Source organism: Oncorhynchus nerka, linkage group LG19 (genome assembly GCF_034236695.1).
Source record: "Oncorhynchus nerka isolate Pitt River linkage group LG19, Oner_Uvic_2.0, whole genome shotgun sequence".
Lineage (NCBI taxonomy): Eukaryota > Metazoa > Chordata > Actinopteri > Salmoniformes > Salmonidae > Oncorhynchus > Oncorhynchus nerka.
The window spans coordinates 5,393,894-5,450,639 of record NC_088414.1 but is presented as its reverse complement, the minus strand read 5'-3'; the positions used below and the strand labels follow the sequence as shown (position 1 = coordinate 5,450,639).

Sequence of the window (56,746 nt, the reverse complement as noted above, 5' to 3'; positions counted from 1 at the left end):
GTACATAGAGCACCATAGTAAACCGATTACGGCTTCGAATTGTGAGATGTCGCCTGACAGATACCTCCCTGTCCTTTTTGCCAGCCATATCATCTAAATACAGGCGTTCTCTGCTGATGTTGAGAAACATTTCTCATTTGATAAAATAATGACGTGTAGTGAATCTGTGATGTGGTGACACTGGTGATATGTCTGCAATCTGTCAAATCTAGTAATATGGATCAACAGTTAGGCCTTGAAGATATAAGGCATTGACACATTTTTTACATAGATACTGGAGATTTTATTTAACATTTTTTTTGTACAAACAGAGGCTGCAAATGCCTTCCAAACATGTATTGTCCTCAGAATACAGTATCCCTTTTACAGCTCCAAAACAAAACATGTATGTTCATCAGAAGAAAATAAATCTAATTTGAAAAAGAGACAAAGGTCAAAGGTTTCAGTGGATGACCAGCAAGTCCCATTTTAGCCTCGTACAGTTAACTAGAAAACATGGAATAAATCTAACATATTCCCAAGAAGAAAGAGTAATACATGAATTATGATAAACTATTGCCAGGCTCATGTCACCTTACAAGTACTGAAATAATACTCATTCCACATACAGTATGCATACACTGAAATGCTAAAGTCATACATAGAGTAATATATTCCATATTTTTCGACTTTAAAATCCATTCCACATATTTAGAATAACAATGTATCTTATGTTGCCATATATTACTTTTTCATGAAAGAAGGGAAGCGACTATAAAGGAAATTATATGTATCACACTGACAATCAATAACCAAGTTCTCTTTCAGTTGAAGCCCAATTGTTCAACTGTTTCATCCTAAATGTTATTGGCCACACTTTGATGAACACCACAATAAATAAACCTAAGAACCCAATGTAAGCACTGTCTCTAGCATGACGCAGTACGTATTGTACAACCATAAGACGAGGTTAGAGCGATAACTAACCCATATCAACTCAAAGAACCTTCCTCTTTCCATGCAAAGGTTTTCTACACACTCAAAATGTCCTAATGCATCACAGTGGGCAGTCTGGAGTAAAAACAAAAGGAACTGAAAGTGCAAGCCCATCCAAAGTAGGTTATGTTCTGGATTAGTGACATGTTGATACACACATACATACATACATACAGTAGCAACATATAGGACAACAGGTGGTTACAGACTGTTTGGCTGTTATTGGAAAACAAACAAAGGACTTCTAACAAATGAACGATACACAGCATAGCATAGAGCCTTGAGCGATATGATCTAGATATGAGTCATATAACTGACAGTGAGTTTTGAAAGTGTCCTCCTACAAGTATAGATAGCACTTAGTTACTACTAATATCGTTTCCTTCAGATGAGGGTATTCAACTCTGTAAATACAGTAGACTTCATTTTACACAGAACTGGAACAGAAAAGCTGAAAATGAGATATTTTGTTATTGTAGACAGAGCTAAGGCAGAGTGAGGGTTATTGACTAAGCATTTGTCCATTGTCAGCATCGTATTTATTCCAAAAATGAACTGGACTCAGTTTGGTATCATAATATTCAGACGAGATCTCCAACACAGGCTAGTACCATGAATGGAGATACCAAACTCTACGGTCATGTATTGGTCTCAAAATATGTGCCAGAATGACATATCGGTTTTCTCAAAAGGCAAGGGAGACTAAAGCACCCAGTAATTCTCCTAACAGCAATTCCAATGACATATTGAAACCCACATCCTGAATAAAAGCTATAGCGTGGAGGCACAATGGAGCAGAGCAGTGCACATTAAGCACTGCTTATGGAGATCAAAACGATCCAAATGACTGGTCAATGCACTGCCTTTCTCTCTCATAGCTAATGGCTTGCTTCATGTACAGTTACATGTGTGTGGGATATGTGAGGATACATTAGGCCAAAAATGTGTTGTTAAAAATGATGACTATGGCTATTAACCGCAACTGAGTTAGTTGATATATGGTTAAGTCAGGATTTGAAACATGTCTTAATTTCCCTTTTTATACAGTAAATAATTGTCCCATTAATTCATTCACTCACTCACACATTTGTGGGCATGAATGCTTGCATACACACCCACACACTCACAAATGCCAGATTTGACACTACCTACTGTACTGACTACAGTCAAAACTGCCAGAAATGTCTCCGGCTAACTTCAAAATGCCGGAGTCCTTCATGAAATGTCAGTAGCGTAGAGAGTAGTACAGTCTCTGGAGTTAGTAAACTAAACACGTTTCTTGTTAACAATTTGTCGGCCAGCATGAAACATTATAACCTATTTTAAGCTTCTTTATCATTACATTTACATTTAAGTCATTTAGCAGACGCTCTTATCCAGAGCGACTTACAAATTGGTGCTTTCACCTTATGACATTATCAGAACCAAAGCACATCCTGTGGCCCAACATGACAACAACAAGTACAGTGAGCTTTTTGTTGTTGTTTTGGCTCTGTAATCCAGCACTTTGGATTTGAAATGATACGATGACTATGAAGTTAAAGTGCAGGCTGTCAGCTTTAATTTGAGGCTATTTTCATCCATATCGGCTGAACCGTTTAGTAATTACAGGACATTTTGTGCCCGATAGAAATGAATAGTATATCATGTATTGTGTCATTTTGGAGTCACTTTTATTGTAAATAAGAATAGAATATGTTTCTAAACACTTCTACATTCATGTGGATGCTTTTAATTCAGGATGATCCGTAACCATGGTAGCATCCACATGAATGTAGAGGAGTTTAGAAACATTCTATTCTTATTTACAATAAAAGCGACTCCAAAATGACACAATACATTATTTACCATTCATTTCTATTGGGCACAGAATAATCTGAAACGACCAAAACAAACAGCAAATGCATCCAACACTTGTTTTGAGTCACAAGCTTGATGTAATCCAATGAATATGGGACTAAATATATACTTAACTTTTGACTACTTGAATACACATAAGTGAATTTGTCCCAATATTTTTGTCCCCTAAAATGGGTGGACTATATTCAAAGAGTGCAGTAATTTCTATACGGTTCACCTGATATGGATAAAAAAAATACCCTCAAATCAATGCTGGCAATCTGCACTTTAACCTCATGGTCATTGTGTCATTTCAAATCTAAAGTAGTGGAGTACAGAGCCATAACAACTACAAATGTGTCCCAATACTTTCGGAGCTCACTATAGATGACAACACAATGAAGAAAATACATGTAATCAAACATGCCTGCATGTTAAATCAAGGTACTGAAATTAAAACCCTACTAATATAATCTGCATGTTAAATCAAGGTACTGAAATTAAAACCCTACTAATATAATCTGCATGTTAAATCAAGGTACTGAAATTAAAACCCTACTAATATAATCTGCATGTTAAATCAAATATAATACTGAAATTAAAACCCTACTAATATAATCTGCATGTTAAATCAAGGTACTGAAATTAAAACCCTACTAATATAATCTGCATGTTAAATCAAGGTACTGAAATTAAAACCCTACTAATATAATCTGCATGTTAAATCAAGGTACTGAAATTAAAACCCTACTAATATAATCTGCATGTTAAATCAAGGTACTGAAATTAAAACCCTACTAATATAATCTGCATGTTAAATCAATATAATCTGAAATTACTGAAATTAAAACCCTACTAATATAATCTGCATGTTAAATCAAGGTACTGAAATTAAAACCCTACTAATATAATCTGCATGTTAAATCAAGGTACTGAAATTAAAAATCTGCCAAGGTACTAATATAATCTGCATGTTAAATCAAGGTACTGAAATTAAAACCCTACTAATATAATCTGCATGTTAAATCAAGGTACTGAAATTAAAACCCTACTAATATAATCTGCATGTTAAATCAAGGTACTGAAATTAAAACCCTACTAATATAATCTGCATGTTAAATCAAGGTACTGAAATTAAAACCCTACTAATATAATCTGCATGTTAAATCAAGGTACTGAAATTAAAACCCTACTAATATAATCTGCATGTTAAATCAAGGTACTGAAATTAAAACCCTACTAATATAATCTGCATGTTAAATCAAGGTAATATAAATATAATCTGCATGTTAAATCAAGGTACTGAAATTAAAACCCTACTAATATAATCTGCATGTTAAATCAAGGTACTGAAATTAAAACCCTACTAATATAATCTGCATGTTAAATCAAGGTACTGAAATTAAAACCCTACTAATATAATCTGCATGTTAAATCAAGGTACTGAAATTAAAACCCTACTAATATAATCTGCATGTTAAATCAAGGTACTGAAATTAAAACCCTACTAATATAATCTGCATGTTAAATCAAGGTACTGAAATTAAAACCCTACTAATATAATCTGCATGTTAAATCAAGGTACTGAAATTAAAACCCTACTAATATAATCTGCATGTTAAATCAAGGTACTGAAATTAAAACCCTACTAATATAATCTGCATGTTAAATCAAGGTACTGAAATTAAAACCCTACTAATATAATCTGCATGTTAAATCAAGGTACTGAAATTAAAACCCTACTAATATAATCTGCATGTTAAATCAAGGTACTGAAATTAAAACCCTACTAATATAATCTGCATGTTAAATCAAGGTACTGAAATTAAAACCCTACTAATATAATCTGCATGTTAAATCAAGGTACTGAAATTAAAACCCTACTAATATAATCTGCATGTTAAATCAAGGTACTGAAATTAAAACCCTACTAATATAATCTGCATGTTAAATCAAGGTACTGAAATTAAAACCCTACTAATATAATCTGCATGTTAAATCAAGGTACTGAAATTAAAACCCTACTAATATAATCTGCATGTTAAATCAAGGTACTGAAATTAAAACCCTACTAATATAATCTGCATGTTAAATCAAGGTACTGAAATTAAAACCCTACTAATATAATCTGCATGTTAAATCAAGGTACTGAAATTAAAACCCTACTAATATAATCTGCATGTTAAATCAAGGTACTGAAATTAAAACCCTACTAATATAATCTGCATGTTAAATCAAGGTACTGAAATTAAAACCCTACTAATATAATCTGCATGTTAAATCAAGGTACTGAAATTAAAACCCTACTAATATAATCTGCATGTTAAATCAAGGTACTGAAATTAAAACCCTACTAATATAATCTGCATGTTAAATCAAGGTAAAATCAAGGTACTGTTAAAACCCTACTAATATAATCTGCATGTTAAATCAAGGTACTGAAATTAAAACCCTACTAATATAATCTGCATGTTAAATCAAGGTACTGAAATTAAAACCCTACTAATATAATCTGCATGTTAAATCAAGGTACTGAAATTAAAACCCTACTAATATAATCTGCATGTTAAATCAAGGTACTGAAATTAAAACCCTACTAATATAATCTGCATGTTAAATCAAGGTACTGAAATTAAAACCCTACTAATATAATCTGCATGTTAAATCAAGGTACTGAAATTAAAACCCTACTAATATAATCTGCATGTTAAATCAAGGTACTGAAATTAAAACCCTACTAATATAATCTGCATGTTAAATCAAGGTACTGAAATTAAAACCCTACTAATATAATCTGCATGTTAAATCAAGGTACTGAAATTAAAACCCTACTAATATAATCTGCATGTTAAATCAAGGTACTGAAATTAAAACCCTACTAATATAATCTGCATGTTAAATCAAGGTACTGAAATTAAAACCCTACTAATATAATCTGCATGTTAAATCAAGGTACTGAAATTAAAACCCTACTAATATAATCTGCATGTTAAATCAAGGTACTGAAATTAAAACCCTACTAATATAATCTGCATGTTAAATCAAGGTACTGAAATTAAAACCCTACTAATATAATCTGCATGTTAAATCAAGGTACTGAAATTAAAACCCTACTAATATAATCTGCATGTTAAATCAAGGTACTGAAATTAAAACCCTACTAATATAATCTGCATGTTAAATCAAGGTACTGAAATTAAAACCCTACTAATATAATCTGCATGTTAAATCAAGGTACTGAAATTAAAACCCTACTAATATAATCTGCATGTTAAATCAAGGTACTGAAATTAAAACCCTACTAATATAATCTGCATGTTAAATCAATATAATCTGGTTAAATCAAGGTACTGAAATTAAAACCCTACTAATATAATCTGCATGTTAAATCAAGGTACTGAAATTAAAACCCTACTAATATAATCTGCATGTTAAATCAAGGTACTGAAATTAAAACCCTACTAATATAATCTGCATGTTAAATCAAGGTACTGAAATTAAAACCCTACTAATATAATCTGCATGTTAAATCAAGGTACTGAAATTAAAACCCTACTAATATAATCTGCATGTTAAATCAAGGTACTGAAATTAAAACCCTACTAATATAATCTGCATGTTAAATCAAGGTACTGAAATTAAAACCCTACTAATATAATCTGCATGTTAAATCAAGGTACTGAAATTAAAACCCTACTAATATAATCTGCATGTTAAATCAAGGTACTGAAAAAACCCTAAAATAATCCCTACTAATATAATCTGCATGTTAAATCAAGGTACTGAAATTAAAACCCTACTAATATAATCTGCATGTTAAATCAAGGTACTGAAATTAAAACCCTACTAATATAATCTGCATGTTAAATCAAGGTACTGAAATTAAAACCCTACTAATATAATCTGCATGTTAAATCAAGGTACTGAAATTAAAACCCTACTAATATAATCTGCATGTTAAATCAAGGTACTGAAATTAAAACCCTACTAATATAATCTGCATGTTAAATCAAGGTACTGAAATTAAAACCCTACTAATATAATCTGCATGTTAAATCAAGGTACTGAAATTAAAACCCTACTAATATAATCTGCATGTTAAATCAAGGTACTGAAATTAAAACCCTACTAATATAATCTGCATGTTAAATCAAGGTACTGAAATTAAAACCCTACTAATATAAATCAAGGTGCATGTTAAAACCCTCAATATAATCTGAAATTAAAACCCTACTAATATAATCTGCATGTTAAATCAAGGTACTGAAATTAAAACCCTACTAATATAATCTGCATGTTAAATCAAGGTACTGAAATTAAAACCCTACTAATATAATCTTCTCTCTTTTTTTCTTCTGAAGAGCATTTTCTTTTCCAGGTCCCTTTTGTGGGTTACTATCAGGCAGACAATGGGGGAGGGGTGTAGGGGACGGTTTAAGACAGCTGTCCAAACACCCACCAAAATATTGGTGAGAATAGGATAAACAAGTATTCTTTCATAAAAGCAATAGAATGGTTCACTTTAGACAAAAATGTAGAGGGCCCGCAAATCAAAACAACCCTTTTGAAAATAGGCAAATTACCTTCATTTACATGATAATTACTTTTACAAGACCACTGAGACAGTTGACAAGAGGAAACACGTTATTGTGTGTACTGTATACTACTAAATGTATCGTTTTGTTTACTACTTCAGTAACACAGCCAGATTTCAGGGCCGGTGGTGGTGGACTAGGACAATCATCGGGAAGGTTAAACTGTGACATTTCCACAGCAGCATTCAAAATCATAGAGGGAGTGTTACCTTCATGATGGATAAATGGCTAACAAAAGGCTGGACAAAACTGCAGTTTTTCCCACAACAAGGCTACATCCTGGTTACATAGGCGGGATATGATCTTCCATCACCCCAGGACTCAAGGCTGAAACCTATACCACTTTCTTCATCAAATCGGAACAAAGAGATGTTGTATCTGGCCCCCACCCCCAAAATAAATTATGCTTATTATTATGATTATTACACTGTTAAAATAAGTAACATACAAAAATGACAGCTTTACGATTATGTAAATAATTTATCTGTAAATACAATTGTGTTAAAAAAAGAAAGAAAGCCAAACAACAGATTATTTTTGCTAGATCTCCTATGACATCTCCGGACCAAAGATATGAACGCAGACAAAATCCTATGTTAGAAAATATATTGCTTCCCGGATATTTAAAATAAGGACTACTTGAGACACAAACAACACAACTAGATAGAATTGCTTTATGGTCCAAACTGTCCTTTTATAATCTATAGAAAGATCACCCGTTTCTGTCAACTGTTCCTTTTCTTTCTCTCTGTGTTTGTCCAAGGCTTGTTTACCTTGTATACACTGTGTGTGTGTGTGTGTGTGTGTGTGTGTGTGTGTGTGTGTGTGAGTGTGTGTGTGTGTGTGTGTGTGTGTGTGTGTGTGTGTGTGTTCTGGATTCCTGGGACAACTTTGTGGTGATCCTGGCAGTTCTGGATGTTCCTCTCAGAACCTCTTCAGAGGACCCAGATGGTTCCTTTTCAACGTAACCTATCAGAACCTCTTCAGAGGACCCAGATGGTTCCTTTTCGTGTGTGTGTGTGTGTGTGTGTCTGGATTCCTAGGACAACTGTGTGGTGATCCTGGATGTTCCTATCAGAACCTCTTCAGAGGACCCAGATGGTTCCTTTTCAACGTAACCTATCAGAACCTCTTCAGAGGACCCAGATGGTTCCTTTTCAACGTAACCTTAGCATTGTGGTCCCAGTGTATCACGTGTAAAATATACGGATTGAATCTCTCCAGCGGTGGATTAAGAAATGAATCAAACATTTGAGATGGCTAAACAAAACGCAGCGCAGGCTCTTGCCTTCATAATTGTCCAAAAACAAATATACTGTGTATGTGATGTCCATCACAATCTGGCTATTTCTGAAGAGGCATACAGTACAAAACGAAAACAACAAAAGCATTGGATTTCTGCTCTGCCTGTATAAGTCTTCAAACTAAATCGAGAAGAAGTGAGAATGACCTTCCGCAACAATAACTTAAAGTGGAGAAGCCCAAAAGTGTGATGAGAAATCACAGAATCTGTCATAAGTTACACAATAGCTGTTTCTCTGCTTACCAAGCAGGAGCCGATACCCAAAAAACCTCTAAACTAACCTGGGACACTCTTTTCCCCTACATGCGTATCGGTATCAAATTGAAGTGTTTCCTTTGTGGTTACAGCGGGCATGTCCAGTAGTGGCATTCATTCCAGACACCGTACACAAGCTGTGGAGCTTTGACATGAGAGCGAAAAGACAGAGCGAGGAGGAGAGAAGAATATGTTGCGTCAGAGAGGCACAGAGAGTCACACTGGCTATTGGGTGTGATGTAATAATGCATTATCATCATCAGATGTGGGGTACTGGTGTCAACCTCTTGTTCTCGGAGGGGGTGGTGGCGCCCTCTGCAGGATGTGTCCAGAATCAACGGCGAAGAAATCTCCTGCTGCAGTCCAGTCCAGCTAGGGCCATTCTCACTCACTCTATACTGTACTGTAGACTCGGGTTCTCCCTGTGGAACCCTCTACACTTCGGTGGAGAAGAGGATGCTCTGACGCTTACTGTCCGGCGTGGGGATGGTCTCCAGCTGGAGGAAGTACAGCAACACCTGGACCTGGGGGGACAGACGGGCAGTGAGAGGGACAATAATACCAAAGAAGAGGGATGGGGAGAGAGAGAGAGAGAGACAGACTACCTGTGACATGACCTCCAGGGACCAGCTGTCTCCCATGCTGATAGGCTGCGTGGGGTTGGTGGGGATCATGCTGTCCTTCTCTGCAGGACGCAGCAGGGTGGGGCCAAACACCGTGGCCAGGTTGTGGAGGGACATCTTGTTGATGCTCTCCTTGTCAGCCACCCTGGGGAGCGGGCAGAGACCCGAGGGTGAATGGTGGCTCGTGGTAACACACCACGTGAAAGGACATAACAATCCCTCTGTTACTCAAACACATAAGGAGTTGAGCATCTGCTTGCCTGCTTGGGATCGGCTTGTCTCTAAATGCCTGCGTTTGTCTAAGTGTAGCTCGACGTCTGTGTGTCTGTGTGTGTGTACCTCTTCATGTGATCCAGCAGGAAAAGGAACGTGACCAGGTTGGGCTCTGGCAGCGACAACAGTAGATTCAGCATGCAGCTCTCTTTGGCAACGCTGTCAGACAGGGCTGCAGAAAGAGAGACCGACAGTCACACATTAACCTGAGTGCTGAGTTATACCACGATAATATGATAATGGTAGATGTGGCTGTTGGCCCGGTCAAAGCCATGTGACTAACCAATGCCTCCTGCGAAGTTGGGGTACAGGTCATCGGTGAAGAGGGGTTCTGGCAGCTCTCTGAAGTACAGCTTCAGAGTCCCGGCGATGGCGTTCACATCCATCTCACTCATCATCACAGACACGTCTTTGTTGTCTGTGGGAAAGACGGGCAGAACGTGTAGCCATGGCAACAGCGGAGCAGGGAGACAGATAGCCGCGGTCATTTCTGCCATTCACTAAAATCACACTGCGCCTCAGTTCGTTGGCAGATAGGCCGAGGACACAACATGCTCCCCAAAGCAAGCTGTATATGTCGTAATCAGAGAAATCACCACACACACACACACACACGTACTCACACAAATGCACAGACGCGCAAGCTCACCCACACATAGGAATTAGTAAGTCTAAATGAAGAAAGAAAACTGGGTTAAGCACAAACTCTTTTAGTCTTTTTGTTGTCGTTGCAAAACCAGAAAATGTACCCATGATTCCCAAAAACCCAGCGGCATAATCAGAGGTTCACCTGAGGGGAGACAGCAGGGTAGGACACATGGCTTTTATAGTAGTCAGTCCAACAGACTTGAATTTACATGGGAGTGCACAGAGGCTAGTCTGATGGAACCAGACAGACGACTGCAGTCATTGTTCTATCTCGCTTCACGTATCAAGGTTGGCTCCACCAAGCTACAGAACGTCCACAGAGAATGCTATACTGTAGCCTATTCTCACATCCAGGGCTCCACTGAGAGGGAGCGTCAGGGGAAAGTAAGGTGTTGGTACTCACTGGTGTCAAAGGCAGCCTTCAGGGCCTGGATGTCTGTAGCCACCCCTGAGACTCGGTAGATGCCCACTTCCTCCATCCCCCTCCGCTCAATCTCCTCCAGACACTGTCTGACGATGTAGGGCACCTTGGAGTGCTCCCGTCTGGGGAAACACACAATTAAGGAATGGCATACCAGAGGGCATGGGGATACATACACAATGACACACACACACACCAAAGAGTTTTTCTGGTGGATGCATAGGTTGCACACAAATTGCATCTTTAACTGTGTTCGTATCCAAAAATGTGTGTGCAATTATTAACACAATAACAACATACAGTACCAGTAAAAAGTTGACATCTACTCATTCCAGGGTTTGTCTTTATTTTGACTATTTTCTAATAGTGAAGACATCAAAACGATGAAATAGCACATATGGAAACATGTAGTAACCAAAAAAAGTGTTAAACAATTGAGATTCTTCAAAGTAGCCACGTTTGCCTTGATGACAGCTTTGCACACTCTTGGCATTCTCTCAACCAGCTTCATGAGGAAGTCACCTGGAATACATTTCAATGAATAGGTGTGCCTTGTTAAAAGTTAATGCATTTGAGCCAATCAGTTGTGTTGTGACAAGGTAGGGGTGGTATCCTTGGACACTGTGCTATCTAACCTCCAAACAAGCTTCAATGCCATACAACACTCCTTCCGCGGCCTCCAACTGCTCTTAAACGCTAGTAAAACCAAATGCATGCTTTTCAACCGTTCGCTGCCTGCACCCGCACGCCCGACTAGCATCACCACCCTGGATGGTTCCGACCTAGAATATGTGGACATCTATAAGTTCCTAGGTGTCTGGCTAGACTGTAAACTCTCCTTCCAGACTCATATCAAACATCTCCGATCTAAAATCAAATCTAGAATCGGCTTTCTATTCCGCAACAAAGCCTCCTTCACTCACGCCGCCGAACTTACCCTAGTAAAACTGACTATCCTACCGATCCTCGACTTCGGCGATGTCATCTACAAAATAGCTTCCAATACTCTACTCAGCAAACTGGATGCAGTTTATCACAGTGCCATCCGTTTTGTTACTAAAGCACCTTATACCACCCACCACTGCGACCTGTATGCTCTAGTCGGCTGGCCCTCGCTACATATTCGTCGCCAGACCCACTGGCTCCAGGTCATCTAGAAGTCCATGCTAGGTAAAGCTCCGCCTTATCTCAGTTCACTGGTCACGATGGCAACACCCACCCGTAGCACGCGCTCCAGAAGGTGTATCTCACTGATCATCCCTAAAGCCAACACCTCATTTGGCCGCCTTTCGTTCCAGTTCTCTGCTGCCTGTGACTGGAACGAATTGCAAAAATGGCTGAAGTTGGAGACTCTTATCTCCCTCACCAACTTCAAACATCTGCTATCTGAGCAGCTAACCGATCGCTGCAGCTGTACATAGTCTATCGGTAAATAGCCCACCCATTTTTACCTACCTCATCCCCATACTGTTTTTATTTATTTACTTTTCTGCTCTTTTGCACACCAATATCTCTACCTGTACATGACCATCTGATCATTTATCACTCCAGTGTTAATCTGCAAAATTGTAATTATTCGTCTACCTCCTCATGCCTTTTGCACAAAATGTATATAGACTCTCTTTTTTTCCTACTGTGTTATTGACTTGTTAATTGTTTACTCCATGTGTAACTCTGTGTTGTCTGTTCACACTGCTATGCTTTATCTTGGCCAGGTCGCAGTTGCAAATGAGAACTTGTTCTCAACTAGCCTACCTGGTTAAATAAAAGTGAAATAAAAAAATACAGAATATAGCCCTATTTGGTAAAAGACCAAGTCCATATTATGGCAAAAACAGCTCAAATAAGCAAAGAGAAATTAGAGTCTATCATTACTTTAAGACATGAAGGTCAGTTAATTCGGAACATTTCAAGAACTTTGAAAGTTTCTTCAAGTGCAGTCGCAAAAACCATCAAGCGCTATGATGAAACTGGCTCTCATGAGGACCACCACAGGAAAGGAAGACCCAGAGTTACCTCTGCTGCAGAGGATAGGTTCATTAGAGTTAACTGCACCTCAGATTGGAGCCCAAATAAATGCTTCACAGAGTTCAAGTAACAGACACATCTGAACATCAACTGTTCAGAGGAGACTGTGTGAATCAGGCCTTCATGGTCGATTTGCTGCAAAGAAACCATTACTAAAGGACACCAATAATAAGAAGAGTCTTGTTTGGGCAAAGAAACACGAGCAATGGACATTAGACTGGTGGAAATCTGTCCTTTGATCTGATGAGTCCAAATGAGAGATTTCTGGTTCCAACCGCTGCGTCTTTGTGAGACGTTGAGTAGGTGAACGGATGATCTCCGCATGTGTGGTTCCCACCGTGAAGCATGGAGGAGGAGATGTGATGGCGTGGGGGTACTTTGCTGGTGACACTGTCAGTGATTTATTTAGGATTCAAGGCACACTTAACCAGCATGGCTACCACAGCATTCTGCAGCGATACGCCATCCCATCTGGTTTGTTTTTCAACAGGACAATGACCCAACATACCTCCAGGCTGTGTAAGGGCTATCAAGAAGGAGAGTGATGGAGTGCTGAATCAGATGACCTGGCCTCCACAATCACCTGACCTCAACCAAATTGAGAGGGTTTAGGATGAGTTGTACCGCAAAGTGAAGGAAAAGCAGCCAACAAGTGCTCAGCATATGCGGGAACTCCTTCAAGACTGTTGGAAAAGCAATCCAGGTGAAGCTGGTTGAGAGAATGCCAAGAGTGTGCAAAGCTGTCATCAAGGCAAAGAAAGGGTGAAGAATCTAAAATCTAATCTATATTTTATTTGTTTAACACTTTTTTGGTTACTACATGATTCCATATGTGTTATTTCATAGTTTTGATGTCTTCACTATTATTCTACAATGTAGAAAATAGTACAAATAAAGAAAAACTCTTGAATGAGTAGGTGTGTCCAAACTTTTGACTGGTACTGTATATTCCCACTGACAATAACGTGTGTCCTGTACTGTACTGTACTGTACTGCTGGCTCTCGCTGCATTATTGTAGGCTGTGAACCCAAAATATAAACACATCGGCTGTGTACTTTATCATGTTCGTTAATTATTATGGATACAAAATACACAATTACCACTGTGTGTTTTGTTGTGGCTTCATGTACTACAAATGAGCAGGTTGAGCTGGCAGGCAGCCTTGTGTGACTGTGTAGTTGTTAGGTCCAGTAGTGATGGTGGTGGTTCTCTGTTGGTGTTATTGGGGGCCTGTTGTCTCTACAGCCTTAATTGGTTCTGCTGTTAAACCTTATTAGTCCGCTCGTTACCAGCAATCCAATTAGCGTCACTCACCAACATTGGCCACAAGCCTGGCCTCAACCAGAGACGGAAGAGGAAGAGAGATATCCCACTCCCTAATTGTTTCTGTTTCAATGGAAGTCAATGAACTAAGTAGACCAGACCCAGCTGCTATGCCTCAACTGCCCTTTACTGTTTAACTACGTATGGCACTCTATCTGACCGTCCCTTCACCCCCTCTTTCATGGTCCCTATTGACCCTTCTCCCTCTCTTTATTCTCTGTTGACAACCTCAGAGCAGTGTCCACAAGTAGAAATGCAAGTAGGAAAATCGTTTTTTTTTTCCCATCTATGGGAGACTGTGTGAGTTGACATCTTGTCAATAACATTTACCTTCCCTAAAATCACAGTCTCTCTCCTTTGACCAGGTCAATAGTAGTACACTGTATAAGGAGGAGGTGCCATTTGGGACGCAGACAGAGGCCACTCTAATCAGTGGCTTGACGGAAGCTTTGCCAGCTGTACACCAGAAACAACGTTTGTGTTCTCTTCGTAGACTAAAGGAGAAGGGGAACGGGTCTTGTAGCCCAGGGCTTGTACCCGGGGGAGTGAATAGTGACACGGAAATGTAGTTTGGATTATCTGGGATGAGAGGCTTACAATCTCAACATGGAGTCCTGTCCATCTGTCCCCCCCCCTCCCCTCTCCCTCCTCCTTTCAGAGAGATTCTCTGGTTCTCTTAGATCAGGCTGTGCCATTCACTTGGGTCCCTTGCGTTCGCCAGCTGTGTTACGGCAGGCTTACTCCATGGTTACTGTAAAGATGGCCAAGGAGTGTGTTCCCAGGGTATATCTATATGAGGGTACTATTGAACTCACTTACGGCAGGCTTTCTCCATGGTTACCGTATAGATGGCCAGGGAGTGTGTTCCCAGGGTATATCTATATGAGGGTACTATTGAACTCACTTACGGCAGGCTTTCTCCATGGTTACCGTATAGATGGCCAGGGAGTGTGTTCCCAGGGTATATCTATATGAGGGTACTATTGAACTCACTTGGTCACCGTGGAGATCTTGATTCCGAACACGCCCATGGGTTTCCGTGACGGCATCCTCTTCAGACTGAACTCCCGGCTGGTGAACTTCATAGAGAGCTTCACCTCGATCTGGAGCCGAGAGAGATTAAATGACAGTCTAAAGCCGTTTACACTGACAAGAGATGGCTAAGTATGACAAGAAGCACACATTTAAAGGATCACATGGCACAAACACAGACTCCTCCGTTTAACGGGGCTGACACACTCACCCCGTTCATGGGGATAAGCGTCCTCTGCCAGTCTTTGCCTTGGAGCGTCTGCGGATCCAGCTGGATGGAGCAAAGCCAGAAGTAGATCATCGGTTAGTCCACCACTACACACAGACACCACTACACACAGACACCACTACACACAGACACCACTACACACAGACATCAAGACTCATAAACACCACTACACACAGACACCAAGACTCATAAACACCACTACACACAGACACCAAGACTCATAAACACCACTACACACAGACACCACTACACACAGACACCAAGACTCATAAACACCACTACACAGACACCACTACACACAGACACCACTACACACAGACACCACTACACACAGACACCACTACACACAGACACCACTACACACAGACACCAAGACTCATAAACACCAATACACACAGACACCAAGACTCATAAACACCACTACACACAGACACCATGACTCATAAACACCAATACACACAGACACCAATACACACAGACACCAAGACTCATAAACACCAATACACACAGACACCAAGACTCATAAACACCACTACACACAGACACCACTACACACAGACACCACTACACACAGACACCAAGACTCATAAATACCCATACACACAGACACCACTACACACAGACACCACTACACACAGACACCACTACACACAGACTCCACTACACACAGACACCAATACACACAGACACCAAGACTCATAAACACCACTACACACAGACACCAAGACTCATAAACACCACTACAAACAGACACCAAGACTCATAAACACCACTACACACAGACACCAATACACAGACACCAAGACTCATAAACACCAATACACACAGACACCAAGACTCATAAACACCAATACACACAGACACCAATACACACAGACACCAAGACTCATAAACACCAATACACACAGACACCAAGACTCATAAACACCACTACACACAGACACCACTACACACAGACACCACTACACACAGACACCAAGACTCATAAATACCCATACACACAGACACCACTACACACAGACACCACTACACACAGACACCACTACACACAGACTCCACTACACACAGACACCAATACACACAGACACCAAGACTCATAAACACCACTACACACAGACACCAAGACTCATAAACACCACTACACACAGACACCAAGACTCATAAACACCACTACACACAGACACCAATACACAGACACCAAGACTCATAAACACCAATACACACAGACACCAAGACTCATAAACACCAATACACACAGACACCAATACACACAGACACCAAGACTCATAAACACCAATACACACAGACACCAAGACTCATAAACACCAATACACACAGACACCAATACACACAGACACCAAGACTCATAAATACCACTACACACAGACACCACTACACACAGACACCACTACACACAGCCACCAAGACTAATAAACACCACTACACACAGACACCACTACACACAGACATCACTACACACAGACACCAAGACTCATAAATACCACTACACACAGACACCACTACACACAGACACCACTACACACATTCACCACTACACACAGACACCACTACACACAGACACCAAGACTCATAAACACCAATACACACAGACACCACTAAACACAGACACCAATACACACAGACACCAAGACTCATAAACACCAATACACACAGACACCAATACACACAGACATCACTACACACAGACACCAAGACTCATAAATACCAATACACACAGACACCAATACACACAGATATCACTACACACAGACACCAAGACTCATAAACACCACTACACAGACACCAAGACTCATAAATACCAATACACACAGACACCAATACACACAGACACCAAGACTCATAAACACCACTACACACAGACACCAAGACTCATAAATACCACTACACACAGACACCACTACACACAGACACCAAGACTCATAAACACCACTACACACAGACACCGAGACTCATAAATACCACTACACACAGACACCACTACACACAGACACCAAGACTCATAAACACCACTACACACAGACACCGAGACTCATAAACACCACTACACACAGACACCAATACACACAGACACCAATACACACATACACCAAGACTCATAAACACCAATACACACAGACACCACTACACACAGACACCAAGACTCATAAATACCAATACACACAGACACCAAGACTCAGAAATACCAATACACACAGACACCAAGACTCATAAATACCAATACACACAGACACCAATACACACAGACACCAAGACTCATAAACACCAATACACACAGACACCAATACACACAGACACCAAGACTCATAAACACCAATACACACAGACACCAAGACTCATAAACACCAATACACACAGACACCAATACACACAGACACCAAGACTCATAAATACCAATACACACAGACACCAATACACACAGACACCAATACACACAGACACCAAGACTCATAAATACCAATACACACAGACACCAATACACACAGACACCAAGACTCATAAACACCAATACACACATACACCAATACACACAGACACCAAGACTCATAAATACCAATACACACAGACACCAAGACTCATAAATACCAATACACACAGACACCAAGACTCATAAACACCAATACACACAGACACCAAGACTCATAAATACCAATACACACAGACACCAAGACGCATAAACAAGACCTTTCAGCTGACGTCTTCCCTAGGACTGAATACACCAATTGTTTATAATTTTCTTCACACAGTGGCGTTATAACGTGTTATCAAGTGCAACCTCAGGTTTCAGTTGGTCAATCTGGCCCCTAGCATCTCCTGCATTAGTCAGCTAACTGTCCTCCTGTCCACTCTGGACAAACAGAGAAACAGATCCTGCCGGGCACACCGTACCACACCCACCCACAGTTCATCGTGTACCTTTTTCCCTCAACCCCATCTTGGCTAAGCTCCATCTGATCACATGCAACGCTGGATCATTAACCCAGCACTTAATTGAATCATTTCAATCTCCTGGGCCAGTACAGTAAGAGTACACCGGTAGGGTACAGAGAAGGTCCCTCTTTCGGTCCGTATCAGTTCAACAGAGGAAAACACGCATGATCACATCCAAAAGGTCAAAGGACAAGGAATCCTTGCCTGTACGGGGTCGAGCCAGAGGCGATCAGCATGTCACTGCGCAAACCTAAGGACAAGGAATCCTTGCCTGTACGGGGTCGAGCCAGAGGCGATCAGCATGTCACTGCGCAAACCTAAGGACAAGGAATCCTTGCCTGTACGGGGTCGAGCCAGAGGCGATCAGCATGTCACTGCGCAAGCCTAAAGTACGGCTAACATGGGCTGTTTGTCGCTGGAACGAGGACAACAAAAGCAAACACACAGTTGCCCGTTCCCCTCCCCGTACATGATTTGTTTCTGTCAAACCATTGGACATTACTCATTGTACAGGGGGGGGGGGGGTTACTGTGCCTCTCAGCGGTGCACTGCGTATACTTCTCCCTTCGCCCCAGGCCGGGGACCTCCTTTCCCCTCTCCCTACTGCCCTCCACACTGACCCTGCTGCAGTGTCTGGCCAACAGAGTGCTGGCCTTACATCCCATCTCCTCTGTCCTCAGCTACTTCACCTGTCATGGCTTTCTGTGTCGAGAGACTGACAAAGACTGTGAAAGTCTAGTGTGCAAGTTCTGTAGATTCAGGGAGTTGGTGGTAGACGCTCCTGTCAGGCCCAGACTGCCCTTCTTCTTCTTCTTCTTCCCTCCTCCTCTTCTCCTTGTTTCCTCTACTGCTCCTCTGCCAGTAGAGCCGTAGCCTCAGCATGGTGTGTGTCCCAGTCTCTCTGCGTCCAGTCTCAGTGTGTAGCCTAACTCAGCCGTAGCCTCAGCATGGTGTGTGTCCCAGTCTCTCTGCGTCCAGTCCCAGTGTGTAGCCTAACTCAGCCGTAGCCTCAGCATGGTGTGTGTCCCAGTCTCTCTGCGTCCAGTCCCAGTGTGTAGCCTAACTCAGCCGTAGCCTCAGCATGGTGTGTGTCCCAGTCTCTCTGCGTCCAGTCCCAGTGTGTAGCCTAACTCAGCCGTAGCCTCAGCATGGTGTGTGTCCCAGTCTCTCTGCGTCCAGTCCCAGTGTGTAGCCTAACTCAGCCGTAGCCTCAGCATGGTGTGTGTCCCAGTCTCTCTGCGTCCAGTCCCAGTGTGTAGCCTAACTCAGCCGTAGCCTCAGCATGGTGTGTGTCCCAGTCTCTCTGCGTCCAGTCCCAGTGTGTAGCCTAACTCAGCCGTAGCCAGCATGGTGTCCAGTCTCTCTGGTCATGGTGTGTGCCCAACATCTCAGCATGGTCCCCCAGTCCCAGTGTGTAGCCTAACTCAGCCGTAGCCTCAGCATGGTGTGTGTCCCAGTCTCTCTGCGTCCAGTCCCAGTGTGTAGCCTAACTCAGCCGTAGCCTCAGCATGGTGTGTGTCCCAGTCTCTCTGCGTCCAGTCCCAGTGTGTAGCCTAACTCAGCCGTAGCCTCAGCATGGTGTGTGTCCCAGTCTCTCTGCGTAAGTCCCAGTGTGTAGCCAAACTCAGCCGTAGCCTCAGCATGGTGTGTGTCCCAGTCTCTCTGCGTCCAGTCCCAGTGTGTAGCCTAACTCAGCCGTAGCCTCAGCATGGTGTGTGTCCCAGTCTCTCTGCGTCCAGTCCCAGTGTAGCCTAACTCAGCCGTAGCCTCAGCATGGTGTGTGTCCCAGTCTCTCTGCGCCCAGTCCCAGTGTGTAGCCTAACTCAGCCGTAGCCTCAGCATGGTGTGTGTCCCAGTCTCTCTGCGTCCAGTCCCAGTGTGTAGCCAAACTCAGCCCCGTCCACAATGATCTCCAGTGGTCCAGGGAAAGCTCTGTTTCGCCCAACACACACCTGAATCGCTCGCTCTGAGGAGTGTGTGTGTGTGTGTGTGTCAGGAGCTAAAGTACGTTCTCATACACACAGGTGTGGATTTGCATTTCAGGATGACAAGCCCCTCCCTCTGCGCCTCTCTGTCTCCTCCCCTCTGTTCTCCATTGACTCCACCTTGACACGCCCCCCCCCCCTACCTCCATTGGCTGAGCCCAGTGTACCAACATGCCCACTTCGCGTGTTTGGATGAAAAGTTTATCTGAATAGTGTGTATTGATGTGCATCCAGGGCGTGTCAAAATAAAGGTTAAATGAATAACTAAATCATCTGTTGGGACTTTCATACTAAAGCCGCTCAGCTTGGGCAACACGGCGTCCCGCTGTGTGTGTTTCTGTGTGAACCAGATGTAAGACTACTGAGGAACACAGCACATAGATCCCAGGAGGAGAGAGCCAGGCGCCACACAACCAGATGTAAGACTACTGAGGAACACAGCACATAGACCCGAGGAGGAGAGAGTCCAGCGCCACACAACCAGATGTAAGACTACTGAGGAACACAGCACATAGATCCCAGGAGGAGAGAGTCAGGCGCCACACAACCAGATGTAAGACTACTGAGGAACACGGCACATAGATCCCAGGAGGAGAGAGCCAGGCGCCACACAACCAGATGTAAGACTACTGAGGAACAAAGCACATAGATCCCAGGAGGAGAGAGCCCGGCGCCACACAACCAGATGTGTCAACTTCCCCTACAAGCCCCAGGTCCGGTAAACGTGTCAACTGTACAAGCCCCAGGTCCGGTAAACGCATGTACAAGCCCCAGGTCCGGTAAACGTGTCAATTCTGTGGTCCGTAAACGTGTCAACTTCCCCTACAAGCCCCAGGTCCGGCAAACGTGTCAACTTCCCCCTACAAGCCCCAGGTCCGGTAAACGTGCAACCACAAGCCCCAGGTCCGCAAACGTGTCATTCCCCTACAAGCCCCAGGTCCGTTTGTTTACAAGCCCCAGGTCCGTAAACGTGTCAACTTCCCCTACAAGCCCCAGGTCCGGCCCCACTAAACGTGTCAACTTCCCCTACAAGCCCCAGGTCCGGTAAACGTGTCAACTTCCCCTACAAGCCCCAGGTCCGGTAAACGTGTCAACTTCCCCCTACAAGCCCCAGGTCCGGTAAACGTGTCAACTTCCCCTACAAGCCCCAGGTCCGGTAAACGTGTCAACTTCCCCCTACAAGCCCCAGGTCCGGTAAACGCCTGTCAACTTCCCCTACAAGCCCCAGGTCCGGTAAACGTGTCAACTTCCCCTACAAGCCCCAGGTCCCCCACTAAACGTGTCAACTTCCCCTACAAGCCCCAGGTCCGGTAAACGTGTCAACTTCCCCCTACAAGCCCCAGGTCCGGTAAACGTGTCAACTTCCCCTACAAGCCCCAGGTCCGGTAAACGTGTCAACTTCCCCTACAAGCCCCAGGTCCGGTCCTGTAAACGTATGTTTGTTATTGGACACCACTGAATACCGAAAGGTTTTCTCTCTCACACACACACACACACACACACACACACACACACACACACACACACTCACACAACACACACTCACACACTCACACACACACGCACAACACACACAACACACACGCACACGCACACACACACACACACAGCTGGCCAAGTGGGGGAGGGGAACAGGGAACAGTAAATCCCCCCAGGAGTAGACCAGATCAAAGCAGAGGCCCCATGGCTCTGAAACACTAACCAAGGCTACCTGCCTTTCCTTGAAACAAAACGGGCTATGTACACAAAGCCCATACCAGTGGGCCCCCTATACAGTACTCCATCCCTCAAAACCCACATACATTTACTATTGAAAGTGAGAGAGCCTCAGCGGGAGTGACAGGGTTACCAGGTCAGGTTGAACACATGAATTATGGACCCTGATTCAAACAGGGTCCGGATGGGTTACTGACATTTTACCATGTAAGATAAGTCTATTTTAAATGAATTTAAAACACATCGAGTCACTGTAGACAGTCTATCCTACCACTCACATCATAAGCTAATTCATTAAGCGAATCAGCACAGCACTCAGCAGTGTCCAGTCCGCATCTAGGACATTCAGACAGCAATCACACCACACTGGCACAACCATAACTGTTATCTGGCTATGTCGCCATGGTGACGTTACAGTGTCCAGTCCGCATCTAGGACATTCAGACAGCAATCACACCACACTGGCACAACCATAACTGTTATCTGGCTATGTCGCCATGGTGACGTTACAGTGTCCAGTCCGCATCTAGGACATTCAGACAGCAATCACACCACACTGGCACAACCATAACTGTTATCTGGCTATGTCGCCATGGTGACGTTACAGCGTTACGTTGGCTCAGAGACGTACCGGGATCTGTCCTTTGCCGATGATGCGGTCGGTGCTGTCTCCGTCCTCTTTGATCTGCTTGGTCTTGTTGTAGCTCTTCTCATAACACAACAGCCTCAGGGTCTGAGAGCCCTCCAGGTCTATCTCAAACTCCTGGAGTACAGAGAGAGAGAGAAAGAGAGGGAAGAGAGAGAGAGAGAAAGAGAGGGAAGAGAGAGAGAGAGAGAGAGGGGAGAGAGAGAATGTGTCACGCCCTGATCTGTTTCACCTGTCTTTGTGATTGTCTCCACCCCCCTCCAAGTGTCGCTCATCTTCCCCATTATCCCCTGTGTATTTATACCTGTGTCCTCTGTTTGTCTGTTGCCAATTTGTTTTGTTTCGTCACAACCTACCAGCGTTTTTCCCTCTGTTCCTGTCTCTTGATTGTTCCTGCTTTTCCCGGTTTTGACCTTTTCTGCCTGACCTGACCCTGAGTCTGCCTGCCGTCCTGTACCTTTGCCCCACTACTCTGGATAACGACCTCTGCCTGACCTGACCCTGAGTCTGCCTGCCGTCCTGTACCTTTCCCCCACTACTCTGGATAACGACCTCTGCCTGACCTGACCCTGAGTCTGCCTGCCGTCCTGTACCTTGGCCCCACTACTCTGGATAACGACCTCTGCCTGACCTTACCCTGAGTCTGCCTGCCGTCCTGTACCTTTGCCCCACTACTCTGGATAACGACCTCTGCCTGACCTGACCCTGAGTCTGCCTGCCGTCCTGTACCTTGGCCCCACTACTCTGGATTATCGACCCCTGCCTGACCTTACCCTGAGTCTGCCTGCCATCCTGTACCTTGGCCCCACTACTCTGGATAACGACCTCTGCCTGACCTGACCCTGAGTCTGCCTGCCATCCTGTACCTTTCCCCCACTACTCTGGATAACGACCTCTGCCTGACCTTACCCTGAGTCTGCCTGCCGTCCTGTACCTTGGCCCCACTACTCTGGATAACGACCTCTGCCTGACCTTACCCTTACCCTGAGTCTGCCTGCCGTCCTGTACCGTGGCCCCATTACTCTGGATAACGACCTCTGCCTGACCTTACCCTGACCCTGAGTCTGCCTGCCGTCCTGTACCTTTGCCCCACTACTCTGGATAACGACCTCTGCCTGACCTGACCCTGAGTCTGCCTGCCGTCCTGTACCTTTGCCCCACTACTCTGGATAACGACCTCTGCCTGACCTGACCCTGAGTCTGCCTGCCGTCCTGTACCTTTCCCCCACTACTCTGGATAACGACCTCTGCCTGACCTTACCCTGACCCTGAGTCTGCCTGCCGTCCTGTACCTTTCCCCCACTACTCTGGATAACGACCTCTGCCTGACCCTGACCCTGAGTCTGCCTGCCGTCCTGTACCTTGGCCCCACTACTCTGGATAACGACCTCTGCCTGACCCTGACCCTGAGTCTGCCTGCCGTCCTGTACCTTTCCCCACTACTCTGGATAACGACCTCTGCCTGACCTGACCCTGAGTCTGCCTGCCGTCCTGTACCTTTGCCCCATTACTCTGGATAACGACCCCTGCCTGACCTTACCCTGACCCTGCCTGCCCCTGTTGCTGTAAAAAAACATTGTTACTTTGATACGGTCTGCATTTGGGTCTTACCTGAAACGTGATAAAGAGTAGCGAGAGAGAGAAAAAGAAAGAGTAGCAAGAGATCGAGAGAGAGGGAGAAAAACGAGCGAGCGAGAGAGAAAGAGAGTGAGAGAAAACGCCTATCTGCACACCAAAACCACATAGTCTGAAGAGGCTTTACGGTCCTTTCTCAAAGGACCAATGTAAAGAATGAGGGGTTTCAGGACAGGTGAAGATGAGACCCACCTCATGTGGGACTAATAAAGGGGCAGGCAGAAGCAGAGATGCCGTTTTTCTTTACATTGGTAGTTAAGTATTTGGCATGAAAGTCTCTTCCAAGAGATACTCTATAGTGTTGGTCTGTATATGTTAGCAGTGCTGTAGATGTTAACGCATTGTGAACAGCAGAATGGACCGCTGATGGAGATTCCCCGGTAATTACGTGAAAGAACACCTTGCATATGGTTTCCACAGGTCGCAGCGAACATTTCCACAGACGCGAGTCATCATCAGAAGCTCCTCATTAGCGAACACTATTTCCACTTTACCGAGCAAATGGATTGAGCAGCAGAGGCAGCAGCAGTTCCTGGAGCCTGGTGGAACATTCCTGCTGCAGATGAACACATTCGCTGATTATGTCTCAAAGCTGTTGTGCGCGTTCACACAGCTCAGCACTTTGTGCTCGCGGTGTTCAGATCTGACTGTGTGTGTGTGTGTGTGTGTGTGTGTGCCTGGATGCGAAACATCTGCTCCAGTTGGGCTCTCTGCTGTTACCTCCTTCTCCTTACTGAAGAGGCCATACAGGCTTTCATTAAGACACTTACGCCACAACACCAGATGTCGCGGCCTTGGCAGTAAAAAAAGAAATGCCGATGCTGTACATATGTCGGGTAATAACAGTAGAAGTTCCTACCTCGTTCCATTTGGGCTCTGTGGTGTACCGATACACCCGCGTCTTGGCTTTGTTCGCAAAGTAGCCAAAGGAGTCCACCTCTAACGTGCAGTACAGATCTGAGAGGAGAAGAGGAGACAGTCACAGTTAGATTCGCCCAAAAAGACTAGCACTAGGAGTGGTCTCTATGACGATACCCCACAGAATGAAATAGAACACATTGGCATCCTAGCCCAAAAAGACTAGCACTAGGAGTGGTCTCTATGACGATACCCCACAGAATGAAATAGAACACATTGGCATCCTAGCCCAAAAAGACTAGCACTAGGAGTGGTCTCTATGACGAAACCCCACAGAATGAAATAGAACACATTGGCATCCTAGCCCAAAAAGACTAGCACTAGGAGTGGTCTCTATGACGATACCCCACAGAATGAAATAGAACACATTGGCATCCTAGCCCAAAAAGACTAGCACTAGGAGTGGTCTCTATGACGATACCCCACAGAATGAAATAGAACACATTGGCATCCTAGCCCAAAAAGACTAGCACTAGGAGTGGTCTCTATGACGATACCCCACAGAATGAAATAGAACACATTGGCATCCTAGCCCAAAAAGACTAGCACTAGGAGTGGTCTCTATGACGATACCCCACAGAATGAAATATAACACATTGGCATCCTAGCCCAAAAAGACTAGCACTAGGAGTGGTCTCTATGACGATACCCCACAGAATGAAATAGAACACATTGGCATCCTAGCCCAAAAAGACTAGCACTAGGAGTGGTCTCTATGACGATACCCCACAGAATGAAATAGAACACATTGGCATCCTAGCCCAAAAAGACTAGCACTAGGAGTGGTCTCTATGACGATACCCCACAGAATGAAATAGAACACACTGGCATCCTAGCCCAAAAGACTAGCACTAGGAGTGGTCTCTATGAATGAAATAGAACACATTGGCATCCTAGCCCAAAAGACAGATACCCCTACAGAATGAAATAGAACACATTGGCATCCTAGCCCAAAAAGACTAGCACTAGGAGTGGTCTCTATGACGATACCCCACAGAATGAAATAGAACACATTGGCATCCTAGCCCAAAAAGACTAGCACTAGGAGTGGTCTCTATGACGATACCCCACAGAATGAAATAGAACACATTGGCATCCTAGCCCAAAAAGACTAGCACTAGGAGTGGTCTCTATGACGATACCCCACAGAATGAAATAGAACACATTGGCATCCTAGCCCAAAAAGACTAGCACTAGGAGTGGTCTCTATGACGATACCCCCCACAGAATGAAATAGAACACATTGGCATCCTAGCCCAAAATGACTAGCACTAGGAGTGGTCTCTATGACGATACCCCACAGAATGAAATAGAACACATTGGCATCCTAGCCCAAAAAGACTAGCACTAGGAGTGGTCTCTATGACGATACCCCACAGAATGAAATAGAACACATTGGCATCCTAGCCCAAAAAGACTAGCACTAGGAGTGGTCTCTATGACGATACCCCACAGAATGAAATAGAACACATTGGCATCCTAGCCCAAAAAGACTAGCACTAGGAGTGGTCTCTATGACGATACCCCACAGAATGAAATAGAACACATTGGCATCCTAGCCCAAAAAGACTAGCACTAGGAGTGGTCTCTATGACGATACCCCACAGAATGAAATAGAACACATTGGCATCCTAGCCCAAAAAAATAGACTAGCACTAGGAGTGGTCTCTATGACGATACCCCACAGAATGAAATAGAACACATTGGCATCCTAGCCCAAAAAGACTAGCACTAGGAGTGGTCTCTATGACGATACCCCACAGAATGAAATAGAACACATTGGCATCCTAGCCCAAAAAGACTAGCACTAGGAGTGGTCTCTATGACGATACCCCACAGAATGAAATAGAACACATTGGCATCCTAGCCCAAAAAGACTAGCACTAGGAGTGGTCTCTATGACGATACCCCACAGAATGAAATAGAACACATTGGCATCCTAGCCCAAAATGACTAGCACTAGGAGTGGTCTCTATGACGATACCCCACAGAATGAAATAGAACACATTGGCATCCTAGCCCAAAATGACTAGCACTAGGAGTGGTCTCTGTGACGATACCCCACAGAATGAAATAGAACACATTGGCATCCTAGCCCAAAATGACTAGCACTAGGAGTGGTCTCTGTGACGATACCCCACAGAATGAAATAGAACACATTGGCATCCTAGCCCAAAATGACTAGCACTAGGAGTGGTCTCTGTGAACAACGCACTAACACATTACATATATGTTGAACATATGTTTAAACTTCTGTGCTATCGGTAACCTCGATCAAATTCTATGACGTTTACCAGAACCGGTGTGTTTAATGTTTATGCCTGTGCTACAGAACAGCGGTAGCTCCAGTAAGCTTAGAGTAAGTAAGGGGTGTCGTCCCAAATGGCACCCTATTCCCTATAGTGCCCTGGTCAAAAGTAGTGCCCTATGAAGGGAATATGGTGCCATTTGGAACACAGGCTAAGGCCTTTGTTATGACTCCTGTACACTATGAAGGCCCTTCCGAGGAGGAGGGACACTCACTCAGGCTCTGTTTGAGGCCCGAGGCAGAGTGGACGATTACATTCAGGAATCCATGGAGGCCAGGCGATTCATCTTCTGGAAAAACACAAGGAAGAGAGAGATGAAGGTTCGCATTGGAATGGGGAATGAAACCATAAAGAACGCCATATAGCTCTATTCTCTTTACGCTAGAAAACTAAACTAAAAACAGACCAACCAAACTGTTATAACGTCTGTTTTGTTCCTATGTGGAGAATGTTTCAGTTGATGCATCTGACAGAAAAACCTCAGAGCAGAACATTGAGGAACATCTGGTACCTTGACCTTCTTTGTTGATGGTGAGCGGGATGTGGTGGACAGTCTGCAACTTCACACAGGAGTTGGTCAACATCTGTAGCTCCATGGAGGTCAGGGAGAAGCTCTTGAAGCCTGGGAGAGGGGCCATACAACCACAGGCTCAAGGGTCAGGGGTCAGTCACCCACACAGTACAGTATGGGAGGTAACGCTGCATGTGAGCAAATATGAGTTGTTTCAATGCATCAAGAAAGTCGACACACCATGGAATACAGGTCACATTGTTGTCGAACTTCTTCATCTAATCTTACTCAAAACACCATGGAATACAGGTCACATTGTTGTCGATCGTCTTCATCTAATCTTACTCAAAACACCATGGAATACAGGTCACATTGTTGTCGATCTTCTTCATCTAATCTTACTCAAAACACCATGGAATACAGGTCACATTGTTGTCGATCTTCTTCATCTAATCTTACTCAAAACACCATGGAATACAGGTCACATTGTTGTCGATCGTCTTCATCTAATCTTACTCAAAACACCATGGAATACAGGTCACATTGTTGTCGATCGTCTTCATCTAATCTTACTCAAAACACCATGGAATACAGGTCACATTGTTGTCGATCTTCTTCATCTAATCTTACTCAAAACACCATGGAATACAGGTCACATTGTTGTCGATCGTCTTCATCTAATCTTACTCAAAACACCATGGAATACAGGTCACATTGTTGTCGATCGTCTTCATCTAATCTTACTCAAAACACCATGGAATACAGGTCACATTGTTGTCGATCGTCTTCATCTAATCTTACTCAAAACACCTATTGCTTACAGAGTGAAGAGCAAGTTCAGTAACAGTCGAATGCTGAGGGACACCTACATCTCTTCTGCTGTTCCCGGATCGTCTCCTTCCACTCGGCCCGCTCGTAGTCGGATGACATCAGGAACGTGTAACCCTGAAACACAGCACACACTTACATACCATGCACTTACATACAGCCTATTAAAGATGATGGTGTGGTTGTAACGCTGAAGAGGGCTGATGGTGATGATCCTTTGGTGTTGACGATGATAACGAGGAAGAAAGGGGGCTCACCTTGCCGTTCCTGTTGTGTACTCGGAGGGCCATACCGGGGGAGGTGAGCAGCAGAAGAGACTCCTGCTCCGACAGCTTCTTCCTCAACCGTTCAATCACCTTTGACCCTTTGTTGGCTCTCTGGAGGTCACAGACAAAGACAACACATTTGCAAAAGACCTGTCAACTACATTTTTACTGATTAGTGTGTGTGTGTGTGTGTGTGTGTGTGTGTGTGTGTGTGTGTGTGTGTGTGTGTGTGTGCATTAACACTGTATGTGAAATACCTTCTCTCTCTGGATCTCACTCTTGATGTGAGAGATCTTGACCTTCATTGCGTCCAGCTCCTCGTCAGGCACCTGGGGGATGTGCAGAGGCTCTGACTCATCTGCGTTCTGGAAGGTCAGGTCTGACAGAGGGATGTACCACTTGGAATCATACTGCTGACTCTTCCTGCCGAGAGGAAGGGACAAAGAAGGTAGAGAAAGAGAGAGAGAGAGAAAAAGAGAGGGGGGAGAGAGGAGTGAGAGAGGGGGTAGAGAGAGACAGAGAAAGAGAGGGAGAGAGAAAAAAGAGAGGGGGAGAGAGGAGTGAGAGAGGGAGGTAGAGAGAGACAGAGAAAGAGAGAGAGAGAAAAAAAGAGAGAGGGGGAGAGAGGAGTGAGAGAGGGGGTAGAGAGAGACAGAGAAAGAGAGAGACAGAGAAAAAGAGAGGGGGAGAGAGGAGTGAGAGAGAGAGAAGAGAGAGACAGAGAAAGAGAGAGAGAGAAAAAGAGAGGGGGAGAGAGGAGGAGAGAGGGGGTAGAGAGAGACAGAGAAAGCGAGAGAGAGAGAAAAAGAGAGGGGGAGAGAGGAGTGAGAGAGGGGGTAGAGAGAGACAGAGAAAGAGAGAGAGAGAGAAAAAGAGGGGGAGAGAGGAGTGAGAGAGGGGGATAGAGAGAGACAGAGAAAGAGAGGGAGAGAGAAAAAGAGAGGGGGAGAGAGGAGTGAGAGAGGGGGGTAGAGAGAGACAGAGAAAGAGAGGGAGAAATGGAGATATGAAATCCTAGCATGTACATTTGGGTGTCCTGTGATAGATGTCCTGGAATATGTTAGAAGAACAGGGGGAAAAAGAGTGAAATATAGACAGAAAGATGTGTATTTTACCCTCCGATCTGTTTCTTGAGCTTGGCGCAGAGCAGCAGGTCGGTGAAGAGGAAAACATGCCGGAGCTTCCTGGCTCCCTCCACCAGCTCCACCATGAAGCTGTCCTTCAGCAGCTGGCGGTTCTACAGAATCACACAACCAGCCATCAACAGCCACCAGAACAAATCTATACATCAGCCAATCAATCAATATCCTCAACGTCCTCATCTGCACTGGTTGAGATACTGTGTGGCCTGTTGTGCCACCATGAACCAGAAGGGGGCAGTGATGTTGTTTTTCCACACAGCTGTATAGTGACAGCTCTGGGTATAAAATAAAACAGCATCAGGAGAGGGCCAATGTCAGAACACTGTTCTGTAGGTCACCCTTGTCTAACCTGGACTATAGGGGGTACATTTGAGAACAGGAACAAAAGGTCTACAGCACGTGAGGTGGGTGTTCTAAGTAAAGCATACTGTGTACAAACATAATATCAGGAGGACAAATTTGATCAAAGCACCTACTATAGACCGTGTGAGGACATAAAGATTGCATTTCTGAAGAGGTAAAACACATCACTATTTCACAGATTTTACTGCACTCCCTACAATGAATGGTTTTATAGTGCCCCCTCCCCTTCATCTCCCCCTCAACCCCTCTCCCCACTGGCAAGGCACCAGCGATCCCCCAGCCTCACATCACCGTGGCAGCAGGGCCTGCGAAGCATGATGTCACAGCCAGTCCCAGCCAATCGTAGCCCTCCCCCTCTGACATGTATTGGTATGGGTCTTGCCCAGGATGCAGAACTGTGCGGTTTCCACTAGATAGGCCAGCTACAACACTGTGCGGTTTCCACTAGATAGGCCAGCTACAACACTGTGCGGTTTCCACTAGATAGGCCAGCTACAACACTGTGCGGTTTCCACTAGATAGGCCAGCTACAACACTGTGCGGTTTCCACTAGATAGGCCAGCTACAACACTGTGCGGTTTCCACTAGATAGGCCAGCTACAACACTGTGCGGTTTCCACTAGATAGGCCAGCTACAACACTGTGCGGTTTCCACTAGATAGGCCAGCTACAACACTGTGCGGTTTCCACTAGATAGGCCAGCTACAACACTGTGCGGTTTCCACTAGACAGGCCAGCTACAACACTGTGCGGTTTCCACTAGATAGGCCAGCTACAACACTGTGTGGTTTCCACTAGACAGGCCAGCTACAACACTGTGCGGTTTCCACTAGATAGGCCAGCTACAACACTGTGTGGTTTCCACTAGATAGGCCAGCTACAACACTGTGCGGTTTCCACTAGATAGGTTTTCCACTAGATAGGCCAGCTACAACACTGTGCGGTTTCCACTAGATAGGCCAGCTACAACACTGTGCGGTTTCCACTAGATAGGCCAGCTACAACACTGTGCGGTTTCCACTAGATAGGCCAGCTACAACACTGTGCGGTTTCCACTAGATAGGCCAGCTACAACACTGTGCGGTTTCCACTAGACAGGCCAGCTACAACACTGTGCGGTGTCCACTAGATAGGCCAGCTACAACACTGTGCGGTTTCCACTAGACAGGCCAGCTACAACACTGTGCGGTTTCCACTAGACAGGCCAGCTACAACACTGTGCGGTTTCCAGTAGATAGGCCAGCTACAACACTGTGCGGTTTCCACTAGACAGGCCAGCTACAACACTGTGCGGTGTCCACTAGATAGGCCAGCTACAACACTGTGCGGTTTCCACTAGACAGGCCAGCTACAACACTGTGCGGTTTCCACTAGACAGGCCAGCTACAACACTGTGCGGTTTCCACTAGATAGGCCAGCTACAACACTGTGCGGTTTCCACTAGATAGGCCAGCTACAACACTGTGCGGTTTCCACTAGATAGGCCAGCTACAACACTGTGCGGTTTCCACTAGATAGGCCAGCTACAACACTGTGCGGTTTCCACTAGACAGGCCAGCTACAACACTGTGCGGTTTCCACTAGACAGGCCAGCTACAACACTGTGCGGTTTCCACTAGATAGGCCAGCTACAACACTGTGCGGTTTCCACTAGATAGGCCAGCTACAACACTGTGCGGTTTCCACTAGATAGGCCAGCTACAACACTGTGTGGTTTCCACTAGATAGGCCAGCTACAACACTGTGCGGTTTCCACTAGATATGCCAGCTACAACACTGTGCGGTTTCCACTAGACAGGCCAGCTACAACACTGTGCGGTTTCCACTAGATAGGCCAGCTACAACACTGTGCGGTTTCCACTAGATAGGCCAGCTACAACACTGTGCGGTTTCCACTAGACAGGCCAGCTACAACACTGTGCGGTTTCCACTAGATAGGCCAGCTACAACACTGTGCGGTTTCCACTAGATAGGCCAGCTACAACACTGTGCGGTTTCCACTAGATAGGCCAGCTACAACACTGTGTGGTTTCCACTAGATAGGCCAGCTACAACACTGTGCGGTTTCCACTAGATATGCCAGCTACAACACTGTGCGGTTTCCACTAGACAGGCCAGCTACAACACTGTGCGGTTTCCACTAGATAGGCCAGCTACAACACTGTGCGGTTTCCACTAGATAGGCCAGCTACAACACTGTGCGGTTTCCACTAGACAGGCCAGCTACAACACTGTGCGGTTTCCACTAGACAGGCCAGCTACAACACTGTGCGGTTTCCACTAGACAGGCCAGCTACAACACTGTGCGGTTTCCACTAGACAGGCCAGCTACAACACTGGTTATATCTTAAAAATTCATGAAAACAAAAACATATTTCTTGCTTTTAATTTAGGGTTAGGCATTTAGGGTGAGGCATTTAGGGTGAGTCATTTAGGGTGAGGCATTTAGGGTGAGGCATTTAGGGTGAGGCATTTAGGGTGAGGCATTTAGGGTTTAAACTCAGATTTGATGACTTTGTGGGTGTGCCAGCTAGTGACCACTCTGCAGAGCTGCCTCCAGTACATGAGTTACACCCCCTCCCCCCTGTGGGTGTGCCAGCATTACACTGCCCCCCCCCCCTGTGGGTGTGCCAGCTAGTGACCACTCTGCAGAGCTGCCTCCAGTACATGAGTCATTACACCCCCCCCGTGGGTGTGCCAGCTAGTGACCACTCATTACACCCCCGAGCTGCCTCCAGTACATGAGTCATTACACCCCCCCTGTGGGTGTGCCAGCTAGTGACCACTCTGCAGAGCTGCCTCCAGTACATGAGTCATTACACCCCCTCCCTCCCCCTGTGGGTGTGCCAGCTAGTGACCACTCTGCAGAGCTGCCTCCAGTACATGAGTCATTACACCCCCCAGTACATGAGTCATTACACCCCCCCCCCCCGTGGGTGTGCCAGCTAGTGACCACTCTGCAGAGCTGCCTCCAGTACATGAGTCATTACACCCCCCCTCCCATGAGTGTGGGTGTGCCAGCTAGTGACCACAGAGCTGCCTGCAGAGCTGCCTCCAGTACATGAGTCATTACACCCCCCCTGTGGGTGTGCCAGCTAGTGACCACTCTGCAGAGCTGCCTCCAGTACATGAGTCATTACACCCTCCCCCTGTGGGTGTGCCAGCTAGTGACCACTCTGCAGAGCTGCCTCCAGTACATGAGTCATTACACCCCCCCTCCCCCCTGTGGGTGTGCCAGCTAGTGACCACTCTGCAGAGCTGCCTCCAGTACATGAGTCATTACACCCCCCTGTGGGTGTGCCAGCTAGTGACCACTCTGCAGAGCTGCCTCCAGTACATGAGTCATTACACCCCCCCGGGTGCCTCCAGTACATGAGTCATTACACCCCCTCCCCCCGTGGGTGTGCCAGCTAGTGACCACTCTGCAGAGCTGCCTCCAGTACATGAGTCATTACACCCCCTCCCCCTGTGGGTGTGCCAGCTAGTGACCACTCTGCAGAGCTGCCTCCAGTACATGAGTCATTACACCCCCCCTCCCCCCGGGTGCCTCCAGTACATGAGTCATTACACCCCCCTGTGGGTGTGCCAGCTAGTGACCACTCTGCAGAGCTGCCTCCAGTACATGAGTCATTACACCCCCTCCCCCCCCTGTGGTGTGCCAGCTAGTGACCACTCTGCAGAGCTGCCTCCAGTACATGAGTCATTACACCCCCTGTGGGTGTGCCAGCTAGTGACCACTCTGCAGAGCTGCCTCCAGTACATGAGTCATTACACCCCCTCCCCCCGGGTGCCTCCAGTACATGAGTCATTACACCCCCCCCCCTGTGGGTGTGCCAGCTAGTGACCACTCTGCAGAGCTGCCTCCAGTACATGAGTCATTACACCCCCCCTCCCCCCTGTGGGTGTGCCAGCTAGTGACCACTCTGCAGAGCTGCCTCCAGTACATGAGTCATTACACCCCCCCCGGGTGCCTCCAGTACATGAGTCATTACACCCCCCGGTGCCTCTAACATAACAACGGTGAGAAGGAGAATATGCTTCTGTGTGTGTGTGTGAGTCATCCATGCTCACACACGGCTAACAGGGTCTCCCCCGGCAAAATGCAGGGGCGTTACTGTACCATTCAGTATGTGTAGACCATAGAGATCCTATTCAATTATTATTATATATTTCAGCCTACGTACAGTATGGCTGTGGATTGACTGAGTTTGACTGGAATGTTGGCATATTGGCAGTTCATTTGAAAAATGTGTGGAATCATTCCTCTAAAACTGTCTGCTAGCTAACAAAAATGCAGTGCAGATAAATTCTTCAAATTCATTATTTGACACAATATCTGATGACAGCACGGGCTCCCTGACCAACATGGCCGACCTTCATCCCCCTGTAAGAAGGTTCATGTCCATTCTAGTACTCCAAATTCTATGATGTGGAACCCTCTTAAAATGTATGTCACACAATGGCTCAGATCCAGGAAGCAACACATCACACAGGCACCACAGAGGCACGGCAGGACACCTGCTCTGTGCAGCCTTCAGCCTGATTGACATGCAGTGTGATATCCCTGCCAACGAGATGAGACGCTGCTAATTTACTCATTCCCAATGGGAGCTCTAATTATTCATTAGATAGATAATGAAGGCAGCCATGATGGTCTGTGATAAATAACTTCCTCACTGGCTGAGAGAGAGAGAGGGTGAGGTCGGAGGGGGTGAGGGAGAGAGAGAGAGAGAGAGAGAGAAAGAGAGAGAGAGAGAGAGAGAGAGAGAGAGAGAGAGAGGGTGAGGTCGGAGAGGGGGAGGGAGAGGGAGAGAGAGAGGGTGAGGTCGGAGAGGGTGAGGGAGAGGGAGAGAGAGAGAGAGAGATAAAGAAAGAGAGAAAGAAAGGGAGAGAGAGAGAGAGGGTGAGGTCGGAGAGGGAGAGAGAGAGGGTGAGAGAGAGGGTGAGGTCGGAGAGGGAGAGAGAGAGGGTGAGGTCGGAGAGGGAGAGAGAGAGGGTGAGGTCGGAGAGGGAGAGAGAGAGGGTGAGGTCGGAGAGGGAGAGGGAGAGAGAGAGAGAGAGAGAGAGAGAGAAAGAGAGAGAGAGAGAGAGAGAGAAAGAAAGGGAGAGAGAGAGAGAGGGTGAGGTCGGAGAGGGAGAGAGAGAGGGTGAGAGAGAGGGTGAGGTCGGAGAGGGAGAGAGAGAGGGTGAGGTCGGAGGGGGTGAGGGAGAGGGAGAGAGAGAGAGAGAGAAAGAGAGAAGAGAGAGAGAGAGAGAGAGAGAGAGAGAGAGAGAGAGAGAGAGAAGAGAAAGAAAAGAAAGAAAGAAAGGGAGAGAGAGAGAGAGGGTGAGGTCGGAGAGGGAGAGAGAGAGGGTGAGGTCGGAGAGGGAGAGAGGGAGAGAGAGGTGAGGTCGGAGAGGAGGGAGAGGGTGAGAGAGGGAGAGAGAGAGGGTGAGGTCGGAGAGGGAGAGAGAGAGGGTGAGGTCGGAGAGGGAGAGAGAGAGAGAGAGGGTGAGGTCGGAGAGGGAGAGAGACAGTCAGGCTTCAAAGGCCACCAGGCTCATTTGCATTTTAATTAAGCATCTTCTTTATGGCCCCCACCCCTCTACACCCCCCATCTGGCTGGGCAGGGCCCCTGGGTGACACTTGTGCTGCTCTCCTCCTGCACGCCTCCACTGAACAAAGCACAACAGGTTACAATCTACTGCATGACACTACTGTGTGATGGGGAGGGGCGGCAGGGAGCCTAGCGGTTAAGAGCGCCGGTAACCGAAAGGTCAGGTCGCTGGTTTGATCCCAGAGCGGACTAGGTGAAAAATCTGCCTTATGGGCCCTTGAGCAAGGCACTTGAACCCCAATTGCTCCTGTAAGTCGCTCTGGATAAGAATGTCTGGAAGGCCCTCTCTCTCTCCAACACCCACCCTGTCGGTGCAGTACACCTCTCCACCGGGACAGTATCAGACAACAGTCATCCTCACCATCAGTTAGTTGAGTCAGTACAACTACATTTCCTTATCAGACTTACAACAGAAATACTTTCATATCATTTTTATTTGAACCTGTCCAAAAATGTACATTTACATGTCACTTTGGACCCTCTTAAAGGGAATGTCACACAATGGCTCAGTGACTCAGCAACCCATTTAAACCTATGGTTCCCTCTTAAAGGGAATGTCACACAATGGCTCAGTGACTCAGCAACCCATTTAAACCTATGGTTCCCTCTTAAAGGGAATGTCACACAATGGCTCAGTGACTCAGCAACCCATTTAAACCTATGGTTCCCTCTTAAAGGGAATGTCACACAATGGCTCAGCAACTCATTTAAACCTATGGTTCCCTCTTAAAGGGAATGTCACACAATGGCTCAGTGACTCAGCAACCCATTTAAACCTATGGTTCCCTCTTAAAGGGAATGTCACACAATGGCTCAGTGGGTCAGCAACTCATTTAAACCTATGGTTCCCTCTTAAAGGGAATGTCACACAATGGCTCAGTGACTCAGCAACCCATTTAAACCTATGGTTCCCTCTTAAAGGGAATGTCACACAATGGCTCAGTGGGTCAGCAACTCATTTAAACCTATGGTTCCCTCTTAAAGGGAATGTCACACAATGGCTCAGAGCCGGACAGAAACCCATTTAAACCTATGGTTCTACCCAACAGCACACTGGAGGTTCTCTAGCCCTGCTCAGATCCGGACAGCAACCCATTTAAACCTATGGTTCTACCCAACAGCACACTGGAGGTTCTCTAGCCCTGCTCAGATCCGGACAGCAACCCATTTAAACCTATGGTTCTACCCAACAGCAGACTGGAGGTTCTCTAGCCCTGCTCAGATCCAGACAGCAACCCATTTAAACCTATGGTTCTACCCAACAGCACACTGGAGGTTCTCTAGCCCTGCTCAGAGCCGGACAGCAACCCATTTAAACCTATGGTTCTACCCAATAGCACACTGGAGGTTCTCTAGCCCTGCTCAGATCCAGACAGCAACCCATTTAAACCTATGGTTCTACCCAACAGCACACTGGAGGTTCTCTAGCCCTGCTCAGATCCGGACAGAAACCCAGTTAAACCTATGGTTCTACCCAACAGCAGACTGGAGGTTCTCTAGCCCTGCTCAGATCCAGACAGCAACCCATTTAAACCTATGGTTCTACCCAACAGCACACTGGAGGTTCTCTAGCCCTGCTCAGATCCGGACAGCAACCCATTTAAACCTATGGTTCTACCCAACAGCACACTGGAGGTTCTCTAGCCCTGCTCAGATGACTGTCATCACAACCTCTCTACTATGTCTGGTTATCAGTCGACACAGTTTCCACGGTTACATGCTGACACTCACGCCAGGACCACCTAAGAGCCGGTCCAGAAGCAGAGCTAACCACAGGACCACTGCTATTCAGTCCTCAACAGCTTTCAGAGAGCGTTATGGATTTAGCGTGTAGCCATTGATAGTAATTCATTGTGTATAAGAGGCTCAAATAGCAACAACAAAAAGCTGAAATAGCACCATGTAATTAGGTCCTTGAAGCCACAATGAACTGTAGTGACTGAACATTCCTGTCAGGCTGGAGATATCCCAAGGCGACTGTGTACGAGTCCTCAATGACACCCCAATGCCTTACATAGTGCACAACCTCATGGGCCCTGGCCAAAAGTAGTGCACTAGATAGGGAACACGGTGCCATTTGGGACACATGCTATATTTGTGTATATCTTAACATAGTGGGGTTAAAACACACACACACACACACACACACACACACACACACACACATACACACACACACACACACACACACACACACACACACACACACACACACACACACATTGTCACACACTAGCTGCTAAAGCACAATATAACAGGGACCATTGATTCCATGCACTCCTTCCATGTATCCATGATCAATATTTGATGATCAGTGGTCTGGGCAGACAGAGCTGCGAATGGGGCCTATGAGGATAAGGGGGTGGGGGGGGCTAACGTTGGGGTGCAGTAATGACATCCCATGTGCATAGGGAGGTGCCTCAACATGAATAATGAATCTGTACTCCCCAGTCAGCGATAAGAGGCTCGATATGGGGCATTATGAACGCCGGTGTCACGCCAGCTGTCAATCAAATGACATCCATTCATGTGCAACTCCAACTCAGGTGGTCTCCAGGGGGGGAGATGTCGGGGTTGGAGGGACGGAGATCCAGGGTTCCTAACAGGCATGTGCAACTCCAACTCAGGTGGTCTCTAGGGGGGGAGATGTCGGGGTTGGAGGGACGGAGATCCAGGGTTCCTAACAGGCATGTGCAGGGGACTTTCTATTATTGCCATATTTGGGCACATATTGCGTTTGACACCATATTAGGTCATCCCATACCCCCCCCCTCCTCCCCTTCACTGGAATCACTACAGGTCGTTATGAGGGCAGGGCAAGGTTCAATCTACCAGTGTTGGGTTACTGGTCAATGATGTAATACCATACCCTCACCATAAACCTAGAATAACATAACAGTCACAATGGCCCTGAGCCAAAAAAGATAAAGCTCTGCTTTGGTCTATTTGCTTAAGAACATTCAACAACACAGAGATACAGCCGAGCCTCTATTCATAAAGCGTCTCAGAGGAGGAGTGCTAATCTAGGGTCAGGTCCCCACCTGTCCATGTAATCTTATTCATTATGACCTAACAGGAAAAACTGCTCCTAGATCAGTGCTGCTCTTCACCTCTCCCTTCTTGACGGTCATGGACTGGCGTCTGGGCGTGGTCTCCTCGTTGATGCTGGACAAAAAGTTCTGGGAGATGCGGAGCGCGTCCTGGAGCAGGGGGTGGTCTGGGTGGCTGCAGGGCGTGTGCTTCAGCAGGTCCTGCAGAGTGGAACGGCACAGACACAGACTTACAAGCAGAGCATGTTACAGTATTGGGATCGGCAGTTAAAACCAAGACAGTATTTTAAAATCACGTGAGGTTCAGAGAGTTACCGGTACATAAAAACAGACAGTATTTAAAAATCACGTGGTGTGAGGTTCAGAGAGTTACCGGTACATAAAAACAGACAGTATTTAAAAATCACGTGAGGTTCAGAGGTTCAGAGAGGTTCAGAGAGTTACCGGTACATAAACATGAGCAGGAAAAAACAAAAAGGCAAACTGCTTTGCTGGCTGCCCTGTACTCACGTGCAGAACCAGGGTGCTTCGGGTCACTCGGTCCACTGGCTTGTACAGGAGAGCTTTAAGAGAGAAAGGAGAGACAGCAGCATGAATTACATTACAACCTAAGTCAGAGCAATATGACATGGCCCCAGTCAAATACTGCCCGTGCTGTTTCCACTAGATAGGCCAAGAAAATGTGCACTAGCCTGTGGCTGTGATTTCACGGGTTGTCTTCATTAGTGCACACCGTATCAAAACGCTCTGCACCGTACCAAAACGCTTTGTAACAGGTAGGTCCTTCCTCGTTTCGGCCTATTTTCTTACTGTACCTTCCAGGTTCGGTAATGCTGTGGGCTACTTACTCTCCAGGGAGTTCTTGACTGACTGGTCCTTCACGTCCTTGGTGCTCCTCACCTTGAGGTTCTGTAGGGACACAGAATGAGTGAACAGTGGGGCAACATTACACCTGAAACGAATCAACATGCCTCATACATGAACAATCATTCTGGTGCTGATAAATAGTAGTAGTAGACTGGCCCTTGGCTTGGTCAAAGTTAAGGCACTATAAATGGAATAGAGTGCCATTCAGAACGCAGAGAGGCCTCCAGCACTGAGGACAGACACTTAGCCTCATTCCTAATTCGTCTCATCCTGCACCCACACATCAGCATTTTTTCCCACTGTCACATTCAAATGGCAGAGAGACAATGCATTACTACATATCTCAATAAGAACACCGATTGATTGATTCTCTCCCTCAAATCCAGGCACCATCTTCAATGTTCACCGGTAGCTTTGGCACAAGATTTTACGTAGCCGCGATCGTGGCTACGCAAGGACTTCAGAATATTAGTCCAAAACAAGCCCCCCTGCTAGTCAAGAGATCTTAGTCAAATTTGGATTTGATCATTTACCTCACGGACTCCCGTAGTCTGACAAGTAATGAAGCCTTACCCCAGCTTCGTACGCCGATGTCTAAACTGTTTCTCCCAAAGCACGACAGCACCACAGGCATGTTTAGTTAGTGTCCTTGCCCTGGCATTATGCTTCCCTGTTCAAGTAATTCTACATCCTATCTGAGAGAGACGTTCTTCCACTAGCATGGCTGGGCCCTTCAGGCTACCTGTAGAAGCTCAGTTTGGGGGGAGGATTAATGAATATATTAGCCTGTCCTGCTTCATCTGCACATAGGTGAGATGGAGTGCATTTCCTTACTTCAGGGCCTCTGGCCGCCGGGGGGCTCACAAAGCAACCAGAAACCCAAAATATTAAGCAACACACCCTCTGCATTGTTCCACATCACGGCTGAACACACAGCTCACACACACACTTCTCCCTTCTGGTTGGGTACAGCAATGGAGGCTGCTGAGGGGAGGACGGCTCATAATAATGGCTGGAACAGAGCACATAGAAACCATGTGTCTGACGAATCTGTTACCGTTCCACCTACTCCGCTCCAGCCATTACCATGAGGCCGTCCTCCCCAATTAAGGTACCACCAACCTCCTGTGCTGTACAGTATTCAAATGTGTTCTAATGGCAATGACTGGGATATTAGGTGGCTGGGAAGCAGTTGAAGCTTTCCAGCTGTTGAGTGGTGCCTTTGATACCCCTCTGTCCTCTATACACCGGGTAGCTGTGAAATGTTCTCCCAAAGATTTCCCTCTGTGTGCTTAATGGCCCACTTTCACCCACTTTCAGTGTACAACGCTTCCTCTCAGTCGGTCTCGCTACGCAGCGAGGCAGAGTGACCTGGGCCTGGGCCACAAAGCCGCTTCCTAAGAACTGGAGAAAGAGCTGCTTTCCTCTCAGGGAGAGAGAGCTTGAAGAGAAGCAGAACATCTTTGTTCAAACCGTCCCTTTGAGTGTGGAGACGGGAGGCTGAGCGTGTCGGTGTTCTTTCAGTGTACAACGCTTCCTCTCAGTCGGTTTCTCTACGCAGCGAGGCAGAGTGACCTGGGCCTGGGCCACAAAGTATGGAGACGGGAGGCTGAGCGAGTCGGTGTACTTTCAGTGTACAACGCTTCCTCTCAGTCGGTCTCTCTACGCAGCGAGGCAGAGTGACCTGGGGCTGGGCCTGGAGACGGGAGGCTGAGCGTGTCGGTGTACTTTCAGTGTACAACGCTTCCTCTCAGTCGGTCTCTCTACGCAGCGAGGCAGAGTGACCTGGGGCTGGGCCGGGAGACGGGAGGCTGAGCGTGTCGGTGTTCTTTCAGTGTACAACGCTTCCTCTCAGTCGGTCTCTCTACGCAGCGAGGCAGAGTGACCTGGGGCTGGGCCGGGAGACGGGAGGCTGAGCGTGTCGGTGTACTTTCAGTGTACAACGCTTCCTCTCAGTCGGTCTCTCTACGCAGCGAGGCAGAGTGACCTGGGGCTGGGCCGGGAGACGGGAGGCTGAGCGTGTCGGTGTACTTTCAGTGTACAACGCTTCCTCTCAGTCGGTCTCTCTACGCAGCGAGGCAGAGTGACCTGGGGCTGGGCCGGGAGACGGGAGGCTGAGCGTGTCGGTGTAGGTGGAGGGATGTTTCCTTCTTGCCACCCCCCAAGTCATCATCTCCCATCACCATGTCCAAAACAAGAGGTGTACCCCCTGGCCCCCAGAGTCAAGATGAAAGGACAAAACCCTCCCTCCTCCCCCTCTACCTCCGTGCCAGTTCACATTACCTCAGAGATTTCAGCGAACTGCGTGTTTGCCTGGCAGCACTTCTCCGCCGTCTCCACGGCAACCTCGTAGTTGTCCACAAAGGCCCGGTACACTCCCAGCTGGCTGGCCTGTCCGACAAACAGGGAGAGAGAGGGGACAAAATACAGGTCACATTGAAACACAGTCACCACTTTCCATAACCCATATTTACCAAAGTAGGCCTTCTGTTTGTATTGCTGTTTTGGGGGGAAAGAAGGATATGTTGGCATAATCACAACATGACAAATGACACCCCTGAGGGGTGAAGAAACAAAAACACAGACTTGGGGACACAGTTCGACAGACGGGGCCACGGCGAGCGCCATTGTCATCCTCGCCACGGCGAGCGCCATTGTTTCTGCAGCGTTCTCCTACAGCTTTTGCCATGGTAGTGGAGTGGAGCAGTTTGATGTTTATTGGAAACGAGTCCTTGAGGCAGAACTAAGCGATATCCGCTCGATGGGCTGAAAAGTCCAAATTGGCCATATTATAAAAATTCATGAAAACAAATATGTGCTTTTGGTCTTAATTTCAGGTTAGGGTTAGGCATTAGGGTTAGTAGTGTGGTTAAGGTTAGGTTAGGTTAAAAATCGGACTTCATGATGGTGCCAGCTAGTGACAACTCCGCGGAGCTGCAAGAACAATATTCACCACGAAAAACGCTAACCTGCTGGAGTGGAGGCCTGCGCTGGGCTGAGTAATTAGCGTCTGTGCTAACGGTTGCTGTGAAAGCACATTTGGAAATCTCATTCAGCCGTCCTAACTCCTTGAAACCCTGCCCGCCCAGTGACACTATTCATCTCCCTCGCGCTCAACAGCCCAATCTATTCTCCAGAATACAAGCGTGAGAGCAGAGGATAAAGAGGAGGGGACAGGATGTAGAGAACGGGCGTCCCCATTCAAGTCAATGGGTAGAATGGGTGGACCGGCGGCAATTGCGAGTGTACCCATAGGAGCAAAGCAGGAAGTAAAAGCAGGAAGTAAAAGCAGGAAGAGTACTCATCAATCTGCGCTGTAATTTGTTGAATCAACTCAACTGACATCACAAAAAATACATTCCATTGCATGAGCCATATAAGATAGCGTCATTTCTACATTACCTTGAAAATGATTGCGTCACAATACCAGGCAGCCATTGCAAGCGTACCAATGTGTTTACCAGTCAAATTGCCAGGGTTAGAGGTTCCAAGCCTGTTCTACTTCCCAATTCCCTCACATACACATTATCCCCTCGGTGTGACCCCATGACCTCTACAGCATTTCATGTCCACTGCCGTCACAAAAGAGACAATCGATTTTGGCACTCTGTCGAAAGAAACCCAGGTTTTTTCCAGGAGGTGCTGGAATGTTACGGGGTAAAGCCATTTACAGCCTGTCCCCACTGTGTCTGAGTCCTGCCTCGGGCCAGAATCAATCTGCAGCACAGTGGACAGGAATTCAGAGCGTGACAATCCCACTATGGGCGGGGAGGAGCCGGAATGGCGGTAATAGCACTGCAGACAACACAACGGGAGCCACTGGAGCCGCTGGAGCCACTGGAGCCACTGGAGCCGCTCGGGACACACAGTTGCTGGATGAACCCACGGTGACGTTTACAAGCATTTCGCTACACTCGCAAAAACATCTGATAAATATGTGTGACCAATCAAATTGGATTTGAAATATAACGAGCGTAACCGCATGGTGGGGATGATTTTCTTATCTAGAACCTTACAATACACATAGCATGTACAGTACATGTACACAATGTCAGTGTATATACTAAACACTTTGTGTAAATGACTCTTAAAATACACCATTGTTATCCATCTCTCCTAAACAAAGAAATGGCAGTCTTCATGGTGTCTCAGTAGGCCTACGTGAGAAACAGCAGTGAGGAGAAAACACTACTGTCTATTATTTAGCCCTATTTAGAGGCTTTCCAGGAGTTTTCGTCCCTTCTTTCTGATAGTGATGTGCCGTTACTACTCCTCTGGCTGACAGGGAGAGACAGCTCTATCTGAGAGACTCTCTTCTCTTCCCCCTAAATGGTTGTCAGGTAGGGAGACTGTTTCTGCCGCGTCGGCGTCGTCTCCCCCTGACTCTCATTGACTGACGTCTGTCGAGAGAGGAGAGGAGCAGGAATTGAGGGAATGATGACCTCTGCTACGACGGAGAGATTGACTGAGAGATACAGAAAGAGAGAGAGATATAGAGATACAGAGAGAGAGACAGAGAGAGAGAGGAAGAGACAGACAGACAGAGAGAGAGAGAGAGAGAGAGAGAGGACAGAGAGAGAGATACAGAGAGACAGAGAGGGAGAGAGACAGAGAGCGAGAGAGAGAGAGAGGGAGAGAGACAGAGAGACACAGAGAGAGATACAGAGATACACAGAGAGAGACAGAGAGAGAGAGAGAGAGAGAGAGAGAGAGAGAGAGAGAGAGATACAGAGAGACAGAGAGAGAGAGAGGGAGAGACAGAGAGAGATACAGAGATACACAGAGAGAGAGAGAGAAGAGAGGGAGAGAGACAGAGAGAGACACAGAGAGAGAGAGAGAGAGAGAGAGAGAGAGACAGAGAGAGAGAGAGAGAGAGAGAGAGAGAGAGAGACAGAGGGAGGGAGGGATAGAGAGAGAGGGACAGAGGGATAGAGAGAGAGAGATGAAGAGAGATAGAGAGAGAGAGAGAGGGAGGGAGGGATAGAGAGAGAGAGAGAGAAAGAGAGAGAGAGCCTACTATCCATTAATTCAAATTGCTCCTCTCTCGATGCTTGTCTGCTGGGAGACGCAAACCGCAGAGATTGATCCCACTGATTATCACATAGCAGACACAGACAAGAGAGATGGAGGAGAAAAGAACTAACAATTAATAAATAAAATGCAGAAAAGGATTCCGGCATGTGCTGCCCTGACAGTTTAAACAGACTAATAAAATAATCCTTTTACAATTTGTTTTCCTTTGTGTCATTTAGCAGATATTCTTATCCAGGGCGACTTACAGGAGCAATTAGGGTTCAAGTGCCTTGCTCAAGGGCTCATCGGCAGATTTTTTCCACCTAAGTCCCTCATCGCTCAGTGTTTGGCATTATTTATAGGTTGCTTCTTAGTGACACAACGCTCAGTGTAGCATTCGTCTCAGTAGAAAAGACAGCATGGTGACACTCTCCTTCTCCCTGTCCACTGTCCCCTTACACACAGCACTCATGACAGGCCTAGCTCTCCTGTAGGGGGTGGGGTGGCGATGTCATGTTGCCAGGTCCAGGGAGGAACTCATTAGGAAGTCCTCTGTCATCCCGAGTCAGGCACCAGTCTCCGACAGACACAGGGCAGGGGGAACACCCCAAGGATCTGTCTTATGACCTCACCTGTTTCTGGAAGAGGTCCCCCACACGCTGGTGGTGGCTCCACTGCTGCACCCGGGGGAGCAGGCCGTCGTAGAACTCCTTGTGGACCTCGTAGAGCTCAGGTACTTTGAAGAAGATGGTCTCGATCTGGGGGATGGTCAGCACGGGCTGGGACGTGGTGGCTGCTGCCTTCAGAGGCTTCATAGGCTGAGAGAATAGGGGGGAGGGAGATAGAGAGAGAGTTTGTATAGTGTGTGTGTTTGTGTGCATGTGACACATAGAGCGTTCCCGGCAAGTCGTGTGTGTGTGTGTGTGTGTGTGTGCGTGCGTGCGTGTGTGCGCACGCGCGCGTGTGTGTGTGCGCGTGCATGTGTGTGTGTTTGTGTTCATTCCAGCCTCTCACCAGTAGCAGTGCCTCCAGGTGGCTGAGGTAGGTCTCCTCGCTGGCCAGGATGCCAGACAGAACCCACTTCCTCATCTCCAGGCCTTTCTCCAGGTCCAACTCCGTCTGCAGCGAACACACAGGAAACAACCATATAAGTACTGTACAGAATGAGACCATGCACACCAGACCATTAGTTTGAGTCTGAATGGCAACAGCATAGTGGGAAAATTAGAGGAGCAATAGTTTATCAAATCTGGGGTGTAAAAGACACAGCTTCGTCTTTAAGGAAGCCATTGTTCTAGCATTCTTCCAGGCCAACCCAACCTCACTAGAGAGTAAAAACACTCAACATGCGGCCAAGGAAAGTGCTTTTGGTCGTCTCGCCTAACCAAGGAAACTAAAATAACTCTGGCAGTCAGGGTTTCCCGTGGGATGTAAGTTGGTATCCAAACCCCCAGACTCCGGGACAGAGGAGAGTCATGGCAGGAGGCAAAGCTAACCCCCAGGCTCCGGGACAGAGGAGAGTCATGGCAGGAGGCAAAGCTAACCCCCAGGCTCCGGGACAGAGGAGAGTCATGGCAGGAGACAAAGCTAACCCCAGACTCCGGGACAGAGGAGAGTCATGGCAGGAGGCAAAGCTAACCCCAGGCTCCGGGACAGAGGAGAGTCATGGCAGGAGGCAAAGCCCCCGAGGCTCCGGGACAGAGGAGAGTCATGGCAGGAGGCAAAGCTAACCCCCAGGCTCCGGGACAGAGGAGAGTCATGCCAGGAGGCAAAGCTAACCCCCAGGCTCCGGGACAGAGGAGAGTCATGGCAGGAGGCAAAGCTAACCCCCAGGCTCCGGGACAGAGGAGAGTCATGGCAGGAGGCAAAGCTAACCCCCAGGCTCCGGGACAGAGGAGAGTCATGGCAGGAGGCAAAGCTAACCCCCAGGCTCCGGGACAGAGGAGAGTCATGGCAGGAGACAAAGCTAACCCCCAGACTCCGGGACAGAGGAGAGTCATGGCAGGAGGCAAAGCTAACCCCCAGGCTCCGGGACAGAGGAGAGTCATGGCAGGAGGCAAAGCTAACCCCCAGGCTCCGGGACAGAGGAGAGTCATGGCAGGAGGCAAAGCTAACCCCCAGACTCCGGGACAGAGGAGAGTCATGGCAGGAGACAAAGCTAACCCCCAGGCTCCGGGACAGAGGAGAGTCATGGCAGGAGGCAAAGCTAACCCCCAGGCTCCGGGACAGAGGAGAGTCATGGCAGGAGGCAAAGCTAACCCCCAGGCTCCGGGACAGAGGAGAGTCATGGCAGGAGGCAAAGCTAACCCCCAGGCTCCGGGACAGAGGAGAGTCATGGCAGGAGGCAAAGCTAGGAGAGAGTAGAGCAGGGTAGGCCACGGCTGGGCCAGGCAGTACCTCTCCCGGGTCTGGGCTATCCAACCCATTCACTAAGCTGAAGTAAAGCTATCTGTGCCCAGCTACTACAGAACACTCTGAGAGTGGGGAGGGGGGGGTGGGTAAGCTACAATAGAGAGGAATCTGACTACTGCCTTCATTTGGAGACTATGATGAGAATGGACTTTAGTCTCAGACAGGATAAGGCCAGACATAATGCGCGCTCAGGTAAGGGGCTTTTCTCTTTGTGTGATTGTGTGTGTGTGTGTTTGGTTTTACTATCCTTGTGGGAACCAGATGAACTCAAAAGGATAGTAAAACAAGGAAAATGGGGACATTTCGCCGGTCCCCACATAGAAAAAGACTATTTTAGGTTTAGGGGTTAGATTTAAGGTTAGGGTTAGAATTAGGGGATAGGGGTTAAGGTTAGGTTAAGAATGGGAATCAGATGTTTGGTCCCCACAAGGATAGTAAAACAAACGTGTGTGTGTGTGTGTGTGTGTGTGTGTGTGTGTGTGTGTGTGTGTGTGTGTGTGTGTGTGTGTGTGTGTGTGTGTGTGTAGAAACAGAAGCCATAGGAGAGATAATCCAAAAAATGCTGAAATGAATGACACGATGCGAGAAAGCACCTTGTGCGTGTGTATGTATGTGTTAATGGGGGGGGGTAAATGAGCCTGAAACTCCTGTTTCCATGGCCACTGCACAGGTAGTGGAAGCAGCAGATGTCAGTAAGAGTCTCTGGGGAACTACAGGGGACCAGACAAACTGATGGACTCCATTACCCAGGGGTCTGTGCTGTGGATCCCATTACCCAGGGGTCTGTGCTGTGTCTGGTTCTGTTTCTCTGGCTCTTATACAACAGGCCTTTTCTGCTTCCATACTTCACAAGAGTGTTAAAAGAGAAGATCATTTAAAGCATTTTATTTGACACCCTTTGGATGTTTGGACTAGCTACATGACTGAGAACAGATGTATGACCAAACTGTTGCCACAAAGTTGGAAGCACAGAATCGTCTAGAATGTCATTATATGCTGTAGCGTTAAGATTTCCCTTCACTGGAACTAAGGAGCCAAGTAGCCCAAACCATGAAAAACAGCCCCAGACCATTATTCCTCATCCACCAAACTTTACAGTTGGTACGATGCATTCAGGCAGGTAGTGTTCTCCTGGCATCCGCCAAACACAGATGCATCTGTCGGACTGCAAGATGGTGAAGCGTGATTCATCACTCCAGAAAACTCGTTTCCACTGCTCCAGAGTCCAATGGCGGCTTCACACCACTCCAGCCGGCACTTGGCATTGCGCATGGTGATCTTAGACTTGTGTGCAGCTGCTCGGCCATGGAAACCCATTTCATGAAGCTCCTGACGAACAGTTCTTGTGCTGTCGTTGCTTCCAGAGGTAGTTTGGAACTCGGTAGTGAGTGTTGACAGACAATTTTTACGCTCTACGTGCGTCAGCATTCGGCGGTCCCGTTCTGTGAGCTTGTGTGGCCTACCACTACGCGGCTGTATTTCAGCGGCTGAGCCGTTGTTGCTCCTAGACGTTTCCACTTCACAATAACAGCACTTACAGTTGACTGGGGCAGCTCTAGCAGGGCAGAAATGATACAAACTGACTTATTGGAAAGGTGACATCCTATGACGGCGCCACGATGAAAGCCACAGAGCTCTTCAGTGAGGTCATTCCCACGGCCAATGTTTGTCTATGGAAATTGCACGGCTCTAGAACCACTGGCTCGAAAGTATACAGAAGTACCAGAGAATCTCTTTAAATAAAAATGAGTGAACATTTGGTGAAACCTTCTCGAGTTATAACCAGCCAGGTTCCATTGTGGAGTTGAGTGAGGAGGGAAAACAATGTGTGTTTATTCATTCATTCACTGCCCAGACACTCCTCCTCACCTCGGGAGGGCCCATCACATCTCCATAATAACATATTTTATTCATTGTCACGGCAAAACAACTAATGAGCCCCTCTCAGTGTGCAGACAGCCAAGACATGGGGGAGTCTAGGGCTGGGCCTAAAGCTCAGCTGATTATGCTAACAACAGCAGCCACTCCCTTGAAGTAGGTACTTACTGTACACACAACTAAAAGAGTTGAGTGTGTCTGGTGTGTGTGTGTGTGTGTGTGTGTGTGTGTATGTCTGGTGTGTGTATGTCTGGTGTGTGTGTGTGTGTGTGTGTATGTCTGTGGTGTGTGTGTGTGTATGTCTGTGGTGTGTGTGTGTGTGTATGTCTGTGGTGTGTGTGTGTGTCTGTGTGTGTGTGTGTGTGTGTGTGTGTGTGTGTGTGTGTGTGTGTCTGGTGTGTGTGTCTGGTGTGTGTGTGTGTGTGTGTGTGTGTGTGTGTGTGTGTGTGTGTAATAGTAGGACAATCAAAAGGAAAGCACCCACCCAAAGTCAGTCTACAGTAACTTTGTGTACCTTGACTTGTGTACATTTCTCATTCACTAAATACATCCTAAATGCACAACTAGCAGTGGTGCTAATATCATGGATTCATCATCGCTACCGATTTGTTAAAGTAGGTCTCAAGCTAATTGCTCACTGGAAATACCCCATAATATATACCAACAGCTATTATCATATGAGTAAGCCTAATAACTGAGGACATTGAGAGAAACGTAGAAACATTGAAATAGCATGTATTCTCTTCTGTCTGTCTCCCATGGCAGCGAGACGTCAGATTCCATAAGGTTCAAAGCCAGGTAGGAGGCGGTGTGGGCATCTCTGTTCACTTTCATTTCTCTAATTATCTCTGGAAAAACACCATCGTCCCTCTCTCTGAAGTATTTCTTAACGAACCACTCGGGTGAAATATAAACATCTCTGAATAATCTTGTTCAGGAGTCAGTTATTGTACTGTACAATATACTGTATTACTGTACTACTTTCCATTTCAAGAGAGACCGACTAGGACAGAGAGATATGCTGCTGGCGGTTAGTCTAGTTATTCTACGTCTCGGTGTTGACATCTCCCACGATGACTTTCCTTTTAGTCAGGCAACAAAAATTGTATTCATTTTGAGTCAGGCAACAAGAATTGTATTCATTTTGAGTCAGGCAACAAGAAATGTATTCATTTTGAGTCAGGCAACAAAAATTGTATTCATTTTGAGTCAGGCAACAAAAATTGTCGGGGACTCGTTAAAGACATTTAACAGCCTTGAGGAGAATCTTAACGCTTCAGAAGAGTTGGCCCACAGACATGAGAGTGACCTTTTTCCAGGTCGTTGCCTCAGGGGTGATGTGATCACTCAGGAATGGCCTGATGGTAGTGGAAGACTCTGGGGGAGATGCACTGTACAGTGCATTCGGAAAGTATTCAGACCCCTTGAATTTTCCCACATCTTGTAACGTTACAGCCTTATTCTAAAGTTGATTAAGTTGATTTGTTCCCTCATCAATCTACACACAACACCACATATTGACAAAGTAAAAACAGGTTTGTAGAAATGTTTATTACAAAATTAAAAACGGAAATATAATATTCACATAGAAATTCAGACCCTTTACTCAGTACTTTGTTGAAGCACCTTTGACAGCGATTACAGCCTCGAGTCTTCTTGGGTATGATGCTACAAGCTTGGCACACCTGTATTTGGGGAGTTTCTCCCATTCTTCTCTGCAGATCCTCTCAAGCTCTGTCAGGTTTGATGGGGAGCGATGCTGCACAGCTATTTTCAGGTCTCTCAAGTCCCGGCTCTGGCTGGGCCACTCAGGGACATTCAGAGCCTTGTCCCAAAGCCACGCCTGCATTGTCTTGGCTGTGTGCTTAGGGTCGTTGTCCTGTTGGAAGGTGAACCTTCGCCCCAGTCTGAGGTCCTGTGTGCTTTGGAGCAGGTTTTCATCAAGGATCTCTCTGTACTTTGCTCCGTTCATCTTTCCCTCGATCCGGACTAGTCTCCACGTCCCTGCCGCTGATTTCATACACCTGTCAGCAACGGGTGTGGCAGAAAAAGGTCCCATGATGCTGCCACCAACATGCTTCACCCTAGGGATGGTGCCAGGTTTCCTCCAGACGTGATGCTTGGCATTCAGGCCAAAGAGTTCAATCTTGGATTCATCAGACCAGAGAATCTTGTTTCTCATGGTCTGAGAGTTCTTTAGGTGCCTTTTGGGAAACTCCAAGCGGGCTGTCATGTGCCTTTTACTGAGGAGTGGCTTCCGTCTGGCCACTCTCCCATAGAGGCCTGATTGGTGGAGTGCTGCAGAGATGGTTGTCCTTCTGGAAGGTTCTCCCATCTCCACAGAGGAACTCTAGAGCTCTATCAGAGTGACCATCAGGTTTTTGGTCACCTCCCTGACCAAGGCCCTTCTTCTCCATTGCTCAGTTTGGCCGGGCGGCCAGCTCCAGGAAAAGTCTTGCTGGTTCCAAACGTCTTCCATTTAAGAATGATGGAGGCTACTGTGTTGTTGGGGACCTTCAATGCTGCAGACATTTTTGGGTACCCTTCCCCAGATCTGTGCCTCGACACAATCCCGTCTCTGCACTCTATGGACAATTCCTTCGACCTCATGGCTTGTTTTTTTGCTCTAACATGCACTGTCCACTGTGGGACCTTATCTAGACAGGGGTGTGCCTTTCCAAATCGTTTTATAAAGGGCTCCCGAGTGGCGCAGCGGTCTAAGGCATCTCAGTGCTAGAGACGTCACTACAGACGGGCTGTATCACAACCGGCCGTGATCGGGAGTCCCATAGTGCGGCGCACAATTGGCCCAGCATCGTCCGGGTTAGACGAGGGTTTGGCCAGGGAAGGCTGTCATTGTAAATAAAAATTGACTTGCCTAGTTAAATAAAATATATAAAATTTGTGTCCAATCAATGGAATTTACCACAGGTGGAATCCAATCAAGTTGTAGAAACATCTCAAGGATGATCAATGGAAACAGGATGCAGGTTGAGCTCAATTTCGAGTCTCAAAAGGGTCTTACGTATTTGTAAAACAAAATGACAACAGTTTTCGCCTTGTCATTATGGGGTATTGTGTGTAGACTAATGAGGAACATTTTTATTTTATCAATTTCAGAATAAGGCTGTAATGTAACAAACTGTACATATAAAAGTATGTGGACACCCCTTCAAATTAGTGGATTCGGCTAATTCAGCCACACCGTTGCTGTCAGGTGTATAAAATCGAGCACACAGCCATGCAATCACCGTCATAGGTTTCAAGCCTAAGATCACCATGAGCCAAGCCTCATGGAGTGGTGTAAAGCTCGCTGCCATTGAACTCTGGAGCAGTGGACACGAGATGAATCACGCTTCACCATCTGGCAGTCCGATGGACAAATCTGGGTTTGGCGGATGCCAGGAGAACACTACCTGCCCGAATGCATCGTACCAACTGTAAAGTTTGGTGGAGGAGGAATAATTGTCTGGGGCTGTTTTTCATGGTTCGGTCTACTGTAGGCCCCTTAGTTCCAGTGGAGGGAAATCTTAACGCTACAGCATACAATGACATTCTAGATGATTCTGTGCTTCCAGCTTTGTGGCAACTGTTTGGGAAGGCACTATCCTGTTTCAGCATGACAATGCCCCTGTGCACAAAGGGAGGTCCATAAAGAAATGGTTTGTTGAGATTGATGTGGAAGAACTTGACTGACCTGCACAGAGCCCTGACGTCAACCCCATCAAACACCTGTACAGAGTCCCCGCATCAATGTTAACTCAATCCCTGCTATCGTATAACAAATCCATCACTCTTTGTGGACAGTGAGAGACCGAGAGAGAGAGAGAGAGAGAGAGAGAGAGAGAGAGAGACAGAGAGAAAGAGAGAAAGAGAGAGAGAGAGAGAGAGAGAGAGAGAGAGAGAGACAGAGAAGAGAGAGAGAGAGAGAGAGAGAGAGAGAGAGAGAGAGAGAGAGAGAGAGAGAGAGAGAGAGAGACCGAGAGGGAGAGAGAGAGAGAGAGAAAGAGAGAGAGAGAGAGAGAGAGAGAGAGAGAAAGAGAGAGAGAGAGACCGAGAGGGAGAGAGAGAAAGAGAGAGAGAGAGAGAGAGAGAGAGAGAGAGAGAGAGAGAGAGAGAGAGAGAGAGAGAGAGAGAGAGAGAGAGAGAGAGAGACCGAGAGGGAGAGAAAGAGTGTGTGTGTGCTTATTAAAACCAATGAGTGAGACAAACCCAAACGGTCAGAGGTTGGGTGCACCCCAGGGACTCATCATTTTTAAGAAGATTCAACCATCAATCAATTTGACAAGCGCTCTCTCTGCCACTGAGGCGAGACAGGGGCGGGTCATAGGCCTTCCTTTATGACCATTGATGTAGCTACTTCCTCCAGGCGAGAGAGCGAATGCAGCACAGTGTGTTTAGCACGACACATACTCACACTGCACCAGGCTAACAGTGAGGTGTACACACACACCTATCACAGGTTCAATCACGTCACAAAAACCGCAATATAACTTAGGGAATACAGCTAATTGATGACGATAATAAGCTCAAAGGAAGTTAGATGCCTCAGAGATAAGTGTCTATGTCTCTTCATGGTTGAGGCCGTGAGGGAGGGAAGTTAGATGACGTGCCTCAGAGATAAGTGTCTATGTCTCTTCATGGTTGAGGCCGTGAGGGTGATAGAATAGAGACCCACAGTGGAGGTGACATAATACCCATAAAACCTAGCGGTCAAACAGGGAAATGGTTCCAATCGTTTTTTTTACACCATTAATTTTCCCCGTTGGGGATTTTAGAAACCCTGCGTTTCTGCTTCGCCTGTTGTGATAACCATGTAAATCTCTCTCGGACAAGGTCTTATCAATATATTCGGCCCCGTCTACTCTCAGGTTTGAACATGCTAATTAGCGTCAAAGTGGACATCATGCAAAACCACAAATCCCTGCGAGCTCCCGCACGTCACCTCTCGTGTCAACTTCAAACACGTACAAGACCGTTCACAGTCCGTTTAAAGAAATGTAGACAATTCATTCATTACTAAATTTAGCTAACATTAGATAGTTAATCCAGAGATTCTCGATCAGACCATCATAGCATTTGTAGCTATTTATGATAGCCACATTAGCAGCTAATTAACATTTCATCTTGTGGGGTTAAATACAGGCAAATATATTGATAAAAGTCTCCGACAAGGAGAGAGATTTACACGGGTATCAAAACGTCACGCCAGGGTGAGTCTACACCAAACACAGCCCTTATTTGAAACGTTTCTAAAATCTCCTACGGGGAAAATGAATGGTGTACAAAACGATTCGAACCATTTCCCTGTTTGACCGCTAGGTCTTATGGGCATTGTGACTCATACTGTGGTACTCTATAGACTGGGAAGGAATTCCCTGTTCAATATGAGGAGCTTCCTGGAATGAGTGGGAGATGACCTTTGTGGTAGACTTAATTGAAGTGGGAAGGGGCTCACTCACCGACTTAGAGGACTCAAGGGATCCAGAGGAGAGGGTGTCTCGGCTCTTAGAGCTGAGGTGTGGCGAGGAGGAGGGCGAGTCGTCGATGTAGGGCAGGATGTCATGGTGGCGCCTCTGCTCCTCCGCACGGTCTGCATCATAACCATAAGTGGGAGGAGTCCCCGTGAACGGACCGTCTGTGAGTGGACGGAACAAACGTCAGTCAAATCATTTCTAGTCGTGAGTCACAGTATGTACGTTTCTTTATCCTAGTATGTCTTGGACAGTTCCGTTTGTAGGCCAAATTCCTTCAAGGCCAGTAGGCTGAGTACAGTGCAGAGTTCTGGGAAGTGTGTGTGTGTAATGCTGAGTGGAAGGCTTCTGAGTCAGAATGTCAGAGACCTTTTGGTCAACCCCCCACACACATACATACCCCCCACGACAGCTGACCATGGTTCATGTGTGCTGATTGGCCTCTGAAACCTCTCTCTGTCTCTCTCGCTCTCGGTCTCTCTCGCTCTCTGTGTCTCTCTCTGTGTCTCTCTCTGTGTCTCTGTCTCTCTCTCTCTGTCTCTCTCTGAGTCTCTCTGTGTCTCTCTCCGTCTCTCTCTCTCTCTGTCTCTCTCGCTCTCGGTCTCTCTCGCTCTCTGTGTCTCTCTCTCTGTCTTTCTCTGTGTCTCTCTCTGTGTCTCTCTGTCTCTCTCTCTCTGTCTCTCTCTGTGTCTCTCTCAGTCTCTCTGTCTCTCTCTGTCTCTCTCTGTGTCTCTCTCTGTCTCTCTCGCTCTCTGTCTCTCTCTCTCTCTGTGTCTCTCTCTCTCTCGGTCTCTTACTGTGCCACTCTCTCCGTCTCTCTCGCTCTCTGTCTCTGTGTCTCTCTCTGTGTGTCTCTCTGTGTGTCTCTCTCTGTCTCTATCTCCGTATCTGTCACTCTTTCTCCCACTCTCTTTCTCGCTCCTTCCATGCAGCCAGTCTCCTCTCTCTCCTTCCCATGAGTACAGCAGAGTAATCTAACCTCTATCTAAGTGTGAGATATCCCACCCTCCCCTGCCTGCCTGGGTGTCCACTGCCCACTGTGCCCAGAGCCTACTGCCCATAGTGACTTTCTGTCTGCCTACTGGCTAGTGCCCACTGCTGCAAGCCGCCCTACAGCGGCATGATGCCAGGCCATGCCAGGGCAACACAGAGGGACTGTCTGTCTGAGGATGGGCACACCGCCTGCCCGGTGTCCGCCCTGTACCCCATGCCAAGGGCCATTAAGAGAGACACTAGTAAAGTACGTGCCAGAGGAACACTCACAGATGACTGTGTGAGTAGAGTAGTAGTCTGTGATGGCTGTAGTCACAACCAAGAATGGCCTACCTGACCACACAAGACCACGACCACCTCTGAATACAACAAGGTATCTGCTGCACGAGAGAAGATGTTATGGCAGAGGGACGTATCAAGACAAGACACCACGGTGAGTAGAGAAACAGTTTACCTTAGTGTTGAAGTACAACCACCCACGACTCAAAGACATCCAAACACACATTAACTAAGTCAACCTGTCAATCCCCTAAGCATGTATTCTGTACAGGCCTGTATTAGTCTGTTCGTGTGTGTTATGATTGAAGACTAATTGTAGGGCCTCAGAGCAGTAGGGAGGGATTAGATATCATAAGGCAGTCATGGGTCA

General features: G+C 46.6%; 1 protein-coding gene across 1 annotated transcript; it reads right to left on the bottom strand.

Annotated features, from left to right (window-relative positions):
* Positions 1-7,069: 7,069 nt before the first annotated feature.
* On the bottom strand, positions 7,070-46,454 carry LOC115125723 (breakpoint cluster region protein-like). Its single transcript, XM_065004656.1, has 21 exons — positions 46,355-46,454; positions 45,973-46,158; positions 42,611-42,718; positions 40,309-40,369; positions 39,971-40,023; positions 39,521-39,661; positions 30,424-30,545; positions 29,566-29,731; positions 29,300-29,419; positions 29,084-29,159; positions 28,221-28,325; positions 27,918-27,992; positions 25,336-25,433; positions 22,827-22,958; positions 15,528-15,587; positions 15,278-15,387; positions 10,915-11,054; positions 10,147-10,281; positions 9,930-10,035; positions 9,573-9,735; positions 7,070-9,491 (listed from the first exon to the last, which is right to left on the bottom strand). The coding sequence occupies exons 1-21, from the start codon at positions 46,427-46,429 to the stop codon at positions 9,402-9,404; spliced, it is 2,322 nt and encodes a 773-aa protein (XP_064860728.1). The 5' UTR covers positions 46,430-46,454; the 3' UTR covers positions 7,070-9,401.
* Between the last annotated feature and the right edge of the window lie 10,292 nt (positions 46,455-56,746).

Bases quoted from the DNA above. Each gene is read 5' to 3' on its own strand.
- LOC115125723 (XM_065004656.1), bottom strand. From the start codon at position 46,429: ATGAGGAAGTGGGTTCTGTCTGGCATCCTGGCCAGCGAGGAGACCTAC. The intron at 30,546-39,520 runs GTGAAGAGCAGC...GTGATTCTGTAG, and splicing joins TGACCGTCAAGAAGGGAGAG to AACCGCCAGCTGCTGAAGGA. The intron at 10,282-10,914 runs GTGAGTACCAAC...TCTTTCCCACAG, and splicing joins GAAGGCTGCCTTTGACACCA to ACAACAAAGACGTGTCTGTG.